This window comes from Elaeis guineensis, chromosome 3, assembly GCF_000442705.2.
Source record: "Elaeis guineensis isolate ETL-2024a chromosome 3, EG11, whole genome shotgun sequence".
Classification (NCBI taxonomy): domain Eukaryota; kingdom Viridiplantae; phylum Streptophyta; class Magnoliopsida; order Arecales; family Arecaceae; genus Elaeis; species Elaeis guineensis.
Window position 1 is genome coordinate 125691747 of NC_025995.2, and position 71697 is coordinate 125763443.

Below are 71697 nucleotides of genomic sequence, written 5' to 3' on the forward strand. Positions count from 1 at the left end.
GGTCCAATTTTTAAAATTTTCATTTAGGCACAGCTTGGTTTAGTATGGACTGGAATCAGTAGCAACTTTAACCATCTGAACCAAGTTCTTCCATCAGCCAAGAAGTTCGCTAATTGTCATATTCGTAGTTTCATGACAAGCGGGTTCGAATAACTTTAGTTCTGATCTGGTGTTAGAGATAATATAATTTAGAGAAAAATATTATCTACACTAGAGTTTAGATCTTTCATTTAGGCACACATGATACGGCAAATGGTTGCCAATCTATTCTGTCGCACAAGTATGCAATATTTTTTTCTTTTTTTAGTTTTTGCATCTAAATTTTTCAAGCAGTTTGGACTGACTTTTACTAACCAAGCAGATATGTTGAAGGAAGCCCTTAATTATGTTATTGAAAACACCTTCTGTTGTAGGAGTCAAAGCATATAAATGGCTGCATGTTTTAGAATAGTTAAATTGGATTTGTAAATGTTTGGAGCTGTCACTGGCTGTCCTTCTACTTACCGTTGCACAAAATTGGAAGAATTGCTATGCGAGCTGAATGGTTAAGTTCACTGAATTAAGCAGCATGCAGCAGCGTCATTGTCCTGGCTAACCATTACATTCTTGAACTGCAGTCATGGTGATGGGGACTCTTGTTTATGGTATCAAATACACAATTCCAGAGTACATATGCACCTTCCTTGTTGCTGGAGGGGTATCAGCATTTGCACTTTCAAAGGTAGAAGTTCTACTCTTTATATTATGATGAAAATTACAAACACTGCACATATTGCAATGCCATTGCACAGATATCTCTACATCATGCCATTGCTTTACCAATTTCCACATGTAGGAAAGAATGTCATGTTACCTGGTGGTACCACTTGCCTCTTTGATGATGTTTTATTTCCTATGTGGAAAGCCAGCAAACCATGGTTTTCAGAACCGTCCCGACCTAACGGTTCGGGGCGACCGGCGGAGAATCGGGATGGTTTCGGCGGCGAAAACGGCACATGTCGGTGCTAGGGAAGAAAGAGAGGGAAACAAAGAAAGAGAGAGACAGAGGAGGAGAGGGAGAGGCCGTCGGGGTTCGGTGGTGGCCCTCTATGGCCGTCGGAGGCTTGTGGAAGCTTGGTTCGCCCGATAAGGCTGCCGCAATGAGCGAGAAAGAGAGAGACAGAGGGGGAGGCCATCGGAGACAGGAGGATGGGATGGCGGAGGAGCCACTGGAGGTCTCCGGGTGGCTGCTGTGGCCACCAGGCGGTGGAAGCGGTGCGGACGGAGTCGTGGCCGTGAAATAGAGGCAACCGTCCTTGTTCACATTTTTTATAAAGGAAGACGTACGGTGAAGCTGGCACTTGATTTGCCGGCTTCATATTTTTAGATTTTTTTTAAAAAAAAAAATTAAAAACAGTGAAGTCGGTAATCTATTTGCTGGTTTTACTATTTCAATTTTTTTTAAAAAAAATCTAGAAACAGTTAACAAACCCATCGTCAGCTTCACTGTTATCGGATTTTTTTTAAAAAAATCTGTAAAACAGGAGCATGTTGCGGAGCAGCAGGCGGCATTTACGCCACCCGACGGCTAGCCGAAGACCCTTCAGCGGCCTCTCTTCTCTCTCTCTTCCTCTCTTTTCCTCTCTTTCTCTCTTTTTCTCCTCTCAGATTCATCCCCTCCTCCCCTTATCGATTCACACCGGTCCAATCTGGTATAGAACCATATTGGACTGTGCCGCCGGCCAACCGGAACGGCCATCAATACTGGAACTGAGAATCTTGCAGCAAACATGTGACTAAATGCAATGAGATGGCCAGTTTTACCTGTGGCTTGTCATAACTTTTCCTGATTGTTAACCAACATTAGGAAATCCGTATATGTGGTTTCTTTGATTGACTATGCCAACCAACACTACAATGCTAAAAAAAACTCTGTTATGTGTTTCAATAAAAATGTTGCTTAATCTTTCAGCTTATAGACTTATCTGAATTTGGTTTATAGAATTTAATGAACTAACGCAAGCATGTCTCTGGCCAATGCATTACTGTGATCCATTACAGACCAGCTCAAAGACCATAAGCAGGCTTGCTCATCCAAATGCTCCTCTTGGTTATGCACTCTGCTTTTTAAACTTGGCGTTTGATGGCTTTACGAATGCTACCCAGGATTCTATAACCGCTAGGTAATTCCAGTTCTTCAAAACTCATCTCTACACCCCTCTCCCACCAAAACAACGACACACACCTGCACTCCTCGAAATCATCCAATGTAGTGTATTTTACACCGACCAGCATGAGAAAACCACACTACGAACAAATTCACATCCTTAAGATCTGTTACTTTTTGACAGGTATCCAAAGACCATTGCGTGGGATATAATGCTGGGGATGAATCTATGGGGCACCATCTATAATGTTGTGTATATGTTTGGCTGGCCTCATGCAAGTGGTTTTAAGGCTCTGCAGTTTTGCAGAGAACACCCAGAGGCAGCATGGGACATCCTCCTCTTCTGCCTTTGTGGGGCAATCGGGCAGAATTTCATTTTCCTGACCATCAGCCGATTTGGCTCACTTGTCAACACTACCATCACAACCACCCGCAAGTTTGTGAGCATTGTGGTGTCCTCCCTGTTAAGCGGCAATCCCTTGTCCCTGAAGCAATGGGGAAGTGTCGTAATGGTATTCTAGGTCTCTCCTTTCAGATCTTTCTCAAGTGGAGGAAGCTACAGAGGATGCAAAAGAAGACAAAGGATGCATGAAGAACTGTCTTCCTGAGCTCCTGACATAGCCATTTTTCCCCTTTAATTGTGGGTTGAGCCAAAGAAGGCTTTGGTGGCCCCCAATTTTAGGTAGATTTACATTGGTAAGCAACAGAAATGTAATTGTTACGTGTTACGGATGTAACAAATGTATGTTTACCATTAATTCAGGTACGGCTGACCTCATATATTTTTTAAAGAAAAAGTAACGGAACATGTGGAGCTAAAGGCAGTAAAATTATGGCACCATATTCTTTTGAGTTGACCAAACGACTGGTGCATGGACGCCTAATTATCAGATGATTCCTGCAATCAGTAAAAACCTATATTCTGTGGAAATCCTTCAGCTGACGCCCAATACATGTCGACCAATGTATGTTTGGGTTCCTGTTAATATCCTAGTCTCAAGTTTCATCATACAAGTGAGAGGTGCTTTCTAAATTGTCAGGTTTTTATTGTACAAAGATATCAGATTTAACATCTGTATTGATGTGGCTTTTTTAGGTAACTATATTGATGTGGCTTTTCCATGTATTATTTAACTCAAGGCTATTCCATTATTTTGTGGTTGAAACAATCCCTCCGTACACTGATACTTGTCATCTGCAATAGGAAATGAATAGCCCAAACAAGCTGAAGTTGCATACAAAATCAATCATTTGACAAGTATCTCATACTTAGAACAGAAAGAGCTAATATATTTTTTGACTAATTTCTGAACAGAACAACCATCTTCATGGCCTCTTAACCTCTTTTCTTTCTTTGTCGAGCAGTTGGCCTTCAGTCCATGAACACAATTCTACACCCCAAAGAGCAAGCAGACTGGCGGAAATATTGAAGAATAACGTCTGACTTTCTCTCTGAAAAACAACAATATTTAAATAAGATGACTCTCTGAGAGTCTCTCTTGGAAATCGCAGATCATCCATTCAAGAAGGGGATCGGATATAACGGGGCATTTTCATCCTAACCCTGTCGTCTTAGACAGAATGCAGCTCTTGGAATTATTGTGCTCTCTCTATGACTTACATCCATCATTTGTGCTCTGTCTATGGTCCTGATCAGAAGAAAGTGGTAGCTGGGTTATTGGCATCTTCTCCTCATTTTCCTTTCCAGAGTGTATCGGGGGACTGGTGGGAACCTGAAACATTTCCCATTGAAAATACCTTTCGGAACGACACGGATTTCCTCCGCGCTTTGGAGGATTAGGATCTCGATTTCCTTCCTTGCCGCCTCTCTCTGTCTCTCACCATTTCATCTGAAGGACGCCTTAATAACTCAAACAAAAACCAAGCTTACGTCTCCGGCGTCAGTATATAACCGGTTTTCCCATCTTGGAGCTACAGATTCTTCAATCGCGGGGTTGTCACCATGTATCGATTTAGAAGATGGCAAGAGTGTTGTTTCGTTTGTCATTGCCTCATGTTCATCAACATCATATGAAGCGAAGGTTGTACCAATCCACAGCCTTTGATCTTCTGCTACTGAAGCATAGTTCTTGGTTGGCAGACTTCGTCTGCGTGTGCCTTTGTTAGCTTGGCATTACTGTTCTTCTTACGCCTGAAATAACTCTTCAAATATGGGGTTGCTTGGTTGCTATCAGAACCTGATGACGTTGATCTGATTCCAGCATAGAAAGAAATCATATCATCATCGCTGTCACGCATCGGAACGAAGCCTTCTTTCTCTCACGATGTATACAACATCGCTTGCTGCACTCCCCAACCACATTGGTCTTTCATTTAAATGCCCATCGTCTTTTCTCATTCGCTTATTGGATTGATGTAACTTGCAGATGACGAACTTTTCCCTCTGCGTGACATGACAAAACATGTTTATTTGCAAGAAATTCTCACCTTTGCTGGACCGTTGCTAGAATTGAGCTGATGCTCACGCATGATTCGATCCCTCTTTATTTCCTTCTTTCCATCAAGTTTGATTAAATTGAGCGACGTCGTCTTACATTCAATCACCACATCTTTCTGTTTGATCTCCACGAGCTTACCGTAACATGGCCAACATCCAATTCCGCTCCTAGTTGTAAGCTTATAGTTGTTGTTGTTTTTTGTACTCAATCTTGACACTTGAGTGCATTAGTAGGTCTCCTGTTGACAATTACTTGACATTCTCCGCAAAACTGACATCCAGTTGATTATGAGATAAGGAATAACGAAGGAAAAGAAGACCGCCCGGGCCCTAGGGGTGTAATTCAATGCGGGTCGGCTTGAACCGCACAGGTGCGGGTCGGTTTGAATTGCACCGAATTATATCAAATCAGAAAAAATTGAATAAAAAAAAATAATATCAAATCGAATTTGAAATAAACGAAGATCGAACCGCACCAAACCGACTTGTTCGGTTCGGTTCATTGCGGTTTATTTGGATTTCACCATTCCCTCTTCTTGAGCCGCTCCCTCTTCTCCGTGCTTTCCGATTTAAGCCGGACCGTTCTCTCCCGACCACCTTTCTTCGAGACCATCGGTGCTGGAGCATATTTAGAGCTCGAGTGCCGCCTTCCGATCCCGATCAGACCCTTAAAAAGAGAGGTGGCCGAAATGAATATTAAGAAATAGAGATAAGATTAGACAATTCGGTGCAGTTTGATTTTTTCGATTTTGTATCGATTTCAAATTAAATCGAATCTAAAATCAAAATTTTTTAAAATCCAAAACTACACCGCATCAAATATAAAAAAAAATTATATCGATTTATCTTATTCAGTTCGATAATCGAAAAAATTGAACCAAACTTACACTCCTATGCCCGGCTACCTTGTGAAGCACGAGATGCCAGAGAGATTATAATACGCAAGAGAGAGCTTTGCTTGGAAGCAGCCACGGTTCCTTGCCATGGACGTTGCATCCATTATAACGTTGCAAGAGAGACAATTTTTGGTTAGATCAGGCCTACCGTTGGTGAACCAATTCAATCTCAGAGCAACGTACACACAAGCATGTGTGTTATGCTCTTTTCAATTTATCCATCGTTGTGCGTGTTGCCCTGTAGTTGGATTGATCAACTAGCTGAGGGTAGATCTAACCCAACCAACAATCTCACGCAACGTAGGATCTTGCCTTGGACCTTCTTCCAAAGAAGGTAGATATTATTGATTAGAACAAGCCTATCACATGTATCTTACACCACTCAATAACAAGCTAGCACACCATTCAAAAAAAATAAATTTTTTTCTATTCAAAACAGTAAAAGTAAATCTTTTTTCTTTAAAAATTTTAAACAAGCATAGGTAACAGTGCACTTTTTTACTTTTTTTGAAGGATGTATTGATTTGTTATTGAATAGTGCAAGATACACGTGATAAGCTTATTCTAACCAATAATTTCTCAAAAGATAGTACATGATTAGCTCTTATTGGATGGTGAGAAGACCAGACCGGTGAATCCATATGGCAATACTCTTATTAGTCTGGATAGGATTATGATAATTTTTCCCACCTAATCTCAAGATGTCTATATCATAACTGGCTCTTACTTAATAGGCCCACCAATTGCATAGGTACTATTTGATCCTTGATTCTATTAGGGTGAAGGATAATTTCTTTCAATCTATTCAACTTGAATCTTTAAAAAGAAAACTAGAAAAAGATGAAAAAATTATGAAAATAGGACTTAAGTCTCTTTTTTTTATTAATCAGTCTCCACACCTCGTAAATTAAGATATATAGTCCTTATTTATACCTTGCACAATTCGAATCGGATTCTTCTTCTAGTTTCCAGAAAGATGTCAGTCCTTAAACAATATGGGTCAGATTCCTTTTCTTAGTTCAAATAGAATTAGATCTTTAAAAAATTTAATTAATATAAAATATTATAAAAAAATTAAAATTTTATAAAAAATAGATCTCGATTTTTATTTTAATTTTGTCTCCTACCACTTTATCTAATGCTATATACTTAGAAGATAATATCCGATCAAAATATTTTTCAAAATAAAAAGTTTTGATTTGACCAACTTTTTTTGGAGCCCTAACGATAAAATTGTGGCCCGATTCAATCCCGTAGAGAGTTGGCCTAAAGTTGAACTCGAAAATATTCTCAATTTCACAAAAAAAAAAAAAATCAATCAGGCATCATATAACCAAATTATGGCTTCCTAAATTTTGGCGCTCTATTTAGCTTATTGATATGGCAAAGCTTGCTTCTGGAGTCTATTCGGTCCTACTCGTAGTTAGAAGTGACAATCGAGTCGGATCAGATATAGGTCAAGTCAAAAAACTATGAACCTATATAGTTCAGGTTTTAAAATCCGAACCTGACTTGTTTATTAAATATGTTAGATTTTAAAATCCGAATCTGACCTATTTAATAAATAGACTATCCAATCTGACCTGTTTACGACATGTTTATAACTTAGTTAAAAAAATAAAGCCCGACCCGTTTACGAGCTGTTTATAAAAAGAAAAAGCAAAGAAAAAAAAACTAAAAACTCCCTCACCACATCTCAACCTGACTGCCTCTCCAACCTCTAGCCTTCGCCCTCTCCGTGCTCTGCCTCTCCGCTAATCCGCACTCTCGCCGCCTCCAGCTCTGCCCGACCAAAGCTATCGCCACCTCTGACTCCATCTTTGATCATGTTCTTGGCTGCCTTCGCCCCACCAAGATCTCTCAGTCGCCTCTAGCTCCATCCTTGACCAAGCTCTTAGGAGCGAAGGAATTTGAGCCTTGAGGGTAGCAAGAGAAGAGGGGAGGGCTCTGGAGTTTGGACCTCTATGGCTCTATCGCCTTAGGCATTGGACCTTCGATCGACACCCCACCACCTCCTTCACCTCTGAATCTCTTGTTCCTTCACCTCCGGCAAACCCCCGTGGTTCAGCTCCATGGCCTCGACATTGTCTTCAAAATGATGGCGGTGTAAAGAAGAAGGAAAGGGAGGGAAAGAGAAAACCCAAAGTCCCTAACCTCAATGGGTCGACGCCCACAACCCCACTGCCTCCTTCACCTCCAAACTCTAGACCTCTAGCTCCTTCATCTCCTTCGCCTTCGACAAGCCCCTGTGGTCGAGCTCCAGCCTTCATGGCCTTGGCAATGTCTTTGGAACGACAGCATTGCAAAGAAGAAAGAAAGGGAGGGGAAGAGAAAACCCTAAATCCCTAACCATATGGGAACCTAGGTATTGCCATATTGGGATGGGTACGGGATCGAGGAAATTGGGAAAAAGGTGCGCCAAGTGGGAGGAGCTCATTATCCAATCCATTTAAAGTTTCAAATGGCCTAGTTAATGATATACTAGCTAATCTGACCCAACTCAAAAATTATACGGATTAAACGAATTAAGCATGTTAGAAGCCTGAAATCTGAACCCGATCTAAATAATAAACAAGTTAAATGGGTCAATTTATTTATGATCCGAATCTGTTTAGCTCAAACCCAAACATGTTATGATGGGTCGAACATAAGTCAAGTTGGTGGGTCAGGTTATATTTTGGCACCCCTACTTATAGCGGCTAAAATGATCTAAATTAAGTTCTCCCATTAAATCTTGTGATTTTCTTAGATATCTGTAGTAATCAAAGTGATGCACAAGTCTCCAATTTTTTCGAATATTCGTAGTGGTCAAAATGATCCATATCGAATTTGATAATATTTTTAGTACTCGTAATGGTCAAAATGATCTATATCTAATTTGATGATCGTCTTGAATACTTGCAGTAGTTAAAACGGTTCATAATATTGAGTCTGATGATCAATTTAGATCAATCCCAGTGGATCCTACTTGATTCTAGCATCTTAGATTAATGAGCCGGTATAACTAATAAAGTTGTGATGCACAATGGATGTGATTTTGATTCTGTTTGTCATGAACTCATGGTCCAGGAATAAAGTTGGGGGAGAATCGGCATTAATAAAGTGATATGGCATCATTTTAGTAGTCAATATTGGACTATTAAATTATGCAGCTAGCGTTCCCAAAAGAAGTAGGCTCTGCCTACTCTTGCTTCCGCACGATCTTTTCCTGCTTTTTGTTTTATTTGCTGGAAGTTTCGGTCTTTTCGATTCTCGCTCCATGTAATTAGCTCTCTCAGTTGCACTCTTCTTTATTTATTAATACATAGCCACTGGCTCCACGGTTTATCAAAAAAAAAAAAAAGTTGGGGGTAGGCTCTGCCACAATTCTGATTTGACTGCGACCTGATTTTAGGGAGTCTTTTTTTTTTGGTATAGAGATTTTAGGGTCTTAGAGACGGTATTCTCGCCTGAAATCATTCGGTCCTATTTCCGACTCTTTCTAACGTTAATTACAAATCAGTCCGACCTGCAATAATGGGACCCGGATTTATGAAATCGGACCCGGATTTATGCAATCGTGTACATGCAGTGATCAAATTGAACCCGGATGTATGCAATCGTGTACGTGCAGTGATCAAATTTTTATGTACGCGCAGTGATCAGAGCAATTTGCAAGATGACCGTGCAAACGACCATCTCTATACACGCACACGAATTGAAGTGAAAAAAAAAAATACTTTGATGCATGAGAGATGATGAGCATTGAGAACGCAGCTGTTATGCATCCAACCTGCAGCGGTCAAAATAATAATTTAATATTAAAAATAAAAGTGGATCAAATAATATACGATCGGATTTATTTTTGTATCTAAATTTATTTAAATATAAATAAAAATTTATATATTTAATTAATATTTATATCTAAATTTGTCAAACAAAAATAAATATAAATATGGTTATCTATCCATTGATCCTTATCTGAATATTAAATTATATTTATAATTTTATTTAATTTATATAGCATTCATAATATTTTTTCAAAAAATTAATAATTTTTATTAATTTGATTTATTTTTTATTTGTTAATATTTTTGTCTCTATAATTATAAAGTTTAATTATTTGATTTGTAAAAATAAATTTTTATATTTGATTAACACCGGTATTTGTATTTATATTTATCAAACTATATATTTATGTATATACATATAAATAATGCAAGTTTGGCAGAAGCTGGACACCATGCATCCAGAGATAAAATTTTTATAGTCGGATCAATCACGAAAGAAATTATGGTCGAATATGCTTTCAAAATATCCATCAAAAGATAGGTGGCCGCGTGTACTTCAAATATTAAGAAAATAAGAATGGATAAATTTTAGAGATATTTGAATAGTTTAGATAAACATCACATAATCATTTTTTTTTTTTTTATGAATATCCTAATAAACGCATGCAGTAGACGATGATGGTCTGATCATAATTTTTTCAATGATCGATCTGATTATAAAAAATTTTTTTTAGATCTAGTGCCGCCTCGACTCAACTCGCATCTGGTGCAGTTCCCTTAAGAGTGGTTGGATGTGATGCATAGCTCTGAATCAGGTAGCTTGCACGGCTCTTTCACTGGGTTAGAAGAACCACTTGGTTAGGCGTCACAGCAAACAAGCAAAAGAGAATTGTCTTATCAATTTCGATGGTTGATTGGCAATGGTGTCAATATTAATATTCTGGAGGATCCCTGGCTTGGCTCTGTTTCTCTTGCATTGCGGCCTACCTAGATTGATACATCTATTGACATTTCTGGGTGGACTGTTCAACAGCTAATAACAAGTAATAAAGAGTGGGATCTAAATATTTTGCAAGCCATTTTTCATGCTGAAATGATGACTGGTATTACACTAATGTCTCTAGCGCAAGATAATTGATCTGATCAGTTTTGTTGGAAATCCTACAGGAAGGTCTACTGTTTCTTTACATGATACGTCCCCCCTGCTGCATTCCTTGGAGCAGGTCAATCCTCCTCATCAATTCAATTGGGTGTGCAAACTAAAGGTGCCTAAGCGAGTTCAGTTTTTCTGGTGGCGACTGTTGTGGGATCGGTTACCATGCAGGAGCCATTTGGTTAATAGGAGCATACTTTCACCTGATCATAGTCATTGTGATCTATGCCGTTTTGGTGTCGAAGACTCTGATCATGTCCTGTTTTCTTGCCCCTTTGCTCATGATTGCTGGGAGCTGATACAAGGTGAGGGAATACCGTCCGTTGTCCCCCATTCATTGAGGGACCTTGTCCACTCCAGCAACACGGATCCTGGAGGGAGTTCGGAGCATGCTTTGTGTGGAAGCTTTGGCTTGCTCGCAATAATAGATTATTCCACAATAAAACCACGATGCCTGCACAATTGATTCGACATACTTTATCTTTTGTGCAAGTTGATCTCTGTTAGGATTTGACGCCTCGAGATTCAGCCCACATTGAACCCACAGTGAGGTTCGCGGCGAAAAACGGAGTCCAACGAGACCAAGATCCCTGAAACGGAGCTCGGATGGAGGAGATACGAGCTTATGAAGTCGGCACGAGAATCGAGGCGGCGGAGGACCGCCGGCGGGCGGCAGCGGCGCGGCCGCAGGCGGTGGCGCACGGGACGCGCGACCCAGGCCGGCGTGGGACGCGCGACCCAGGCCCGCGCGGTGGGGGCCGGGGCCCAGGCGGGCGCGCGGCCCAGCCGGGCGTGCGGCCCAGGCCGGGCGCGCAGCCCAGGCGCGTGCAGGCCCGCGCGCAGGCGCGGCCCAGGCCCACGCGCGCGGGCCGACCCAGGCCCAGGCCCACGCGGGATGCGCGACCCAGGCCTGCTGGCCCCCTTGCCCCGGTCCACCGTGGACCGGGTGGTCCACGGCGCGGTCTGTGGACCGCGTGGGCGTTTCCCACGCGGTTCTCGCGGTCCACGGCACTATTCCGTGGACTAGAGCGCGATCCAACGGCCCAGAGGGCTCCCGATCTTGATCTGACGGTCAGGGGGGTTTCTTGACTTTGTTTAGGACTCCTAAACCCTCTCTAATCAAGGTTTAAAGTCTCGTTTAAGCCTTTAAAAGGGCTGTGCGTGAAACAGAGAAGTGGGGCTCGGGTTTCTCGCCATACAGCCGTACGAACCCGATTGAAGAGAGAGAGAGAGGCTAGGGCGTTGTGAGAGAAGGAGCAGGAGGCTCCTGGACAGCGGTCGCCAGGCTCTTCAGGGGTTCAGGGGGGTCTCCAAGAGAGAGAGAGCTTTTGTGAGGGGAACTTTATGTGAGAGAGAATTGGGTGTACAAGGGTTGAGGGTGAGGTCTCCTCTTGTAAAATTTTCTTTTCATAGTGAAGTTTGCATGCCCCGTGGAGGCGAGCCCTTTTGTGGCTGATCCATATATTTTGATTGTTTTTCCTTTTGTTTTGTTTCTTCTTTCTTCCTGCTGCATCGCGTGGTACTGAAAGGATCTTGAGAGGTGGTGTCCTGGCCAGACATCCACCCAACAAGTGGTATCAGAGCAAGGCGGTACAAGGACGCAGATTGCAGTGGTGGTGAGCAAGATCGAAGATGGAGAAAATAGGAACAATCAAGATGGAGATCAACAAGTTCGATGGTAAGAGCAATTTCTCCTTGTGGCAGGCAAGGGTGAAGAACGTGCTCATCCAACAGGGGTTGATCGATGCTCTCTTGTGCGACGAGAAGCCGACCACTATGGAGGTGCGGGATTGAAAACGGCTACAGATGCAGGCGGTGAGTTCCATCCGCATGTACCTGACGGATGAGGTGGTGATCCATGTGCTGAGCGAGATTTCTCCGACGGTGCTGTGGTCGAAGCTCGAGGAGTTGTACATGGCGAAGTCTCTCACCAACACTCTTTTCCTCTGGAGGCAGTTTCACCAACTGCGGATGACTGAGGGACAGAGCGTGCAGGAGCATCTGAGCCACTTCCAGAAGATCCTCACCGACCTTCTCAGCGTTGGCGAGAACGTTGAGGAGAAGACCAGGGCGCTGGTTTTGCTGGCGTCGCTTCCTCCTTCGTACGAGTCCTTGGTGACTGCTCTTCTAGTGGGGAAGAGCACTATCAAGATGGACGAGGTCACCATGGCGATACTCCAGAACGAGGTTCTCAGGAGGGAGAACCCAGCTTCGAGCTCAGGTGTCGATAGCTCAGCTTTGGTGACTTCTGGAGGTGCAGGAGGCGGTAGACGGAGCGACAGGAGATCGCAACGAGGGCGGTTTAAGTCCAAGAGGACTTAAGCAAAATCAGATGTTACCGGTGTGAGGAGTTGGGGCATTTAGCCAGAGATTGCCCTCAACTGAAAAATCGGACGGTGGCTGCTGTAGCGACGGCCAGCAGTGATTTAGATGGAGATGTCTTTGAGATATCTGACGAGGTATCTGCTTCTTTCCAGCAGTGGATATTAGATTCTGCATGCCCCTATCATGTATGTTGCAGAGAGGAGCAGTTTGACTCCCTGGAGAACAGTGAGGGCACTGTATATCTGCCGGATGGATCGAGCTGTGCGATCAGAGGTATTGGGACGGTCAGCTGGAGGACACATGACGGTGCAGTGAGGAGATTGGGGGAGGTCCGATACATACCCAATTTCAGGCGGAATCTTATCTCACTTAGCAGACTGGATTCGAGAGGCTACAGGATGGTAGCTGGTGGAGGAATCCTGAGGGTGCTACGCGGCGATAGGATTGTGCTGGAGGGGAAGAAGGGGAGCAGAGGACATTATTACCTGGCAGGGAGCCCAGTGCGAGGTGGCCGAGCAGGTGGAGCCCAGAGCGAGGTGGAGCTCCAGGAGACGGATCGGGCACGAGACAGGAGACTCGGGAGGATGAGAGGCGACGTCGCAAGGTAAGATTCCTATTACCGCAGGATGATGCTCCGAGCAGGTCTCAGGTCAGGAGGAGCACAGCATACGACGGAGATGGGATCGAGCAGCCTGGCTCGACTCCCATGTTTGCCCATCCATGATCAGCAGGCAATTGCCCCAGGGCATGGGGGCGAGGAGATCCAGAAGCTCTCGGAGTTTGAAGGAGGCCGAATATCGAGTCGAGGTGGAGATTGTTAGAATTTGATGCCTCGAGATTCAGCCCACATTGAGCCCACAGCGAGGTTTGCGGCGAAAAATGGAGTCCAACGAGACCAAGATCACCTGAAACGGAGCTCGGATGGAGGAGATACGAGCTTATGAAGTCGGCATGAGAATCGAGGCGGCGGAGGACCGCCGGCGACCGGCGGCGGGCGGCAGCGGCGCGGCCGCAGGCCGTGGCGCGCGGGACGCGCGACCCAGGCCCGCGCGGTGGGGGCCCGGGGCCCAGGCGGCGCGCGGCCCAGCGGGGCGCGCTGCCCAGGCGCGCGCAGGCCCGCGCGCAGGCGCGGCCCAGGCCCGCGCGCGGGCTGACCCAGGCCCAGGCCCGCGCGGGACGCGCGACCCAGGCCTGCTGGCCCCCTTGCCCCGGTCCACCGTGGATCGGGTGTTCCACGGCGCGGTCTGTGGACCGCGTGGGCGTTTCCCACTCGTTTCTCACGGTCCACGGCATTATTCCGTGGACCGGAGCGCGATCCAACGGCCCAGAGGGCTTCCGGTCTTGATCCGACGGTCAGGGGGGTTTCTTGGCTTTGTTTAGGACTCCTAAACCCTCTCTAATCAAGGTTTAAAGTCTCGTTTAAGCCTTTAAAAGGGCTGTGCGTGAAACAGAGAAGTGGGGCTCGGGTTTCTCGCCGTACAGCCGTACGAACCCGATTGAAGAGAGAGAGAGAGACTAGGGTGCTGTGAGAGAAGGAGTAGGAGGCTCCTGGACAGCGGTCGCCAGGCTCTTCAGGGATTCAGGGGGGTCTTCAAGAGAGAGAGAGCTTTTGTGAGGGAAACTTTATGTGAGAGAGAATTGGGTGTACAAGGGTTGAGGGTGAAGTCTCCTCTTGTAAAATTTTCTTTTCATAGTGAAGTTTGCATGCCCCGTGGAGGCGAGCTCTTTTGTGGCTGATCCACGTATTTTGATTGTTTTTCCTTTTGTTTTGTTTCTTCTTTCTTCCTGCTGCATCGCGTGATACTGAAAGGATCTTGGGAGGTGGTGTCCTGGCCAGACATCACCCAACAATCTCAATTTGAACTGCTTAAGATCTCCGTCAGGGAGCTGGGGTGACTCGTTTTTATCCTTAAACCATCCACAATATGCTGGTCACCCCCTGCCCTTGGAATCTTGAAAATAAACTTCGACGCAACTGTTCAAGGAAATAGGACAACTGCTGGTTTTGTGATCCGGGACCATGCTGGAACTCTAATTAAGGCACAAGATAAACTTATCACATACTCATCTGTACCTATAGCAGAACTTACAGCTGCATCGATGGGTATAAAAGTGGCTATTAATGAACTCCATCAACATAATTTTTGGCTGGAAGGAGACTTCTTAACGATGGTTCGGTGGTTAACCTCAAAAGCTCCCAATCATACTCATTCTCCCTTGTTATATGACATAAAGCTTTGGCTTACTTCCAGGCCTTTGGTTAAGGTCTCACATATTTGTCGAGAAGCAACCAGCTGACGGATTATATGGCTCGTAAGGCCTTAATAGCTGATTGTACCTTTGTCACAGGTGATTTGCTACCATCTGACCTCAATGCCCTGCTGCAGGCTGATTGTGCTCAACTGCTTTATCAAAGGAAGCATTAATGTGTCTAAGCCAATACTTAAAGGGCATTTGGTTGAGGGGAATGGAGATTTGGAATCGAAATCGGAATGGGTGACTCTCATTCCCACCATTTGGTTGGGACGAGTTTCATTCCGATTCCGATTTCAGAGTGAAATGGGAATGGCTCAATCTATATAGAACTCAGTCTCTACTCTCCTCTATAGATTCAAATTTCCATTTCGATTTCGATTCCGATCATGAACCAAATGCTTTGAGGGATTTGACTATTCCGATTCTGATTCCAAGCCATTTCGATTTTCATTCCCTTTCTAATTCTAGTTGCGAACCAAATACCCCCTAATGCATTTTCAAAGCTACTTGTATTGCCGTCTCTATCTTTTTTTTTCTGTCTGTATGGATTTGCATTTTGCAGACCGGCTACCTAGAAGGCTTCATCGTTCTCACACTTCCTCTTACTCACCGATCTCCTTTCTAATGGATCGTTGGGTTCTTCTGAGATTGTTATTGACTATATTTCAGCAATTTTCTTCATGTCTGCTCTACATCTCCTTATCCTATGAGAATATAAGCTTTATATGCTTTCATCTCATAATTGTAAACAATCAAGAAGCCATTATTCATGTCAGACGTGTGTCAGATTGGAGGATGGGTGCTGAATTCAGTTACAGGGTATCAAAAACTCTTCAACGTTGGTGCTTGCTGTTAAGGATTTTATATCAATCTATACTGCAGTTGGTTGGGAATCCTATGGTTCATTATTACATTGTCCTTCTTCCTGCAGTCCACTCTTCACAGACCTGTCTTCGTGTTTGGCACAATATATGCAGATTCTTACTGTGGAATTATACCTGCATAGGGCTAACTTTCAATGTATCTAGAAGTCAGCATAGCTACACAGTCTTCTACCACACCATCATGTTACTTGCTGAGGTTGATGTATTTGTTCTGTCCAATAGTTTGGGAGCAGTATTCTGTTTCATCTTTCCTTCTCTATACCAACTACTTTATCATTACTCAACTCAGGATACTTCGATCAGAGCTACAGAGTCTGTTACAAATCAATTCACAGCAAGACAGCTTATTCAGCTTCGGTCTCATTTTGGGAAGACAGTCAGATTATAGTTTATACACTTATTATTGCATAGTTCTTCATACTTTAATCTTATTGTATCTTTCTTTTATCCTTGCTCAATCTAAGCAGTACCATAATGCCACTTTTGCAAAGTTCTATACTCATCTCAATGTTGGCCTGTGGACTTTCAGTGCTCTACAGGCTTTTTGTAACTAATCTGAACGGAGCTTGTTGTGCTAATGAAGGTCATCCCTTCACAAAAAAAAAAAAAAAACAGAGAATTGTACTTTCCTCTCCACCAGGGTGTCAAACATATATATCAAGTCACGGGATTAACCCTATAAAACCTGGTACAAGGGCATAGATTTGTGCCATTAAGTAATGCCAGTGGATATGCAAATGGATTCACAAGAGCTGTTGTTGTGCTCCAGCTCAAATATAGAGTCTTGGTTACGTTATACAAGTTGTCTTTGTAGATATATACTGTTACGGCCAATCACCTCATCGTCTGATCGTCAGAAACGAACGCCTGCAAAAGAAAATCCGCACTGACCGGAGGCGGCTCCGGCGGGGACCCTCCAACGGTCAAGTCAGAGAGGAGACTGGGCAACAGTGAAAAAAAGACAGAGAGCTCAATCGAGAGAGGGAAAGAGAGAGAGAGCAAGTCTGGAAGTTTTTTTCCTCGAAGCCCATAGCACTGTTGCTTTCCCCGATATATATAGTGGAGCGTGGTATGGCGCCGTCATTAATGGCGCGGACAATTGAAGAATTGTCAATTCACCGTAGACTGTCAGAGTCGCCGTAAAGGTGTCAAATCACCGTGGGGCTGTCAAATCGCTAGGGTTGACCATGCTCTAGGTGGGATAATGCCCCTAGGCAGCAGTGCCGCATGCTGTTGTCAGGACCGATAGTCTCTGACAGTAGTAAGGCGATCGGAGGAGTCGACCGACCTTGGGTCGGTGGCCAGCTGAGGGGCGTCGGGTAGAGATTCGGACCCTCCGACGGTCAGTCGGGCGTGTCGTGGGAGTCGGGCATCGGACCTCCTGATACAGTCGGTCGGGAGGGCAGAAAGGGTCTGCCCGACCGACGTACCTTCGGTTGGTCGGCCGATTTCAGTCGGTCGGTCGATCGGAAGGTCGGCCGGTCGGTCGATCGATCGGTCGGTCGGCCGGTCAGTCGGTATATCCCAACAGTTGCCCCCCTCACTCCTAAGCCTGATGTCGCATTACCCCGTGCCACCACGCAGGCAAAAGGAGTGGATTCCTTGCCACGTCCTGGATCGAGTTTGCCGATCACACGGACAGATGGCCCGATCAGGTCGATGTCAGACGTCCCGTTGTTTGATGATGGGACGTCAAACAATCCGGTGCTAGGCGATTGGGTGCCGGACGATTAGGTGTCAGGAGATTGGGTGCCGGACGATTCGAAGTCAGACGATCGGGCGCCGGACGATTCGATGTCAGACGACGGGCGTCAGACGATTCGGTGTCAGACGACCGGGCGTCTGGTGCTTTTTTGGGGAATGCAAACCGCCGCCCAGCACCGGTTCTGGGAACGCGGGGCGCTGTCAGGCTCCCATCGGGAACGTGAATCGCCGCGGGCGATTTCACTCTGAACCGTGGCCCTTTCGCCACGTGTCGGAGGTCGTTGGGCCGGCGTCCTCTGTATTTAATGAAGGCGGTGCGGCCTTCCCAGGATGCCGCCACGTGTCGCCCACCCGGGGGATCTCGGTCGGCGTGGGGTCATCTTGGCCATCGAACGGCCCTATATATATAGGACCACTTGCGCTTGAAGCCCCATCTTTGATGATTTGCTGCGGAGACTCTGCCCGAGTGCTTCTTCCGTCGTCGCCGGCAGCTGCCTTCTCTTTCGCTCTCGCAAGGGTCCACCCGGGGTTCGTGCTTCCTCCTGTTTTGCCTTAGCTTTCCTTTAAACCTCCTTCCTTCCGTTTCCTTCTTCTTTGGTCTCGCCTTTCTTGGTTCTGGTGCGATGGCCGGAAACTCATCTCGGGGGGATCGGTCAGGAAACCCGACCGATGACCCTCGGTCGGCTCCGGAAGTTGAGGTTTCCTCGCTTTCGGGGCCGAACGTTGATCGGCTTCGGGATCAGTATCGTATCCCGAAGCAGTTCCAACTTTCCGCCCCCGGGGTCGGCGGTCGGGTTAACAACCCTCCGTCGGGCCAGGTGGCGCTGTACGTCGAAGATCTTCGCGCGTGTCTTCGACTTCCGATTTTGGAGTTCGTCCGGAATCTGCTGGATTATTACGGACTTTGTCCGGCGCAACTGGCGTCGAACTCTGTCCGTCTAATAATCAGCTTCGCCCTGTTGTGTCAGCTTCTGCCGACCAACCCTCGTATCTCTCTCTTCCGGGCATTTTTTATCCTCCGACCCCACCCTAAGGTCCGAGGGTGGTGGCTCTTCAACCCCCGGAAGGGTCTTTCCTTCATCACTGGCCTTCCATCGTCCATCCACGGGTAGAAGAACCAGTTTTTCTTTGTTTCAACTTCTTCTCCCTGGGGCTTCCCTTCTCACTGGGGCGTGCCCCGAACCGAGGTGAATGAGAACAGCCGGGTGGAGGCGGACGACCGGGAGGACTTCCACCGACTCAAGGACATGTCGGTCCCGAAGCAGAGGGAGCTTGTTACCGAACAAGCCCTCTATGACGCTGGCCTGAGCTTGGTCCCCCGTCTAGGTATCGCCCGATCCACCGATCGTCTCTTCATTTGGCTTTCGTTCTCTTGCTTATATTAATATTTCTGTCGGCATCGCAGGGACACCACCGAGGATGAGGCCGACCGACGTCGAAATCTGGCAGTATGCGGCAAAGAAGAGGCCGGCATCGGGGGTCGGATCTTCGTGACCGCCGAAGAAACCCTCCACAGCGGTGCCGACCGTCGAGGCGTCGGCGACCGACCAGTCGGAGCCGGTGATAGCACTCGCGGCTCCGACGGTGCAACCGGAGGAATGGCGGGCGGAGGAAGCGGTTGAAGGGACGTCGGCGGCTTCGTCGGCGGGTGTGGCGTCGGATATCGTTCGGGAACCCGAACACCATCTGATGGCGTCTGCGGCTGCAACGGGGGGTGCCGCATCGAACTCGAGCATCCCATCCTTATCGGATCCGCTGGCTGGGGTGGCCGATCGGGGGAAAGCCCCGATGGACCCCGCTGACGACACAAGGTCGGGGAGTCGCACTGTGCCGCCCAGCGCTCAGTTCCCCGAAGGAGCGTCGGCGCTGGCCGACCACAACCTGGCCAGGAGGCTGTGCCAGGGGATCCTCCTCTCGGCCGACGTGGAGGTGCTGAGGTCTCGGCAAGTAACTGAGATGCTATCTTCGTTTTACCCGACCATGGTTGGGGTAAGTTTTACTTCGCCTCCCCTTTCTTTAGTGTCTTCATTATTTCATTTTCCTGACGTAGTGCCCGCGTTCGCAGCTGATCTATACCATGTCTGAACTTGAAGCCAGGTACCGGAGATTCGGGAACATCCGGGCGGCTTGGAAGGACAGAGCGGCGGCCGCCAAAGCCGATCGGGCAATGCTGGTCGAACACCTGAAACAGTCGACCGGTCGGGAGGCGAAGTTGGTGGACGAGGTCTCTCGTCTCGGGTCCGAGCTCAAGTCGGCCTGAAAAGAAGCCTAACGCAAGGGTCGGACTGCGCACCGTCTGCGGCGCGAGCGGGACGGCGTCGCCGTCGAACTCGAGGGCGAACGCGAGCAGCTCCGGGTCAGTCTGGAGAAGCTCGCCAGGGCTGAGGAGGACCTGTCGATCGCCCAGGCCGACGCTGACATAGCGAAGGCAAAGGCGGAGTCGGCGAAGGACTCTCTTGGTCGGGCGAAAGCGAAAGCAAGGTCGGCGAAGGAGTCGGCGAGTCGGGCGGTGGACGACTTTCGCGGCACCGACCAGTACCGAGAGGAGATGTTGGAGTCCGGCTTCGCGTCGTACCGGGTGGGGTACGAGGATGGTCGGAACATGGTTCAAGCCCTGTACCCGGAGCTGGATCTCAGCAGCATCGTCCCGTCGGGAGTCGAGGACCAAGCCACGGAAGAGATGGCCGACCCGTCGTCGGGAGGTGTCACCGTGGCGGGAGAGGCCGTCCAGGAATAGATTGCCGAAGGAGAGACGGCCGCGACTCATGATCCGACGCCGACCGCCAGTCCGTTGCCGACCGACGATCCTGTTCCGACTGTCGACCAAGTGTCGATCGCGGTGGACACGTCGGTCATCCCCGAGCTTCCGTCGGTCGAGGAGATTGACTCGGAAGGATGACCGTGGCCTCGTCCTCTTTTATCCTTTTTGTTTTTCTTAGAACACTTGTAACCGGACTTCGGCCCGATTTTGTAAAGCCTATTTTGATCTCTAATGAAATCAAAGTCTTGGACTTAAATTTTTTCCTTTGCCTGTTTTTCTCTTTTCTCACGTGTTGTAGAATGCATCCGAACACGTAAGTCGCTAACCCATATAGATCGGTTAAGATGTTTGGCAACTCGTGCCACCATGAAGGTAGAACAAGTCCCGACTTTGGATCGGCCTCCGATGGTCGAGGTCGTAAGTCGGGCATCCTTCCCCATGCCGTGAGTCGGGCGCGTTCGTTGAGTCGAAAGCCGACCGACCGCCGGATAATGGTTTGGCAGTCAGGTCTCTTCCGACGCGTTCAGTCGAATGTCGTCCGGCGCATTTAGTCGGGGGATCGACGATAAGTCAGATCCTGATATCCTTGTGTCGGGAATTTATACTGTGCCTCATGATATACGGAGGTAAGCCGAATATCTTCCGGCCGGTCGTAGCTCGGTCGGTGAGTCATGAATGCGATTGAGGTCGCATTGTGTGATAGACGGTGATAAGCCGAATATCCTTCGACCAGCCATAGCTCGGTCAGTAAGTTGCGAGGGCGGTCGCGTAGGCATTTCGCCTTTCTTTGGTCGGGCTCAGTCGGTTAGCCGACGTCTGGCCGAAGTTCGACGTAGAGGAGTGTCACTCCGTCACGGGATGGCTTTGTGAGCGCTCGTACATCGTTGGCGGTCGGGCGTCGGTTCACGCGGATACGAGTCCGAGTCGGGACGTCGGACCGACCTTCTTGGTGAGCGCGATCGTCAGTCGAAGAGTTGAAACTCCGAAATTTCGAACTGGATTTGTATTCCGAATGAACAAGTACAAGGTTCATTGGTGATACAACTTTAGGTTGTCGGCGTTCCAGGTCCGGAGAATGGGTTTCCCTTCCAGAGTCTCCAGTCGGTAAGCCCTCGGCCCATAGGTGTCTGCTACCGTGTAGGGCCCTTCCCAGTTCGGAGCCAGCTTCCCTTGGTCCAGGGGCTTTGAGACCTCTGCCTTTCTCAGGACTAAGTCACCAGGCCTGAAAAGCTTTGGTCTGACCTTGGCGTTGTAATATCGGGCTACAATCTGTCGGTATGAAGCCATGCGAAGTTGGGCCTCGTTCCGCAGTTCGGGGAGGAGGTCTAGGTCGGCCCTCCGATAATCAGAGTTGTCCGGCTCTCGATACCGCTCGACCCTGGTAGATGGCAGTCCAATCTCAAGTGGAATCATCGCCTCCGTCCCATAGGCCAAACCGAAAGGCGACTCCCCGATCGGAACGCGGGGGGTCGTTCGGTAAGCCCACAGAACGGAGCCTAGCTCGTCGACCCAGAGGCCTTTGGCTTCATTTAGTTGGGTTTTGAGCCCGTGTAGTATGGTCCGGTTGGTCACCTCGACTTCACCATTGGACTGTGGGTGTCCGACTGAAGTTAGTCGGTGCGTGATGTGAAACCTTGCGCAGAAGTCTCTGAAGTCTTGGTTGTCGAATTGCCGCCCATTGTCGGTGATGATGGTATGCGGCAATCCGAACCTGAAGATGATGGATTTTTAGACGAAGTCCTCCATCTTTCGTTTGGTAATCTGCACCAGGGGCTCGGCCTCCACCCACTTGGTGAAGTAGTCGATGGCGACGACTATGAACCTTCTTTGACCCGATGCTGGAGGGAAAGGATCGAGAATGTCGACTCCCCACTGAGTGAAGGGCCATGGAGCGATAATAGGAGCGAATTGGCTAGCCGATCGGTGCTGTACGTTGGCGTACTTCTGACAAGATTCACATTTTCGGACCAACTCAGCCGCGTCCTTCCTCATGGTGGACCAATAGTAACCCTGTCGCAGGACTTTGTAGGCTAGGGATTTGCCCCCCAGATGACTTCCGTAGATTCCTTCGTGCACTTCCCGGAGAGCATAATCTGCGTCGGTCGATCCCAAGCACCTGAGCAAGGGAAGGGAGAACGACCTTTTATAGAGTCGGCCATCCATGATCACATATTGGGAGGCCGACCATCGGAGCCGCCTGGCCTCGTGGGATCTTCAGGGCCGATCCCGTCGGTCAGGAACCGGACAATCGGGTCCATCCAGCTTGGTTCAGCTGTCAGTTGTAGCGTCTCTTCGGCCCGGTCGATACTCGGCTGCTCGAGGTTCTCCACGAACGTCCGGCCCAAAGAGTCGAAAGCCGAGGTCGCCAGTCTGGAGAGTGCATCGGCCCGGGCGTTCTTCATCCTAGGGATGTAGAAAATTTTGAAATATCTAAGGCGTGTCACGAGATCCTTCACTTTCTGGAGATATTTTGCCATGGCTGGGTCTCACACCTCGAATTCACCTTTGACCTGCCCCACGATCAGTTGAGAATCGGAGAACGCCCGGAGGCTGTCGATCCCAAGTTCCTTCGCCATCCTCAAGCCGGCAAGAGCGCTTCATACTCGGCTTGGTTATTGAAGGCTTTGAAGTCAAATCGGAGGGCGTACTCGGTGACTACCCCGTCCGAGTTGGTGAGCAGGAACCCAACCCCACTCCCTTGAGCGTTCGAAGCTTCGTCGATGTGCAGTACCCAGGTGGAGACCGGGTCTGGCTCGAAGACCGCATCTCGTGCCGGGTCCATACCTTCCGACCCTTGGTCGGCCGTCGGGCATTCGGCGACAAAGTCAGCCAGGACCTGGGCCTTTAAGGCAGATCGCGGTCGGTACTGTATGTCGAACTCGCTAAGCTTCATCGTCCACTTCGCTAGTCGTCCTGAGGTATCAGATCGGCGCAATATCGCCCTCAGGGACTGGTTGGTGAGAACCACAATGGCATGCGTCTGAAAGTATGGTCGGAGTCGCTGTGCGGAGACGGTCAGGGCGAAAATCATCTTTTCCATCTTCGAATACCGGGCTTCCGCACCGCGGAGCACTTTGCTGGTATAGTAGATGGGTTGATGGGTTCGGCTCTCGTTTTCTCGAGCGAGCACCGAACTGACCGCCTCTGGGGAGGTGGCCAAATAGAGATACAATGTCTCCCCGACCCCCAATTTTACTAGCAGCTGCGGGGAAGCCAGGTACCTCTTCAGATCCTCGAAGGTCCGTTGGCACTCGTCCGACCAAGAGAAGTCCTTCGCCTGCCTCAGAGTTTTGAAGAACAGGAGGCACCTTTCAGCCGATCGAGAGATGAATCGGCTGAGGGCAACGATCTTTCCGTTCAGTTGCTGGACCTCCTTCTTGGTGTTTGGGTGACACATATCGATGATCACTTTTATTTTCTCAGGGTTGGCCTCGATCCCTTGCTGAGAAACCAGGAATCCGAGAAACTTCCCTGAGGTCACCCCAAAAGCGCACTTAGTCGGATTCAACTTCATTCGATGTTGTCGTAGAGTGCGGAAGGTCTCTTCGAGATCCTGAACATGATCCGGAATCTGCGCACTTTTCACCAGCATGTCATCCACATATACTTCCATGTTGTTGCCCGATCTGGTCTTTAAAGACCTTATTGACAAGTCGTTGGTAGGTGGCGCCGGCGTTCTTCAGCCCGAAGGGCATCACTCGTAACAGTAGAGGCCCTTGGGGGTCACGAAGGCAGTGTGCTCCTCGTCTTCGGGCGCCATCCGGATCTGGTTGTACCCGACAAAGGCGTCCATGAAGCTGAGCAGTCGAAATCCGGACGTCGCATCCACCAGCTGGTCGATCTTTGGAAGTGGAAAGCTATCTTTTGGACAGGCCCGATTCAGGTCGGTGTAGTCAATACAAATCCTCCACTTTCCGTTGGCTTTCTTGACCATGACAACATTGGCGAGCCAATCGGGATATGTGGCTTCTCTGATGAAGCCCGCCTCGAGCAGCTTGTCCACTTCTTCGTCGATGGCCTTCTGTCTTTCGGGAGCAAAAGACCTTTTCTTCTGCCTCACCGGCCTCATCGTCGGGTCGATGTTGAGTCGGTGGGTTATTGTCTTGGGGGGATGCCCGACATATCTGCTGCCGACCAAGCAAATATGTCGGCGTTGGCCGTCAGCAGCTCCGTCAACCGTTGCCGTTCTGGGTCGGGTAGTTGAGACCCGACCCAAACCTTCCGGTCGGGGTTTTCCGCAATCGGGACTGACACGAGCTGTTCGACCGGCGAGCTCCGTTCTTCCTCCTCCCGTTGGTCCAGTTTGTCGATCGTCAGGGAGCCCCTCGACTTGTTGCTCCGAGCGGAGATCTGGAAGCATCGGCGAGCGAGCTGTTGGTCTCCACGCATCTCCCCGACTCCGTTCCTGGTCGGAAACCGAACTAGGAGATGGTATGTCGAGACGATCACCTTGAGGGTGTTAAGTCCGGGTCTTCCAATATGGCGTTGTAGGCCGAAGGTACTTGGACAACCACGAAAGTCAAATGAACTGTGCTTTGCCGTGGTTCGGTGCCGACCGTCACGGGCAAGGTAATTTCACCTTCCGTCGTGACGGCATCCCCGGCAAAGCCTACCAAGGGCGCAGGGACCCTCTTGAGTCGGTCGGTTGATAGTCGCATCCGGGAGAAGGTCGAGTAAAACAAAATATTTGTTGAACTTCCATTATCTAAAAAATTCTTTTTACATCATAATTGGCTATTGTTGCCAAGACAACAACAGCATCGTCGTGGGGAGTTTGGACGCCCCGAACGTCTTCCTCCGTAAAAGTAATCGCGTCGTCCGGGCGCAGCTTCTTCGTGGGCTCCTCTCCAGTAGTCATCCCCGGGCCAAGTCGTTTGAAAATCATATTGATGACCCCGGCCGTCGGCTGATTAGTCGTCGCTTCCTCAGTCGGCTGGGGTTGTCGGTCGGCCACTGAACGAGTCGGCGGGTTCCTCCAAAATTTATCGAGATATCGTCGGTGGATGAGAGCTTCGATCTCATCCTTAAGCTGGATGCATTGCTCGGTATTGTGGCCGTGGCCCCGGTGGAATCGACAGTACTTCTGTCGATTGAGGCCTTTTGCCTTCAGAGGTGGAGGCCGTCGCAGGTATTCTTCCCCCTCGATCTCCATCAAAATATGCGCACGGGAAGCGGAGAGTGGAGTATAGGAGTCATACCTGGGGCGTGTCGGCCTTGGAGTCTGCCGTCGGGGCGACTTTTGGTTTCGTCACGGGGGCGAGACCCGACCATCGGTCGGGGGTCTGCTAGATTCGGCGGGGTCCCGACCCTTCCTTCGCTTTTCCTTCGGACCCTTGAACTCGGTTGAGCGCCGGTCGGAGGCTCCTTCGTCCGCGCGCATATACTTGTACGCGCGCTCCAGCAGTTCGGCATATGTGCGGGGGAGGGTCTTATCCAGGGATTAGGTGAATCGGGACGCCCTCAGTCCCCGTTTCATGGCTGAGATGGCCATGTCTTCGTTGAGGTCCCGGACCTCGAGCGTGGCCGTATTGAATCGCGCCACAAAGTGTCGGAGCGTCTCATTTTCTCCTTGTTTGAGGGAGAAGAGGCTGTCCGACATTCGCGGCGGCTTCCGGCTGGTACTGAAGTGAGCCACGAAAGAGTGCTCGAGTTGTCCGAAGGAGTGGATACTTTCCGACCGAAGACCGGAGTACCAGGCCCTGGCAGCCTTGCGGAGCGTGGCGGGGAAGCCGATGCAAAAGAGAACGTCGGTTGCCCCCTAAATCGTCATGAGAGCTTTATAGCTCTCCAGGTGGTCGATTGGGTCAGTGGAGCCGTCGTAGGGCTCCACGTGCGGCATCTTGAACCGACCGGAGATCGGTTCGTCAAGGATGAGTCGGGAGAGAGGTTGGGCGGTCTGGAAGTCAACGTCGTTCGAAGACTTCTGCCCATCCATCTGCAACTGCGCGAGCCGATGGTCGATTTTTTCGAACCGACGTTCGTAGTCGTCCGTCCGTTGGTGCTGGGAGACCCCAGGAGTGGAGTCTCCGGAAAATTTCGAGAGGGAGGCGGACGTCGTCCGCGGTCGCTTCTCCCTCCTTACACGTTCCAGCTGGGAGGGAGAAAGCTGCTGGGACCGATGGGCATCGCGCCGCGGCCGTGCCTCCTCTCCTCTGTGAGAGCGCTGTGGCAGGCGCTCCCGCGGAGATGACGGAGATCGGCGCAGGCGTCGGCGGCTGCTCCTGGAGGGCATCGGACGCGCCGCTGGTTGCCCGACGGTGATGGCGGCAGCCGTGCCGGTTGTTGCTGGAGGCTTTTGACGGCGTCCGTCAGCACGGTCATCTGCCATACGATCGCCGCGATCTGCGCCTCCGTGGTGACCGCGGGGTGCGAGGAGCTAGGTTCCGCCGCGGAGGGTGGCGGAGAGGTCTTTTTCCGGCGGGAAGAGCGTCTCGCCGACCCGGTGACTCTCGATCGTTGAGCTCTTGTCTTTGTCATTAGTATCTACTGCTTGCGTATCCCCTACCTGGCGCGCCAATCTGTTGCGGCCATCCTCTCGTCGCCTGGTCACCGGGAACGAACGCCTGCAAAAGAAAGTCCGCACTGATCGGAGGCGGCTCCGGCGGGGACCCTCCGACGGTCAAGTCAGAGAGGAGACTGGGCAACAGTGAAAAGAAGACAGAGAGCTCAATCGAGAGAGGGAAAGAGAGAGAGAGAGCAAGCCTGGGAGTTTTTTTCCTCGGAGCCCCTAGCACTGTTGCCTTCCCCGATATATATAGTGGAGCGTGGTATGGCGCCGTCATTAATGGCGCGGACAATTGAAGAATTGTCAATTCACCGTAGACTGTCAGAGTCACCGTAAAGGTGTCAAATCGTCGTGGGGCTGTCAAATCGCTAGGGTTGACCCATGCTCTAGGTGGGATAATGCCCCTAGGCGACAGTGCCGCATGCTGTTGTCAGGACCGACAGTCTCTGACAGTAGTACGGCGATCGGAGGAGTCGACCGACCTTGGGTCGGTGGCTAGCTGAGGGGCGTCGGGTAGAGATTCGGACCCTCCGACGGTCAGTCGGGCGTGTCGTGGGAGTCGGGCATCGGACCTCCTGGTACAGTCGGTCGGGAGGGTAGAAAGGGTCTGCCCGACTGACGTACCTTCGGTTGGTCGGCCGTTTCAGTCGGTCGATCGATCGGAAGATCGGCCGGTCGGTCGGTCGGTCGATCGGTCGGATGGCCGGTCAGTCGGTATATCCCAACATATACAATAACCTCTCTTGTCTGAACCAAAGATACACATTGACGCCAGCTAATCCTGTTTAGATACCCATGACTAAGAGATAATGATTTCTCTTTGGGATATACCTTGCATATATTAAACAATGGAATATCTATTGTTGCCACCGAGGATCGGCCTGGCCAGGTCGTCAAGCTAATTGTTGTGCCAGCTTGAGAGCTCGACGAGATGGCCTAGGGATCCAAAAAGCTGGTCGGAGATCGGAGATTGGGGTTTGTGTCCTCATGTTTTGTATAACTAAAACTCGAGTGGAGTGCCATCGTGAAGCTTTGTGTCCCCATGTTTAAAGTTCCGAAAATTCATAAATATTCTTGGGATTCCAAATTTGCAATTTATTATTAATAATTAAGCACGAAATGTGCTATCACTTCTCTATGATCTATTTATTTGTGTCATCACATGCAATTAATGTCGAATGCCCTAGCAATAACGAGTCTACAACTTGCCATAGCGCATTTTATGGTTTGCTACAGCTATTGTAATCACAAACAGTTGAATCATACTTTGATCTTGAAACTAATGGCATATATATCACGCTGCAGATAAAATTGTCTGATTTTATTGAACTAATGGCAGCAAGTTAGGCAGATGTCGCCATCATCCATGCATCACTACCTACGTATATTGATATTCTGCAGGCATGTCCTTCTGCAGGATTTTTGACCTTAAATATTCGAAATTCCAATCAACCACTTGATAGAGCTACCTAGATCTTGTCTCTTTCCGGCACAAACTCACCATCACAAGAATATGCTGGACTCTATCTCCTTTAGATCTCATCCTTTTACAGGATAAGCTGTCTTTCAAAAATCATTTAAATAATATATCTTTCATGTAATGGGGCCAAAAGGTGCGAGTATAGTGCTGCTATTAAAGATTCCTACAGCCTTGGTCGAAGAATGTAATTGGTGGGAGTCTAAGACGAGTATGTTACTTCTAATTGCCGTCCAATTACACAAGAGGAGGGTGGTTTAAAGAAATTAACGATTAGTTAAAGCATACGAGTGACTCTGGTGACTTAACAAATTCAATCACATCCATGCAGAAGCTACAGGAGTTCTTACAACCTGAGTTGCTGGGTGTCCCACTTATACGTGCATCATACATGCATAATTCTCACCTAGCAATGAAAGCGCTTTCGGTTTTGCAGCTAGTTGATCTGGATTTACCTAGATGTTTAATCCTAAATTTACAGAAAAAATGACCAAACTTTTCAGTGAGAAGCAGATTGGCCAACAATAGTTTCTGCCATATTCATGGATGGCATCCCCATAAGATGGGCCGATCCTGGCTTTAAATCAGGCTCCAATCCCTTCATGCAGTTCTAGTATGCATGAGATGTGTTGATCATGGCTGTAAATTGGACTTCAATCCCTTCATGCAACTAGCATGCATCTTGGTACCCCTGGAACTTAGCCTGACCAAGGCACCGAGCAGACTCGGTTGCCAGAGTGCTTGGTCTATTCGTCGTTCAGGCTAGGAAGGTCAGCTAGGGATCATTGCTCATCTCTGCAATGGCAATCTAATGGATACTGCACTCGAATGCTGATGGATTCAGCAGCAATCGTCCCTGAGATGGCAACAATTGGCAGAGACCTTGCTTGGATAGTTGCTCCAACATGGGATCTGACATGAAACAACAAAGATAGAAAATCCTCTGATCGGAGAATATCATGTCACGCCCCGAACCCAACATCCGGGTCGGATACGTGATGGCCGCACACTCCTTAGAGCAAACCCTAAAGAATATGCAAGACCAAATTAAATCGTTAAATCTTAACATCTATAATAATTAATTTCAACAATAATTCATAAAACTTGCATAATTACAATTAACATTCCTTCAATCCTCTGATCAAGTATCAACGGTACTCTATCTATGCATCCGCTCACTCACAAATCCATACCATAGCCAACCATGGACATCTTGTAACTCTGAGAAGAAAAGAAAGATAAAGGGATGTGAGCTTTACAGCCCAGTAAGAATTCCCATATCACACTGATATAGTAATATAGTCTGAAAATAAGGATAAGCAATAAAATATAAAATCTCATGTTCAATGTCCAAAATAATGCAAACATTCATAAATTTTCTGTCTTGTCAAAATAGATGCATCATCATATGTTAACAGGTAAAACACTTTTGTTCAACAATTGTTTCATGTCTTATCTTTCATTTCTCCTTTCATAATCACATGATTTTTAACAGTTTCCTTCTGGCTCTGGACTATCCAATTCTATACCTCAGTCATCATCCGGATCGAATCCACTTAAAAAGTCTTTCAAGACTGTCCCAGGATGAGCTCCTGGCCGGCTGTCCCACGTACCAAAGCCCGTGAGAGGCTGTCCCAGGCATAAGCTCCTGGCGGGCTGTCCCAGGCATGAGCTCCTGGCCGGCTGATCCACCTGTAAGCCAGTGGGGGCTGTCCCAGGCATAAGCTCCTGGCGGGCTGTCCCAGGCATAAGCTCCTGACCGGCTGTTCCACATGACAAGGCTAGTCCATACCATATATCTCTTTCTTTTCATTTAATCATTATGTGTTGATTTCATCAATCAATTCTGTCTTGCATTATGATCAATTCAGATATGTCATATCCATATAATCATGCCATCAATTTCTGATACATATATATTGACATAACATACTCATGCTCAAAATCAAATAACAGTATCTCAGGTATAATAAATTCATCGATCTCAAATCCGACGATGCAAAACCAACGATGCAAGACCAACAGCAAAATAGCATATATATAATAGTGATCATGTACAGGGATTCTTACCTTTACCGGTGACTGATCCAAACACAGAAATCAATGTTCTTCTTTGATTTATGAATTTCTTTAACAAAATATTCCACTCGATATCATTTGCAGACAATCATCTCTTCGTAACCCTGATCAAATATAAAGATCATATATGGAGAAAATTACCGATAATCGATCCTAATAATACAGATCGAGGATCTCTCTTAGGATTAACCAAAATTAGGACTTGTCTATGTATCTGGATCCTCCACTGATCCATAAGACTTCTAGAGAGAAAAATTCATGAAGAGAGAGAAAATTCTAGAGAGAGAAAGTAGAGAGAGAAAGTGGAGAGAAAAACCTTCGTATCCTTCCGATGAGGCAATCATGGTCGAGACCATCAGAGGTCCTATCAGAGTGACTCAATATGAATCAAGTGTTACAATTTCGAATAGAATCGAATTGGGATCAGATCTACCGCACGAATTTCAGAGCAATCTCAAATCATCTTATTTTCATCTCAATTCTATCCTAGGGTCTGTGATGAAATCAGAGAGAGAGGAAGACTCTAGAGAGACAAAATCCATAAAGAGAGAGAAAAGTCTAGAGAGAGAATCTAGAGAGAGAAAATATAGAGAGAAGGTAGAGAGAGGAGAGAGAAAAGAGAGAGAAAGAAGAGAGAAAGGAGAGAGAAGAAAATTCTCTCCTTCTTCTTCTTTTTATTTTATTTATTTTATTTTTATTTTTATTCTTTTCTATTCTTTTTCTTTTTCCTTTTTCTTTTCTTTTTCTTTTTTTCTTTTTTCTTTTCTTTTTCTTTTCTTCTTCTTCTTCCTTTCTTCTTTTCTTCCCGCAGCCACCCTTGGCTGAAACAGGGGAAGACCGTGAGGTCCTCCCCCCCCCCCCGCTTGGTGGCTCGGGCTCCGGCGGCTTGGCCGGAGATCCGACAACAGGTGGAGGCGGCGGTGGGCAATGGACGGCCGGCGGCAAGGTTCGACCGACAAAAATCAAAGAAAGATTCAGAAAATAGGGGATTCTTTCGCTACTGATTTTCGGCAAAGACGGTGGCCGGCGGCGAGGCTTTGGGCCAGGGGAGAAAGGGAAGAGGGAGAGGAAGAAGGGGAGGGGCTTACCTTGCTCCGGCGGTTGAGAAGAGCTCCGGCGAACCCTTTTTCCCATCTAAGCACCCGCGGATCCTCTTGGAAAAATCCCTCAAATTTCTAAAAAAATCTTTCCAAAACCAATTGTAGAGACATAAGGGAGGGAAAGAGGATTTTATAGAGATGATTTCCTACCCCTAATCGGACTCTATCGATCCGATTTTGCCGGAGACGGGAAGGAAGAAGACTCCGGCTAGGAGTCTTCCTCCTCTGTTTTTTTATTTACTTATTTATTTTTTAAATCTGGGTTGTTACATATCAGGTAGAAGATCTTCTGATGTCTAAGTTAGACTCACTCTCAAGAAATAATGGAGGTGTTGTGAGAGCAACAGAATGGCAGTGTAAGAGAATAAAGGAAATACTCCTAGGGCTCAAGAGTACTGACTTAGAGGATCCCTAGAAATTGTTTATATAAGTGAGGGTTTACACTTATCACGAAGGAAATTGGGTGCACAGATCAATCATTTTTCGTAATAGATCATGCATCCCAAATTCCTGCCTAGATATTTCGTTCATTCATCTCAGTCATTCGTCATGCGATTATCAAAACCATTTTGCAATCGTGACCGAGCTGTCGCTTATTGGATAGAAAGTTTGAAATTTGAAGGACTCTTCCTGCACTTCTGGGGTCAGTCATGTGGCGTGTATTCAATTGGATGTCTCGTAGCGAGCTTTTGTTAATTGATTTGCTACATCAGTTGTGGTTGATTCTATAGTGTATCAATCACATCTTAAATTAGTGATTATATATTTTGAGATAGCTGAAGTAGCACCTACGTTGAATGCAAATCATCGACCCCAAATTGTAGGGTTTCTTTTTTGTTTTTCGGGGGTGCAGGGGTGTAGAAATTGCCAGACATTTCCCACTCAACTGGTGAGAGAGTTTTCCATACAAAGAGAATGTCGTTGGGATATTGGTGCTCTAGTAAAATTTGCCACACATCCAAGTTGCACAGGCCTTCTACAACCGTGAGATGTAGAGGACTCCCTATCTATCTACGGCCAATAGAAACTAAAATTTCTTTACCATGGAAAGCAGTCAGGTCATTGATGCCCTTCTTGCTATTTGAGCAACTGGATGAGAATTAAGGAACCAGGCATTTCCTTAGAATCCTCGCTCAATTCATCCCATTCCCGGGCACACCAGAAACACATGAGAATGATCTAAGCATACTAAGTTAGGTGCCTAAGGCTAAACTTTGTCTAACAATATCATGATGACTCGCAGAGAAATTTTTACATGACCGAAGTTTGCCGGCTCCTCCGCAGAAAACCCATCTTCCTGCTGGGTTTTAACTTTCGTTTGGGTGTCACAGAATGCAACGAAAAAATGTGATAAGTCGGAAAACCGTAACAAATTTTACTACTACACGGGTGCGACGCTCTTGGAGATAGACCTTGAGTCCCTGTAAAAATTTCTTTTTTTTTGGGGTGTTGGTGGGGGAGGGGGGGGGGGGGGTGGTGTGTGTTAGAAGTACAAATTTCTTTCAAGCACATGAAATTCTAGGGTCCCGTACGTGGACCAGGTAAAGTTACAGATACACGTTCGAGGGCATGACATCACTGGTCAACAACAATAATAATGCGCATTTATAATTACCAATCGCTACCATGTTTCAGCATCACTTTGCTTCCTGCGGCTGTACCTTTTGGCCTTTTCCTTTGTATCTTTCTGATTCGTATCTATGCTTTTTTCCTTTATGAGGTTGGAGTTTATTTATACTAATTTAAAGAAAATATATCCATATAAATCAAAAGATAAACTTAAAAAAAAAATCAAATAATACAGTCCACAAAATAGAGCCATATCTTCTCCTATATATGTCACCATCGATCCATTCAGAGCAAACGCCCACCTCCCCTTCCCCGCCCCGCCAGGATCTATAATAATCCACCAGTCCTCTCAGAGGCTCAGCACATCCACCACAGCAACAATCCCTTGGCCCTTTCAAGGCTAACAGGGGAGTCCCCCTTCTTCTTCTTGGTTTCTTTTTTTGGTTGGGGTCGAACACTTGAACGTCCTGGGGATCTTTTCAAGTGTGCAAGCGAAATAGCTGGAGCCATATCTTCTCCTATATATGTCACCATCGATCCATTCAGAGCAAACGCCCACCTCCCCTTCCCCGCCCCGCCAGGATCTATAATAATCCACCAGTCCTCTCAGAGGCTCAGCACATCCACCACAGCAACAATCCCTTGGCCCTTTCAAGGCTAACAGGGGAGTCCCCCTTCTTCTTCTTGGTTTCTTTTTTTGGTTGGGGTCGAACACTTGAACGTCCTGGGGATCTTTTCAAGTGTGCAAGCGAAATAGCTGGAATGGAGCAACGCCAACAACATTTCCTTTTGCTGACTTCCCCGGCCCAAGGCCACATCAACCCGGGTCTCCAACTTGCCAAACGCCTCGCCCGCACCACCGGCAGTCGCGTCACCTTTTCCACCGCCATCTCCGGGCACCGCCGCATGTTCCCGTCCTTAGCCAAACCCGACGAGGAAGTAGACGACGGCATCCTCTCTTTCATCCCCTACTCCGACGGCTACGACGACGGCTTCAAAGCCACCACCGACGACGTCACTACCTACATGTCCAGGATCAAGCTCGTTGGATCCAGAACTGTCTCCACACTTGTCCAGGACCTCGCCGCACGTGACCGCCCCGTGTCTTGCATAATCTACACCCTCATCTTGCCATGGGCCATGGATGTGGCACGTGATTGTGGCGTCCCCTCTGCCCTCTATTGGATCCAGCCTGCTACCGTCTTTTCCATCTACTACCACTACTTCCATGGCTACGATGAGCTCATCACCTCGCACAGTCACGACCCAGTGTTTGCTGTGAATTTACTGGGGTTGCCGCCGCTCCAGATTCGGGACCTCCCATCGTTCTTCTCCAACACCAATCCCGAACATCCCTACTATTCAATTTTTGGTAGGTTCAGAGAGTTATTTGAAATGCTGGATCGAGAAGAGAAGAGCTCGAAGCCAAGAATTCTGATGAACACCTTTGACGCGCTGGAGACCGATGCAATCAAGGCTATAGACAACATGGAACTCGTCGCGATAGGGCCACTGGTCACGTTCCTTCCGTTGGATGGCAAGGATTCAAACGGCATCATCTCAGAGGGCAATCTTTTCAAACCGGATAACAAGGGATACATGGAGTGGCTGGACTGCCAGCCGGAGAGATCGGTTGTCTATGTGTCCTTTGGAAGCCTTTCGCTGATGACGAAGCAACAGTTGGAGCAGATGTTATGGGGACTAAAGGAGAGCGGGAGGCCGTTCCTGTGGGTGGTGCGGAAGGACAACAGAGGGGAAGGGGTTGAGCCGGAGGACGGAGAGAATGGGATGGTGGTGGAGTGGTGCTCCCAGGTCAAGGTGCTGTCGCACCCCTCGGTGGGGTGCTTCGTGACTCACTGTGGATGGAACTCGACATTGGAGAGCTTGGTGTACGGGGTGCCGACGGTCGGCGTGCCGCAATGGACAGACCAAGCGACGAATGCAAGACTGGCGGAGGCGTGGGGGACGGGGGTGAGGGGAGAGGTTAACGAAGAGGGAGTCCTGGAAGGGAAGGAGTTGAAGAGGTGTTTGGAGGTGGTCATGGGAGAGGGGGAGAGAGGGATGGAGATCAGGAGAAAGACAGAGATGTGGAGGGACAGAGCACGGGAGGCCGTCCGTGAAGGGGGGTCATCTGACGGGAATCTCAGGACTTTTGTGGAGGACATCGCAAGCAACAAATGAAAACGGTCGAGATGTCTAGATTAAGCATCACGCATTTGCCTTATGTTGTCATCTAGTACAATGCAATGGTTGGTGTTTTCTTCTTCTTTTTTGTTTTTTTCGGGTAACATAAGGAGCAAATGCTGTTGTATTGACGTAGTAAGGCAGCGGTTTCAAACGGAAGAAATGGGAACAAAGAAAACAGAGGGCCAACCCAAAGCATAGGCCAGCAACAGTAGCCAGGTTGCAAAAACAGTTAAACAATGGCCCAGCGACTAGAAAAGTAAGATAAATAGTCCAAAATTACAGCAAAAAGGATGTGTACATAAGTCAAAAAGTGGAGTAGTTACAATGTGTACCCAAGAATGATGTACATAGCATAGAAGGAACCAAGCAGCCGACCCGCAGCAAGGCGTAAAGTATCCTGAAATTGAGTGAATAAAACAAAAGCACAGTATGAGGAACAATCGATTAATAATGAGGTAGCTTCATTCAAGATAGCAGCTAAACTTGCCGAAAAACAGAAGAAAGAGTACCACTGTAACCCAGTTAAGTAATGAGTGCCGTAAATTCAGAGAGCACGATGTCCAGTCTCCAGAAACATCATAATCAGCCCAGGAATAACAGAGAGGAGTCCAAACACAGCATGCCGGGAGGCATAACAGTAAGTATAAAGAACAGTAGAATATAGCAACATAGACCAATACTGAACACCTGATACAAAGACATAAAACTTGACAACCATAACAACCACAGAGGCCACTGTGGCTTAAAAGGGAGCAGTTGTAAACACAATATTAGAAGCATCTGCTTGCAACAAAATTAAATATTGAATAGGCAACATGATCGAGGAATCGCAGAGAAAATCCCCTCGTAAAGCGAGCTTAGCCATAAAAATCCACCACCATATTGGCCTCTCGAAATGTATGGATAATTTTAAAACATGTATGAGATGACAACCAATGCCGTAAATCTTGCAGTATTGGCGAATGCTGAAATTTATGAATAGAAGAAGTGAGTTACCAATTTATCAAGTTAAGAAAGTCACCTTCAACTCTTATGTGCATATAATTGCTGGATAGCAACCCTAACACAAATCCATGCTGTTACAAGTTCTTTTATTTGTATCTGTATTAGTATTAAAATGCTTGCCCTCATTCAAAAATTTTTCGGATAAAATTTTGACCAACTGTCGGAGAAAAAAGAATGAATTGATTTTGTAGGATTTTCAAAAAAAATTTTGATTTCTTCTGAGAGCAGATGATTAGTCATCTGCTTCTCACGTTCCATGAATAATTGGGACATTGAGGAAGATTCAAAAACTGCAAAAGGGACTGAGCAATGCCTTAGTTTTTTACCTCACGCCCAAAGTAGCCTAGACTTGTGGTCTCTGATCACATATCCCTAACCTGCTTGATTAGAACACACTGAAGCATCAAAAGTGACCTTGAGAACTCCATAGGGGGGAGATAGCCACGACGTCGATTGCGAAGAGCGAAGAGAAGGATTGTGTGAAAAAAATTACCCTAGAGCCTAGACGGAGCATCTCGCTGGTAACATGCAGAATTTGTGTGAGCAGAAAAAGCAATAGCCCGACGCACTACTTGAGATGGGAGGGAAGCAATGTGATTGAAAACTTTGTGGCCAAGCTATGTATGCCAAGACTACCTTCTGTCCGTTCCCTTCTGAAGACGTTGCCATATAATCAAGTAACGCTGGCAAGGAATTCGGACAATAAGCTAGCCGGCACATAGAACAAAGCCTCTACCAGCATTCCTGAGCAACAACACAGGTCACAATAATATGCTGAAGATCTTCAATTTGCTTAGGACATAGATCACAATGTTGCTCTGATATCAGCAGTCCACAACGAGCTAAATAAGCCTTACAGGGCATCCGATTTCACAAAAGTTGCCACCAAAATAATTTGACTAGAGGCAAAACTTGTAACTTCCAAATCCAGAAAAGGTTAAAGATGCAGTAGAATGAGAATGATAGGAAAGCTGGGCCATATCATGCAAAGTCACAGTACGCAATTTTGGGTTGCCCCAAACAAGAGCTCATGTGCAAGAGGAATAGCACAAATTTGTGTCATCGTATCAGCCGAAAACAAGGAAGCAAGAAGTGGCACATTCCATGTCCAAGAGGGAGTAATAAGGTCAGCAACCTGCATATCAAGACATTGGGAATTCATATTAAGATAAGTAGGTGATGCTATCAATGGAATAGTAGAAAGGTAGGGGTGTGTATAGACATTAACATGGGCTGCTAAACCAAGCATTCATTGGAACTGAAACCGCACAAGAGGGCTGAGTGAAGAAATTTTCGGCCAAACAACAGAGAAACGACGAGGTGTCCGATATTGAAACCATGTACCATGAAATTGATACTTAGCTTGGACTAACCTGGCCCAAAGCGAAAAAGAATCCAGCACCAAGTTCGTAACAAGCTTGCACAAGCTCTGATGACGACGATGTATCAAGGAAACCAAACCGAGACCCCCCTGAGATTTGGGTGGACGAATACTGTGGTTACTATTTTTTAACACACAAGTTGCTGAGTTGCATGTAATGCCATTTCGTATCTCACAGCTCACTACTCTAACCGCGTCCGGCATGGAAACTCGTATTTTAATTTTATTGTGCAGCAAATAGGGGTGAAAGTAACATAGATATTTTTTGTCTAAATTTATTTTTATATCCGTTCAATACATATATATAGATAGAAATTTTAGGATTCAACTATATCTATATTTGTATCTATATTTGTATCTATAACCCTAAAAAAAAATGGACATAGATATAGATAAGCAACTATCCGATCCATATCCTAATATCCGAATCTATATGTAATCTTATATAATTTTATATAGTACTTATTAATTTTTAAAAAAATATATAATATATAAACATATTATTAACTTGATTTATCATATATTTAGTAATATCTTTGATTATGTAATTATAAAATTTAATTATCTAAGTTATATCCGTAATTATATCTATATTTCAGTATCTGAATTGTATCCGTATTCATTTAAAATAAATATAAATATAAATTTTTTTATCTGAATAATATCCATATCTATATTTGTATTCATCAGATAAAATAAATATGAAAACGGATATATGTTAGTATTTGATCCGTATCCAATTCAATTTCAGCCCTAGCAGTAAACTTAAATTAGACCTTTCTTGCGTCGTTACCTAAACGTCTATCAATTTTCTATAATAAAGATTACCATCTCGATCACGAAGCAATTCTAATTTTATTACTAAAATTTTAAATTATCACTACTTTTACATTTGAATATTCACTTAAGCAATAACTGATACGGCGTGTGAAGGTTAAAAATTTATTTTCCCCTCGGAGAAATTATTGGATAGAATAATTCTACCATGTATATATATCTCGAACTATCTAATAACAAACCAGCCAGCATATCATCTATTATTGAAAAAAATATATTATTATTTTAAAATTAAAAAAGACCTATCGACATAAATTGAAATTGGAACTCGCTTATCATAATAATTGATGCATAGATCATCTTAAACTGAATACAATTAATTCTTACATCCTTTATTTGTAATCTTTATTATTAGGTAGACTCATTCTATCACATAGGATATAGACAAAGCCAATAAAAATTTTACACACCTTGACAGCTAACAATGATTAACCATAATTTAGCAGAACCGCTAATGGCTTGAATGTTTTTATTGGTTGTGAAAAACTGAACCATGTTTTAAATGAAAAGAAAGATGGAGCCCATCTCATGGTGTAGTAGAACCATTAATAGCTTAAAAATTTCTATTGGCTACGAGGTAAAGAGCTAAACCATGTTTTGGATTAAAAAAAAAAGTGGAGTACACTGAAGGAAAATAACTTTTTCATAATGAACCATATTATGGACAAAAAAAAAGAGATGGGTCCACCATAGAAAAAAAACTCCCGTCTATTCCAAATTTTTTCATTATAGCACGCCCCACTATCATGGTGGACCATATTCTTTTACCTCTCTCACTCGGTCTCCATTTGGTTGGGATATCAGAAAATAAATTTTATATCAAATTATCATATTTGATATAAAAAATAAAAGAGAAAGATGATAACAAAAATTAGTAGATCTTATGCTTATTTTTTGAAGAGATTGGGTAATACAAATACCATGACGATGTTGGTATTTAGTAAATTTTTGAGGAATGATAATCCATGCTTCACAATATCCTCAATTGGTGCTGAATGAGATATTGATGACAATGAAATTATTGAAAATAATAAAGCTCAAAAAAATGAAATACATTTATAATCATTGAATTTATTTTGATGTCTTTCTAAATTTATCCAATAAAAATTTATTACAAAAAAATTAAGATGCGGATGATATTATGCAAAAGACTATGCGATTATAATTATTATATAAAAAAATTTGGAGATGATGCTATCTGGCATTAAAAAAATACTTTATGTTAATAGGTATATTATAAATTTGATCATATTTCTATATAAAAATATTTCTAACCAAATATAGTATTTTTTTTTCAGTATCATTTCTTGAAGTAATTGTTCCACCAACCAAACATAGTAAAAATAATTTTTCTTAATAATTATTTTTTCAGATAAATAATTTTCAGATATCATCAGATTATCCCCTAATTTGATATATTCCAACCAAATATATCCCTCAGCAAAGATTTTATTCAAAATATGGTAGATCATACTTTTTTTTTTGTATTGAAATCATGATTCACCTGGGGCTCATAAAAATGAGTGCTTTACCTAAATAATTTTTTAAAAAATTATTTATAAAAATAATCTAATTTTTAACTTATTTACCAAAGTAATGCAAACTTCATAAAATGCCATTCAAAATGGCGTTTTATGATGTCCACGTCACCACCCTTTTTCCATCCTTTTCCATGTGGACGATGAAAAAAAAAATTAAAATCATCATTTCAAATGACGTTTTTTAAAATATCATTTGAAATGATATTTTTTGAAAACGTCATTTGAAATAGCATTTTCAAAAAATCATTCCAAGTGACAATTTTAATTATTAACTTTCTAAAAAAATAAAAAAATAAAAAAATAAAAAAATTTAATTTTAATTTTAATTTTTTTAAAAAAATAAAAATTTTAATTTTAATTCAAATAAAAATCATCATTTCAAATTAGTATTTCCATTTCAAATTATCCTTTTAAAAAATATATCTAAAAAATATTAATGTAAAAAAATAAAAAATATCATAAAAAAATTAAAAAAAATAAAATTTTAATTTTAAATTTTAAAAAAATATAAATTTTAATTTTAATTCAACTAAAAATCATCATTTCAAATTACAATCCCCTTTTCAAATTAATTTTTTTAAAAAATACCATAAAAGAAGAAGAAAATGAAAAGAAAATGAGAAAATAATAAAAATTATAATTTTAAATTTAAAAAAATAAAATTTTTAATTTTAATTCAAATAAAAAACATCATTTCAAATTATTTTTTAAACTTTAAATTAATTTTTTAAAAAAATATCTCAAAAAAATATCATAAAAAATAAAAAATAAAAAATACCATAAAAAAGAAAAAATTAGAAAAATGAAAAAAATAGAAATTTTAATTTTAATTTTAAGAAATTAAAAATTTTAATTTTAATTCAAATAAAAAATATCATTTCAAATTACTAAATTAATTTAAAATTAATTTTGTTAAAAAAATTCCAAACAAAGGAAAAAATACCTAGAAAAATGCCAAAAAGGGTATAAATGGAGAAAATTAAAATTATAATTTTAAATTATAATTTTAATTAGAATTAAAATAAATTAAAATTTTAATTTGAATTCTAAAAAAATTAAAAAAATAAAAAATGCCATAAAAAGTGAATAAAAGGGAAAAAATGGGAAAAAAAATAAAAATTATAATTATAAATTTTTTAAAAAAATTAACTTTAATTTAAATAAAAATTATCATTTCAATTTACTATACCCATTTTAAATTAATTTTTTTATTAAAAAATCACATAAGAATAACTAAAAAATTAAAAAAAATAAAAATTACTATCCCCATTTGGTGAGGCAACCATCACGTTATTTTTTATATTTTTTTTATAATTTAAAATTTTAATTTTAATTTTCTCCCATTTTTACTCTTTTTGGTATTTTTTTAGAAATTTTTTTCCTTTGTTTTGAATATTTTTTAAAAAATTAATTTTAAATTAATTTAGTAATTTGAAATGATATTTTTTATTTGAATTAAAATTAAAAATTTTAATTTCTTAACATCAAAATTATAATTTTTATTTTTTCTAATTTTTTCTCATTTTTTTTCTGTGGTATTTTTTATTTTTTTAATTTTTATGATATTTTTTTAAGATATTTTTTTAAAAATATTAATTTGAAATGGAGAAAGTAATTTAAAATGATGTTTTTTATTTGAATTAAAATTAAAATTTTTATTTTTTTAAATTTAAAATTATAATTTTTATTATTTTTTATTTTCTTCTCATTTTTTTCTTCTTTTATAGTATTTTTTTAAAAAAATAATTTGAAAAGGGGATTGTAATTTGAAATGATGATTTTTATTTGAATTAAAATTAAAATTTTTATTTTCTTAAAATTTAAAATTATAATTTTTATTTTTTCAATTCTTTTTTATGATATTTTTTATTTTTTTTACATTAATATTTTTTCAGATATTTTTTTAAAAAAATAATTTGAAATGGAAATACTAATTTGAAATGATATTTTTATTTGAATCAAAATTATAATTTTTATTTTTTTAAAAATTTTAAATTGTAATGTTTATTTTTTTTTCTATTTTTTTATTTTTTTAAAAAAATTAATAATTAAAATCGTCACTTGAAATGGTGTTTTTGAAAACACCATTTCAAATGGCATTTTAAAAAATGTCATTTGAAATGATAATTTTTTTTTTGTCGTCCACGTGAAAAAAGGATGAAAAAGGGGTGGTGACGTGGATATCATAAAATATCATTTTGAATGGCATTTTATGAGATTTGCATTACTTTGATAAATAAGTTAAAAATTAAATTATTTTTATAAATAATTTTTTTTAAATTATTTAGATAAAGCAAGCTCATAAAAATTTTTCAGTCATTAATAATTTTTTGCTAAATCATGATTGATCATGATTGATATTTAATCAAAAATTAAACGACGTGTAGAATTTTTATTGATTTTATCTACGAGATGGTAGGATGAGTTTATCTAGTAATTTATGAGGCAATTGTATACGTTAATGATCGCAGGTACCTACCGCAATTTATGTACGAAATCGGTAATCCACAGTACCCCAGATGGTGCGCCCCAAATAATTCCTGAATTTCGACTTACCCCGGCAGCGATGCTTTATTGATGTCACCATGGTTCACGTCCAGTACTGCTTCCCATACGTGCCAAGTTCTCTTATCCGGCAGCCCAATCTTCCCCAAATGTAATGAGATGGACTGAGAACCAATCAGCTGCGGCCAGTGGGATACTTTATACATCTCCACAGTCGTCACTCCCTTGCCCTTGAGCCATGCATTTGACCAGTTCACCGGAAAATGCTGCTGGAAGAAATTATATTCTGTACCGCATATTATCAACTTGTGATGAGTGGAGCCTATGGAAATGAAATGACATGCTTAATCTGACGCACAGCCGCATATGGTACAGGACATATTTTGAAACAAAAATCATATGGGACGGACATTATAAACTGTTATATGAGATGGATTTCATAATGTATGATGTATCTCTTAATATTAATTTTAAAAAATTAATTAAAATTTTTTTTAAAAAATTTATTGATAGAGTTATTAATTTTATAATTAAAATATTTTTTTTTCAATACATAAAAATACATACTATATGACTATATGATGCATACTAAATATATAAGTAGGTGATATATACTATAAGTTTTTTTGATATACGTCCGCAATGATTCAATACACACCTACAGCTAAATTGATATATAATTTACCAAATTTAGTATTCACCGATACATAATATATGACTCGTTAATATATACCTAGTGAAATATTCATCCAATATCCCAATACATATCTTTAGATAAAGCGATACATAATTTTTAAAATATAGCATTCATCAGCATAAAGTACATGAGCAAATAATACATACTAAATGGCTTATTAACATATACTGTAAGTTTTTTTGATACACACCCATGATATGAAGACGATCGCCAATTGGGAGAGTACGATTAGTACATCCTTCAAGGAGGATCCTCTAGGGCTTAAGATTGATCCTGATGGTTGTGTCGGGATGGCATCGCCCGGAGAGCGGGTTAAGATAATTGCCGATGTTCCGTGGTTTGTTGCAGATGCCAGACGGTATCCGTTAGCGCTAAGCTGTCCAATCGTCAGGGTTCCGCTACCACAAGCAGTTACTCTAGTTATGCCAACTATTGTAAAGTAGATGGGTGGGTAGCTCTGCCCCACACCTGATGGAAGAGAGTGGAGCAGCATGGCATACTCTCTTCTCAAAATTGGACTGTGGCGTTGCTATCCTTTCTCTAGCGTCAAATTTATTGTGGCAAATTTCCAACTCGAGTTGGAATGGTTGGAGCATGGCAGTGTTCGATAAAGCCGACAATGATTGGACATGCAAAACAAGCTTTTAGTTGAGCTTGATATCGATAAAAATTTTCTGATGTTCCAGTCAGATATCCAGAATAGATGAGAGAGAGTGCAAAAGGTGCCTTACTCTTTTTTTTTGGAGTCCTTGTTCCTCTTTTACGAAGGAATTGCAGAGAAGAACGTCGTGGGAGGCCATTTTCGATTTCTCCTGATGTACTATTTTGGACTGGAATGATTTGATAAGACCATATCCAATGTGCATGCAACCAGCTATTCTTATGAGTGGCTTGATCTAACATCAAGTGATGTAATTTGATAGGACTGCATAAGGGTCTCTACTAATTATTTCGAATGTATCGATGGGACTTGACATCCCACCACATGGATCGCTGGAGATGAGGGTCGGTAGTTGATGTGTGGTTTGATCACCATTAGGGCTCGTCCAGGCCGTCGGGTTTGTCGTCAGAGTTTTATTTGCTGCCCCAGAGGCCTAAGGTTGAGGTGGCAGACCACACCATACTATCTCAAAAAAATTAAGAAACTAAAAACGGAGGAATTTACATAAATTTTTCAAGATCCTTACGGCATTATTGCAGTCAAACATACCACGTGTAGCGTTGAATAACAGAGGTAATAAGCCACACAAAAAGCCGACTACGAGGTCTTATTTGGGATAGCATTTTTCAGTGATCTCGGAATCAGATTTACCATACAATGCAATTAAATAGCACTACAATACTGCCGTTGGTCCCGACATCTTTCTCCCGTTGCGGCCTTCATTCAGTAGCTTTTCTCATGACCTCCTCCACGAAAGCTCTGAGATTGCGATCCGATGACCCTCCGTCTCCGATGGCCTCTCTTGCGTCGTCCCTCCATTTCTCTGCTTGCCTCCTGATCTCCACTCCCAACTCTCCTTCCCCCATTACCGCATCCAAACACCGCTGCAACTCTTTCCCCTCCAATACCCCCTCTTCGTTAAGCTCACCCCTTATACCCGTCCCCCACGCCTCCTCCGCCATGCACGCGTTCATCCTTTGGTCCAAAATCTGCGGCACCGCTACAGTCGGCACCCCATATGCCAAGCTCTCCAAGGACGAGTTCCACCCGCAGTGAGTCACGAAGCACCCCACTGATGGGTGCGAGAGAACCCTCGTCTGTGAGCACCACTCAACCACCATTCCGTTTTCCCCTTCCACCAGCTCAACCCCTTCCCTTGGATTGTCCTTCCTCACCACCAATAGATACGGCCTCCCGCACTCCTTCAGCCCCAGTAAGATCTCCTCCAGCTGCTTTTTCCTTGCGACGATCACGGTTCCGAACGACACGTACACCACTGACCTCTCCGGCTTGGTATCCAGCCACTCCATGTACGCCTTCCTGTCGGACTTAAAGAGATCGGTTGCGGAGGTTAGCTCCTCTGCATCCCTATCTCGTGTACACGCGGATGGGAGCAATGGGCCTACCGTGATGACGTCCACCTCGTCACCGACCGCGGCGAGTCCATCGACTTCCAATACGTCAAAGCTGTTCACCAGCACTGTTGGCCGGGGCCAGGCTTTCTCGCTATCGGTTGCCGCAAACACCTCTCGGACGGTGTTGAGGCTAGAATAGAGCAGATCGTCCGCGGAGATGGTGAGGAGAGACGGGAGGTCCCGAATATGGAATGACCGCAGCCCCGGTAATCTCACCGTAAAGAGTGGTTCACTCCGATGGGCTGCGACGAGACCGTCGTAGCCGTGGAAATAGTGGTAGTGGATGGCAAACACGGTGGCTGACTGAATCCAGTAGAGGATGGAGGGGATGCCGTGATCGCATGCCACATCGGCTACCCATGGTGAGAAGAAGGTGTAGATGATGCACGTGACAAGGCGGCCACGAGCACTCAGACTGGCGACGAGGCTGGAGAGGTTTTCCGACGCGATCTGCTTGGATCGGCTTATGAAGTGATCGACTTCGTGTCTGCTATGGTAATCGTGGAATCCGTCATCGTAGCCGTCGGAGAAGGGGATGTAGGAGATGAGGCCATCTTCTACTTCTTGGTCAGGGGCGGCGGAGGATGGGAACATGCGACGGTGGGCAGAGACAGGTGTGGAGAAGGTGATGCGAGCGCCGGCGATCTGAATGAGGCGGTTGGCGAGGTGGATGGTGGGATTGATGTGGCCTTGGACCTGGTAGGTCACCAACAGGAAGTGCAACGGCCGCCGCGGATTCATAGTGATGAGCTCTGAATACATTGCAGGTGGGGGTGGGGGGGGGGTGTTGGTTGTGCTGGTGGAGGAACTGCAGCTTAATTTATCGAAAGAAATGGCCTCTTTCTCACAACGGATAACTTAATGCGGTGGAGCCCACAATAATTCGGCCTTTTTGCCATAATTGTGATTTCTCGAGAAATGATTAGCTTGATTCAATGAATGAGATAGAGTTTTTTTTTTAAAGTGAATATGAAAGAGGGTGATAGCGTCCTGGCCCTTTTGGGGGTAAATTGCTGACCCGGTAGGACCTACAGCTCGCGTGCTTGCCACGCAAACAGGAGAAGTGCCAGCGTTCCTTCCTCCAAAGGCCGAAGCCAATATATGGGCGATGCAAGGGTAGCCCGGCCCATTTCATGAATATTATTAAGTTTTCTATGCCACGTGGTCGGGAAGATTGGTTCAACCAGTCAGACAATTTGCCATCATTTCGCTTTTTGAGGAAAAGATAAGAGACCGACGAGAGTGATTGAATATTAAATTTCAATCGCATCGGTGAGTCCGTGAAATTTTGTATGTAAATTTAACAAGCACCATTTTTCCGGCGCAACAATTCTTAAAGAATATGATGTGGGACGGGATATTTCCTCCCGCATCTATTTTAACCCAAAAGCCAAAAGCCTTCTTCTATTAATGAAGTCCATTGATCCCATAACATTTTTTTAAAAAAAATATACGTGCGGAGAGAGGCCATCTTGCTGCATCCTGTCTTCTTCCCCACGAGGCCTTTCTTCCTATCGAACAAATTCTTTTCTATCCTTATACGATTCTTAATCCTGTGAAGATGTTTAGAACATAGTATTTACTGATATGTAGTATGGATGATATATATCTAGCAAAATCATTATCTAACACTATAATACATATCTTTAGGTAAATCCATATGCAGTTTTCTGAACAGACCGTGGAGATGATGGACTTCTGGATGAAGTCTTCCATTTTACGCTCGATGATTTGCGCCAGGGGTTCGGCCTCCACCCACTTGGTGAAGTAGTCGATCGCGATAACTATAAACTTTCTTTGGCCAGACGTCGGAGGGAAAGGGCCAAGTATGTCAATCCCCCATTGGGCGAAGGGCCATGGGGCAACGATGGAAGTCAGTTGGTTGGCGGGCCGGTGTTGTAAGTTGGCGTACTTCTGACATGGCTTACACCTCCGAACCAAGTCAACCGCATCTTTCTTCATGGTGGACCAGTAGTAACCTTACCGTAAGACTTTGTAGGCCAAGGATTTGTCCCCTAGGTAACTCCCGCAGATCCCTTCATGCACCTCTCTGAGTGCGAGTCCGCATTCATCGGTCGCAGGCACCGTAGCAAGGAAAGGGAGAACGACCTTTTGTAGAGTCGCCCGTCCATCATTATATATTGGGAGGCCGTCCATCGGAGTCGCTTGGCTTCCGCAGGATTTTTGGGACTGGTTCCGTCAGTCAGATACTGAACGGTCGGATCCATCCAGCTTGGCTCGGTCGTCAGTTGTAGTACCTCCTCAGCTCTGTCGATGCTCGGTTGCTCGAGACTCTCTACGAGTGTCCGGCCCAAGGCGTCATAGGCAGACGTCGCAAGCCTGGAGAGTACATCGGCCCAAACATTCTCTGATCTGAGAATGTGGGAGATCTCAAAATACTTGAGGTGTGCTACGAGATCTCTCACCTTCTGAAAATATTTCGCCATGGTCGGATCCCGCACCTCGAATTCGCCTTTAACTTGCCCCACAATCAGCTGGGAGTCGGAGAAGACTCTGAGGCTGTCGATTTCGAGCTCCTTCACTACTCTCAAGCCAGCGAGAAGCGCTTCATACTCGGCTTGATTATTGGAAGCTTTAAAGTCGAATCGGAGGGCGTACTCAGTATCTACTCCCTCCGAGTTGGTGAGCAGGAACCCGACCCCGCTCCCTTGGGCATTGGAAGCTCCATCTATGTGTAACGCCCAAGTTAACCCGGGGTCGTATTCAGAGGTCGCAGCTACCTTGGAGCTCCCGCCTTCCGACATTTGGTCGGCTGTCGGGCATTCCGCAACAAAGTCGGACAGGACTTGGGCATTCAAAATAGGTCGCGATCGGTACTGGATGTCGAACTTGCTCAGCTTCACCGCCCATTTCGTCAGTCGTCCTGATGTATCGGGATGATGCAGGATCGCCCTCAGGGGTTGGTCGGTGAGGACCATGATGGTGTGCACTTGAAAATACCGATGGAGTTATTGCGCTGACATGACCAAGGTAAATATCATCTTCTCCACCCTTGAGTATCGAGTTTCGGCTCCACGGAGCACTTTGCTAGTATAATATATGGGCTGGTGAGTACGGCTCTCGTTCTTCCGGACGAGCACCGAACTAACCGCCTCTGGGGCGGTAGCTAAATAAAGGTACAATATTTCTCCGACCTTTGGCTTTACAAGTAGGGATGGAGAAGTCATGTACTTCTTCAAATCTTCGAAGACTTGCCGGCACTCATTCGGCCAAGAGAAGTCCTTCGTCTGCCTCAGGGTTTTGAAGAACGGGAGGCACCTCTCAGCCGATCGAGAGATGAATCGGCTGAGCGCGATGATCTTTTCATTGAGCTGCTGCACCTTTTTTTTGGTGTTCGGATACCGCATATCGATGATCGCCTTTATCTTCTCGAGGTTGGCCTCGATTTCGTGTTGAGAAATGAGGAACCCAAAGAACTTCTCCGAAGCTACCTCGAAGGTGCACTTAGTCGGATTTAGCTTCATCCGATGCCGCCGAAGAGTGCGAAAGGTTTCTTCCAAGTCTTGGATATGATCTGAAGCCTGTGCGCTCTTCACTAGCATGTCATCCACGTACACCTCCATGTTGCTTCCGATTTGAGCTTTGAAGACCTTATTGACGAGACATTGGTAGGTGGCTCCGGTATTCTTCAGACCGAAGGGCATCACTCTGTAGCAGTAAAGGCCCTTAGCGGTCATGAAGGCCGTATGCTCTTCATCCTTGGGGGCCATCCGGATCTGGTTATATCCGGCGAAGGCATCCATGAAGCTGAGCAGTCGATGACCGGATGTCGCATCCACCAGTTGGTTAATCTTCGACAGTGGAAAGCTATCCTTCGGACAGGCTCGATTCAAATCGGTGTAGTCGATACAGATCCTCCACTTTTTGTTGGCTTTCCTCACCATGATGATATTTGCGAGTCAGTCGGGATAGGTGGTTTCTCTGATGAAGCCCACCTCGAGTAGCTTGTCCACTTCCTCGTCGATGGTCTTCTGTCTTTCGGGGGCGAAAGACCATTTCTTCTGTCTCACCGGCTTCGTGCCAGGGGTGATATTGAGTCGGTGAGTTATTGTTTCTGAAGGTATGCCGGACATATCCACTGCCGACCAAGCGAATATGTCGGCGTTAACTTTCAGCAGCTCTATCAGCTACCGTCACTCCGAGTCGGGCAACTGTGATCCGACCCAGACGACCTGTTCAGAATTCTTTGTCATTGGGATGGAAATCAGCTGTTCAGCCGGTTCACCCCGCTCCTCCTCTTCCCGTTGGTCTAGCTTGTCGACCGGCAGGGAGTCCTTCAATTCATTGCTTTGAGTGAAGATTTGGAAGCATCGTCGAGCGAGCTGTTGATCCCCGCATATTTTTCCAGCTCCATTTTTAGTCGGGAACTGGACCAGCAAGTGGTATGTCGAGACTATCGCTCTGAAAGTATTTAGTCTGGGTCTTCCAAGTATGGCATTGTAGGCCGAAGGTACTTGGACGATCGTGAAGGTCATATGGATGGTGCTTTATCGTGGTTCGGCCCCAGCCATCACGGAAAGAGTAATTTCTTCTTCCACTGCGACGGCCTCCCCGACGAAACCCACTAGGGGCGTAGAGACTCTCCTGAGTCGGTCGGTCGACAGTCGCATTCGGGAGAAGGTCGAGTAAAATAAAATGTTAGTGGAGCTTCCATTATCAACAAGAATCTTTTTTACATCATAGTTCACTATTGTCGCCGAGACAACAACAACGTCATCATGGGGAGTTTGGATTCTCCGAGCATCCTCATCTATGAAGATGATATATCATCCTGGCACGGCCTCTTCGTCGACTCCCCTTCAGCAGTCGTTCCTCGATCTAGTCATCTGGAGATCATGTTGATGACTCCAGCAGTAGGCTGGTTATTCACTGCCTCTTCAGTCGGTTGGGGTCGTTGGTCGGGAAAGGGCCGAGCCGGCGGGTCCCTTCGGTACTTGTTGAGATACCCTCGTCGTATGAGGGCCTCTATTTTATCCTTGAGTTGGATGCATTGCTCGGTGTTGTGACCGTGGCCTTGATAGAACCAATAGTACCTTCTTCGATCGAGGCCTTTTGCCTTCAGAGGTGGAGGCCGTCGCAGATATTTCGCTCCTTTGATCTCCATCAAGATCTGCGCACTAGGAGCAGAGAGAGGAGTGTAGGAGTCATACCTGCGATGCGTCGGTCTCGGACTTCACCGTCGAGGCGATCTCGGACTCTATCGTCGGGGCGAGACCCATTTATCAGTGAGGGGCCTGCTGGGTTCAGCAGGAGTCCGATTTTTCTTCCACTTCTCCTTCTGGCCCACGCCTTCGGTCAGACGCTGGTCAGAAGCTCCTTCGTCCGTGCACATGTATTTGTACGCGCGCTCTAGCAATTCGACATACGTCCGGGGGAGGGTCTTATCCAAAGAATATGTGAATCGGGACCCCCTTAGCCCCCTCTTCATGGTCGAGATAGCCATGTCTTCGTTGAGGTCCCGGACCTCAAGTGTGGCCGCATTGAATCGAACCACAAAGTGCCGGAGTGTCTCATTTTTTCTCTGCTTGAGGGAGAAAAGACTGTCCGAAGTTCGTGATGGCTTTCGACTGATGCTGAAATAGACCACGAAAGAATGCTCAAGCTGTCTGAAGGAGTGGATACTTCCCAAGCGAAGGCCAGAGTACCAGGCCCTGGCAGCTTTACGGAGCATGGCAGAGAAGCTGATGCAGAGGAGGGCATCGGTTGCCCCTTGAATTGTCATGAAAATCTTGTAGCTCTTCAGATGGTCAACTGGGTCGGTGGAGCTGTCGTAAGACTCCACATGAGGCATCTTGAATCGACTAGGGATCAGTTCATCGAGGATAAATCGGGAGAGAGGTTGGGTGGTTTAGAAGTCGACGTCGTTCGAAGACTTCTGACCATCCGTCTGGAGCTTGGCAAGCCGACGGTCGATTTCTTCAAACTTACGTTCGTAGTCGTCCAACTGTCGGTGTTGAGAGATTCCAGAGGTCGAACCTCCTGACGAATTTAAAAGTGAGGCGGACGGTGTCCGCGGCCGCTTCTCCTTCCTCGCTCGCTCCAGCTGGAAAGGAGAAGGATGTCGAGACCGATGGGTGTCACGCTGTGGCCGCCTCCCCCCTTCTCAGTGGGAGTGCTGAGACGGCTGCTCTTGAGGAGGAGACGGAAGTTGACGCGGACGTCGGCGGCTACTTCTGAACGGTATAGGGTGCGCCACCGGCTGTTCTGCCGGCAGTTGCGGCAATTGAGTCGACTACTGTTGGAGGTTTTTGACCGCATCCGTCAGAACGGTGATTTGCCGCACGATCGCCACGATCTGCACCTCCGTGGTCACCACCGGGTGCGGAGAGCTGGGTTCCGCTATGGAGGGTAAAGGAGGGGCCTCTTCCCAGCGGAAAGAGCACCTCGCCGACCTGGTAGCTCTCGATCGCTGAGCCCTGATTTTCGTCATCTCGAGAGATTTTTTCAAGCTCTGTGGAGCTCGCTGTCTTACCTCTGTCGAATAACGTCCCCCTACCTGACGTGCCAAATCTGTTGCGGCCAATCCCCCCGTCGTCCGATCGTCGAGATCACGTACCTACAAGAAAAGTCCTCACTGATCGGAGATGCCTCCGGCGGGGACCCTCCGACAGTCAAGTCAGAGAGGAGACTAGGCAACAATGAAAAATCAATGGCTCAGCAGGGGAGAGAGAGAGAGCTCAAGAGCTTTTCGAGAGCTTGAGAAAGCTTACCAAGACTGTTGCCTTATCCCATTTTATAGTAGAATGCAGTATGGTCCCGCCATTAATGGTGCAGACAACTGGAGAGTTGTCAAATCGTCGGGGGCTGTCAAATCGCTATGGGTTGTCAAATCGCTGTGGATTGTCAAGTCACTGGGATTAATCCATGTTCTTGACAGGACAATACCCCAGGACGGGCATACCGCATGTCCTTGATAGGACAACTGTCCATAGCGGTTGTACAGCGGGCTGGCCGACTATATGTCGGTATTCGGCTGTCGGGACGTCGGGTGATGATTCGAGAACACCGTCGGCTGATCTGGTGCCTTGTGAAAGTCGGACGTCGGCTGCCACCTCCGACAGTGAGTCGGTGATACAGGTTCGGCCGCCCAGTTGGTTAGAGGCAGTATGGGTCTGTTCGGCCAACATACCTTCGATCGGATATTGTTGGCAGCCATTGTCGGCAGTCGTTGTCGGAGTCGTCCGTCGATCCAGTCGGTAGAATCGGACGTCGGTCTGATCGATCCGAGAATAAGTCGATATATAGGGGTCAGCCGGTATATCCCAACAATACCCATGACCAAAAGATAATGATTTCTCTTTGAGATATACCTTGCATATATTAAACAATGAAATATCTATTGTTGCCACCGAGGATCAGCCTGGCCAGGTCGTCAAGCTAATTGTTGTGCCAGCCAGAGAGCTCGACGAGATGGCCTAGGGATCCAAAAAGCTGGTCGGAGATTGGAGATTGGGGTTTGTGTCCTCATGTTTTGTATAACTAAAACTCGAGAGTGGAGTGCCATCGTGAAGCTTTGTGTCCCCATGTTTAAAGTTCAGAAAATTCATAAATATTCTTGAGATTCCAAATTTGCAATTTATTATTAATAATTGAGCACGAAATGTGCTATCACTTCTCTATGATCTATTTATTTGTGTCATCACATGCAATTAATGTCGAATGCCCTAGCAATAACAAGTCGACAACTTGCCATAGCGCATTTTATGGTTTGCTACAGCTATTGTAATCACAAACAGTTGAATCATACTTTGATCTTGAAATTAATGGCATATATATCACGCTGCAGATAAAATTGTCAGATTTTATTGAACTAATGGCAGCAAGTTAGGCAGATGTCGCCATCATCCATGCATCACTACCTACGTATATTGATATTCTGCAGGCATGTCCTTCTGCAGGATTTTTGACTTTAAATATTCGAAATTCCAATCAACCACTTGATAGAGCTACCTAGATCTTGTCTCTTTCCCCCACAAACTCACCATCACAAGAATATGCTGGACTCTATCTCCTTTAGATCTCATCCTTTTACAGGATAAGCTGTCTTTCAAAAATCATTTAAATAATATATCTTTCATGTAATGGGGCCAAAAGGTGCGAGTATAGTGCTGCTATTAAAGATTCCTACAGCCTTGGTCGAAGAATGTAATTGGTGGGAGTCTAAGACGAGTATGTTACTTCTAATTGCCGTCCAATTACACAAGAGGAGGGTGGTTTAAAGAAATTAACGATTGGTTAAAGCATACGAGTGACTCTGGTGACTTAACAAATTCAATCACATCCATGCAGAAGCTACAGGAGTTCTTACAACCTGAGTTGCTGGGTGTCCCACTTATACGTGCATCATACATGCATAATTCTCACCTAGCAATGAAAGCGCTTTCGGTTTTGCAGCTAGTTGATCTGGATTTACCTAGATGTTTAATCCTAAATTTACAGAAAAATGACCAAACTTTTCAGTGAGAAACAGATTGGCCAACAATAGCTTCTGCCATATTCATGGATGGCATCACCATAAGATGGGCCGATCCTGGCTTTAAATCAGGCTCCAATCCCTTCATGCAATTCTAGTATGCATGAGATGTGTTGATCATGGCTTTAAATTGGACTTCAATCCCTTCATGCAACTAGCATGCATCTTGGTACCCATGGAACTTAGCCCGACCAAGGCAACGAGCAGACTCGGTTGCCAGAGTGCTTGGTCTATTCGTCGTTCAGACTAGGAAGGTCAGCTAGGGATCATTATTCATCTCTACAATGGCAATCTAATGGATACTGCGCTCGAATGCTGATGGATTCAGCAGCAATCGTCCCTTAGATGGCAACAATTGGCAGAGACCTTGCTTGGATAGTTGCTCCAACATGGGATCTGACATGAAACAACAAAGATAGAAAATCCTCTGATCGGAGAATATCAGGTAGAAGATCTTCTGACGTCTAAGTTAGACTCACTCTCAAGAAATAATGGAGGTGTTGTGAGAGCAACAGAATGGCAGTGTAAGAGAATAAAGGAAATACTCCTAGGGCTCAAGGGTTAACACTTACCACGAAGGAAATTGGGTGCACAGATCAATCATTTTTCCTAATAGATCATGCATCCCAAAATTCCTGCCTAGATATTTCGTTCATTCATCTCAGTCATTCGTCATGTGATTATCAAAACCATTTGCAATCGTGAGCTGTCGCTTATTGGATAGAAAGTTTGGAATTTGAAGGACTCTTCCTGCACCTCTGGGTCAGTCATGTGGTGTGTATTCAATTGGATGTCTCATAGCGAGCATTTGTTAATTGATTTGCTACATCAGTTGTGGTTGATTCTATAGTGTATCAATCACATCTTAAATTAGTGATTATATATTTTGAGATGGCTGGAGTAGCATCTACGTTGAATGCAAATCATCGACCCCAAATTGTAGGGGTTCTTTTATGTTTTTGGGGGGTGCAGGGGTGTAGAAATTGCAAGACATTTCCCACTCAACTGGTGAGAGAGTTTTCCATACAAAGAGAATGTCGTTGGGATATTGGTGCTCTGGTAAAATTTGCCACGCATCCAAGTGGCACAGGCCTTCTACAACCGTGAGATGTAGAGGACTCCCTATCTATCTACAGCCAATAGAAACTAAAATTTCTTTACTGTTGCGGCCAATCGCCTCGTCGCCCGATCGCCGGGAAGCGTGCACCTGCAAAAGGAAGTCCGCACTGACCGGAGGCGGCTCCGGCGGGGACCCTCCGACGGTCAAGTCAGAGAGGTGACTGGGCAACAGTGAAATATAGACGGAGAGCTCGAGAGAGAGAGAGAGAGAGGGAGGAGCGAGCCTGCATTTTCGGAAGAGACGGAGCGGATCGATCCTTTGCACTGTTGCCTTCCCCGGTATATTAGTGGAGCTAGGTATGGCGCCGTCATTAATGGCGCGGACAAGTGAGGAACTGTCAACTCACTGTAGGCTGTCAGAGCCGCCGTGAAAATGTCGTGTCGCCATGTGGCCGTCTAATCATCAGGTTGACCCGGCTCTCGGCGGGACAATGCCCCTAGGTAACTGCGCCGCATGTCCGTGTCAGAGCTGACGACGTCTGGCGGCTGTACGGTGGTTGAAGGAGCCGACCGACCTAAAGTCGGTAGCCAGCCGAGTGGTGTCGGGCCCCTCCATCGGTCGGCGAGCTTCATGTAAGTCGGCCATATAACCTCGGGGTTCAGTCGGTCGGGATGGATACGCCCGACATACCCCCAGTCGGCGATGGGCCGTTGGACGACCGGTGGTTAGCCGCTGATGGCATCCGTCAGTCGGTCGCCCCGACCGATGATCGGTCGGTCTGTCGGCCAGTCGGAGTCATCCAACGGAGGCGGTCAGGCCGGCAGTCGGTCGGGCCCTCCGGCAGTCGGTTGGGCCCTCTGGTCGGTCGGACCCTCCGGTCGGGCCCTCCGGCAGTCGGTCGGGCCCTCCGGTCGGTCGGGCCCTCCGACAGTCGGTCGGGCCCTCCGATCGGTCGGGCCCTCCGACAATCGGTCGGCGGGTATCCCCCAACAGTTGCCCCCCTCCACTCCTAAGTCGGGTGGTGAGCTGGCCGAGGCTTCCATTCGGGCAGCAATCCCGGACGACTGGGAGTGGATTTGTCGCATGTGTAGATCCGACCGTACTGCCGGATGATCCGATGTCAGACGCCTCATGAATGCCTAGCGATCCGGACGTCCAGTCGATTTCAGAAGTCACGTCGGCGTCAGGTGTCAGACGCCACGTCTTGTCGTCGTCAGTCGTTACGTCGGTGTCAGAAGATCGGGCGCCGGACGATACGGCGTCAGTCGATCGGATATTCGGCGCCGATCGCGGGAGAGAGGGCCGCTGTCAGGCATCCCATCGGGAACGCAAACCGGCGCGGGCGCGTGAATGCAGGACTGCGCCCCGCATGCCGCGTGTCAAGGTGGTTGGCCGGCGCCCCCTCCGGCATTTAATGCGGGCGGTGCGGCCGTCCCGGGGCGGGGCGCGCCGAATCCTTCACCAATCGGTGGGCGCCACGCGTCGCGCATCTGCAGGTCTTCGGTCGGTGCGGAAGGATCTCGACCGTCGGTCGGCCCTATATATATAGGACCTCCCGGACCCTGACCCACATTTGCAACATTTCGCTGGGGAAACTTTGTCCGGGCGATTTTTCAGTCGTCGCGGGCAGAGCTCTTCTTCGCTTGCGGAGGGTCCATCCGGTTCGTGGTCCCTCCTTCTCCTTCTTCCTTCCTTTCTTCTCTTTCGGTCCCTGCATAATGACCAGGAAACCGACTCAGGGAGCTCGGTCGGGGAACCCGACCGACGACTCCCGATCGGCTCCGGAAGATGAGGCCTCCTCGCTTTCGGGGCCGAACGTCGATCAGCTTCGGGAGCACTATCGCATCCCGGAGCAGTTTCGGCTCTCCGCTCCAGGGGCCGGTGGTCGGGTCAACAACCCTCCGCCTGGCGATCTGGCGCTGTACGTTGAAGACCTTCGCGCGGGTCTTCGACTTCCGATTCCGGAGTTCGTCCGGAATCTACTTGATTACTACGGACTCTGTCCGGCGCAACTGGCGCCGAACTCTGTTCGGTTAATCATTTCTTTCGCGCTGTTGTGTCAGCTCTTGCCGACCAACCCCCGCGTTTCACTCTTCCAGGCCTTCTTTGTGCTCCGACCCCACCCTAAAGCCCGAGGGTGGTGGCTCTTCAACCCCCGGAAGGGTCTTGCTTTCATAACTGGTCTTCCATCGTCCATTCACGGATGGAAGAACCAGTTTTTCTTTGTTTCCTCCTCTTCTTCCTGGGGCTTTCCTTCTCGTTGGGGTATACCCCGAACAGAGGCCAACGACAACAGTCGGGTGGATGCGGACGACCGGGAGGACTTCCACCGACTGAAGGACATGTCGGTACCGAAGCAGAGGGAGCTTGTTACCGAACAAGCTCTCTATGACGCCGGCTTAAGTCTGGTCCCCCGAATAGGTATCGCCCGATCCTCCGGCTTTTCTTTTTGTTCATCTTTTGGTCGGCTTTTGGTCCAGCCTTTAACTCTCTTGTCGGTATTGCAGGGACACCACCAAGGATGAGGCCGACGGATGCCGAGATTCGGCAGTTCGCCAAGAGGAAGAGGCCAGCATCGGGGGCCGGCCCTTTGCGTCCTGCAAAGAAGCCAACCCCAGCCCCGCCGATCGTCGAGTCGTCGGCAACCGACCAGTCAGAGCCGATCATAGCTCTTGCGGCTCCGACGGTCCAAGTCGAGGAGAGGCCGACTGAGGAGGCGGCCGAAGGAGTATCGGTGTCTTCGCCTATGCGGGTGGAGCCGGATGACGTTCGGGAAACCGAACATCGTCCGGCGGCGTCCGTTGGCGCAACGGGAGGCGCCGGGTCAAACTCCAGCGTCCCGTCGCTGCCAGTCCCGTCGGTCGGGGCAGCTGATCGGGGGAAGTCCCCGATGGAGCCCACGAAGAGGATAGGTCGGGGGGCCGGTCGATGCCTCCAAGCGCCTACTACCCCGAGGGTGCGTCGGCATTGGCCGACCACGATCTTGCGAGGAGGTTGTGCCAAGGAATCCTCCTCCCAACCGACGTGGGGTTGCTGCGAACTCGGCAGGTGACCGAGATGTTGTCTCGGTTCTACCCGGCGATGGTCGAGGTAAGCTTCGGGTCCTCTCTTCCTTAGAAATTTTCCTTAGGAATTTTTGTTTATCATGCGATTCTGACGAAGCTTCCTCCCACCGGCAGCTGATCTTCACAATGTCCGAACTGGAGGCCGGATACCGAAGGTTCGGCAATGCTCGGGCAGCCTTCAAGGAAAAGTCGGCAACGGCCGAGGCTGAGAGGGCAATGCTGGCCGACCAACTTCAGCAATCGGCCGACCAGGAGGCCAAGTTGGTTGACGAGGTCTCCCGACTTGGGTCCGAACTCCGGTCGGCCAAAAAGGAGGCCAAGCACAAAGGTCGGGCCGTACGTCGCCTTCGCCGTGAACGGGATGGTGCCACCGTCGAACTCCAAGGTGAACGCGAGCAACTTCGGGCTGGCCTGGAGAAACTTGCGGAAGCCGAAGAGGAGTTGTCCATCGCCCAGGTCGACGCCGAAATGGCTAAGGCCGAGGCGGAGTCGACGAGGCAGGAGCTTGCCCGTGCTGAGGAGGAGGCAAGGTCGGCGAGGGAGTCGGCCGATCGGGCGGTGGAGGACTTCCGGGCCTCAGACCGATACCGGGAGGAGATGCTCGAGTCGGGCTTCGCCTCATATCGGGTCGGGTTCGAGGATGGTCGGGACACCGTCCATGCCTTGTACCCGGAGGTGGACGTCAGCCGCATCGTCCCGCCGTTCGCCGAGGAAGGAGCCGAAGAGGAAGGAGCCGAAGAAGAGGCCGACCAGCCGTCGGGAGGCTCATCCTAGCGGAGGAAGCTGTCCCGGAGCAGGTGCCGACCGAATCTCCTTTGCCGACTGAAGCCCACTCTTTGCCGACTGAAGGACATCCTTCTGCCGTTGACCCAGTGCTGCTCACGGTCGAGACGCCGATCATTCCCGATCCTTCGTCGGTTGAAGAGATAGACTAGGACGAATGATCGGCCCAGCCGACCGTCTTTCCTTTTTGTTTCTTTTTGAAAATACATGTAATCGGGCTTCGACCCTGACTTTGTAATTTCCTTTCATCAATGAATGAAATTTTCTTCTTTTCCTTCTTGTTTGTAATGCCGACCATTGCTGCGATGTGGAACCTTAGTCACTAACTTAAGCAAGTCGCCAACTTACGTAAGTCGATTGGACTTCGACAATTTGTGCAGCCCCGAAGGTAGAATGCATCCCGACTTTAGGTCGGCTTCGGGTAGTCGAAGTTGTCAGTCGGGTCCATCTGTTGAGTCGGGAGCCGACCGAACCTGGTAAAGGTTAGGGAGTCGGACTTCCATAGATGCATTTAGTCGGTCATTTGCGTCGCAATGTCGGGGAACGATAGTAAGTCGGGTCCCCACTCTCCTGCGTCGCAATGTCGGGGAATGATAGTAAGTCGGGTCCCCACTCTCCTGCGTCGGGTCCTGTATCCTCCGACAGACGGTAGCAAGCCGAATGTCGTTCAGCCGGCCGAAAGTCGGTCGGCAAGTAGTGGGTGCGACTAAGGCCGCGTCGTGTGATAGACGGTGGTAAGCCGAATATCCCTCGACCGGCCGTAGCCTGGTCGGAAGTCGCGACAATAGTCGCGTGGGCTTTTAGCCTTTCTTCGGTCGGGGCCCGATCGGCCTGTCGGCCGATGGATTCTGCCCGAAAATTCAACCGTAGAAGGAGTATGAACTCCCGTCGCAACAGCTGCATCGGCCTTTGGGCGGATGTGTTGCGAAAGTCGAAGGAGTGTAACTCCCGTTCATAAGAGTCCGTCGGCCCTTGTGAAGGTCCGACGAGTCGTCGAAGGAGTGTCGACTCCCGTTTGTAAGTCCGTCGGCCCTTGCGAAGGTCCGACGAGTCGTCGAAGGAGTGTCGACTCCCGTCATTGTAGATGCATCGGTCCGTGTAAGGGCCCGGGGTATCGTCGGTGCCAGGTCCACGTCGATACGTCGGGGCTGAGCGCCGATTGCTAGTCGAAGAGTTAGAACTCCAATTTTTCAAACTGAACTTGTATTCCGACAATAGAGTTACAAAATTCACTGATAATACAGCTTCAAATTATCGGCGTTCTAAGTTCGGGGAATGGGTTTCCCCTCAAGGGTCTCCAGCCGATAGGCTCTCGGCCCGAAGGTGTCTGCAACCTTGTAGGGTCCTTCCCAGTTGGGAGCCAGCTTCCCTTGGTCCAAGGGCTTCGACAATTCTGCCTTCCTCAAGACTAGGTCGCCAGGCCTGAAGAGCTTTGGTCTGACCTTGGCGTTGTAGTACCGGGCGACCCTCTGTCGGTACGAGGCCATTCGAATTTGAGCCTCGTCTCGCAGCTCGGAGAGGAGGTCTAGGTCGGCCCTCCGACTCTCGAAGTTGTCTGGCTCTTGGTACTGCTCGACCCTTGAAGAGGGTAGGCCGATCTCGAGCGGGATCATCGCCTCCGTCCCGTAGGCCAAGCTGAACGGCGACTCCCCGGTCGGGACGCGGGGGGTCGTTCGGTAAGCCCACAGAACGGAACCCAGCTCGTCGACCCAGAGACCTTTGGCTTCGTTCAGTCGGGTCTTGAGTCCATGGAGCAAGGTTCGGTTGGTCACCTCAACCTCACCGTTGGACTGTGGGTGCCCGACTGAAGTTAGTCGGTGGCGGATGTGGAACCTGGCGCAGAAGTCTCTGAAGTCTTGGTTGTCGAATTGCCGTCCGTTATCGGTGATGATGGTGTGTGGCAATCCGAACCTGAAGATGACGGACTTTTGGATGAAGTCCTCCATCTTCCGCTCGGTGATCTGCGCCAAGGGTTCGGCTTCGACCCACTTCGTGAAGTAGTCGATGGCGACAACGATGAACTTCCTCTGGCCCGACGTCGGTGGGAATAGGCCGAGAATATCGACTCTCCACTGAGCGAAGGGCCACGGAGCGACAATGGGAGCGATTTGGTGGCCGGGCGGTGCTGAATATTGGCATACTTTTGGCATGGCTCGCACCTTCGGACCAACTCTGCCGCATCCTTCTTCATGGTCGGCCAGTAGTAGCCTTGTCGCAAGACCTTGAAGGCTAAGGACTTGCCCCCCAAGTGATTCCCACAAATTCCTTCGTGAACCTCTCGGAGAGCGTAGTCGGCGTCGGTTGGCCCCAAGCACCTGAGCAGAGGGAGGGAGAACGACCTTTTGTAGAGTCGGCCGTCCATGATCACATATTGCGACGCCGACCATCGGAGTCGCTTGGCCTCCGCGGGATCTTCGGGACTGGTCCCGTCGGTCAGGTACTGGACGATCGGGTCCATCCAACTTGGTTCGGACGTTAGCTGCTGCACCTCTTCGACCCGATCGATGCTCGGCTGCTGGAGATTTTCGACGAACGTCCGACCCAAAGAGTCATAGGCCGACGTTGCCAATCTGGAGAGAGCATCGGCGCGGGCATTCTCCGTCCTGGGGATGTGGGAGATCTCGAAATACTCGAGGCGTGCCACGAGGTCCTTCACCTTCTGAAGATACTTGACCATGGTCGGATCTCGCGCCTCGAAGTCGCCCTTGACCTGCCCCACGATCAGCTGAGAGTCGGAGAATGCCCGGAGGCTGTCGATGCCCAGCTCCTTCGCCATCCTCAAGCCCGCGAGGAGTGCCTCGTATTCGGCTTGATTGTTGGAGGCCTTGAAGTCGAACCGGAGGGCGTATTCGGTGACTACCCCATCCGAATTCGTGAGCAGGAGCCCGGCCCCGCTTCCCTGAGCGTTGGAGGCTCCGTCGATGTGGAGTACCCAGGTGGAGATCGGGTCTGGCTCAGAGACCGAATCTTGTCCCGGGCCTTCAGCTCCCGACCCTCGGTCGGTCGTCGGGCATTTGGCGATGAAGTCGGCCAAGACCTGGGCCTTCAAGGCAGGCCTTGGCCGGTACTGAATGTCGAACTCGCTAAGCTTCATCGCCCACTTAGCGAGTCGTCCGGATGTGTCGGGTCGGCGCAGTATGGCCCTCAGGGGCTGGTTGGTGAGTACCACGATGGCGTGGGCCTGGAAGTATGGTCGAAGCCGTTGCGCGGAGACGGTCAGGGCGAAAACCATCTTTTCAGTCTCCGAGTATCTGGCTTCGGCACCGTGGAGCACTTTGCTGGTGTAGTAGACGGGCTGATGAGTCCGGCACTCATTTTTCCGAACAAGCACCGAACTGATCGCCTCGGAAGATGTGGCCAAGTAGAGATACAAGGTCTCCCCGACTTGCGGCTTTACGAGCAGCGGCGGGGAAGCCAAGTACCTTTTCAGGTCTTCGAAGGCCTGTTCGCACTCATCCGACCAAGAGAAGCCGTTCGCCTGACGCAGAGTCTTGAAGAACGGGAGGCACCTTTCAGCCGATCGAGAAATGAATCGGCTAAGAGTGACGATTCTTCCGTTCAGCTGTTGGACCTCCTTCTTGGTGTTCGGATGACGCATGTCGAGGATTGCCTTTATCTTCTCAGGGTTGGCCTCGATCCCTCTCTAAGAAACGAGGAATCCGAGGAACTTCCCTGAGGTCACCCCGAAGGCACATTTGGTCGGGTTGAGCTTCATTCGGTGTCGTCGAAGGGTGCAGAAGGTCTCCTCGAGATCCTGAACATGGTCCGGGATCTGCGTGCTCTTTACCAGCATGTCGTCCACGTACACTTCCATGTTACGCCCGATCTGGTCTTTAAAGACCTTATTGACGAGTCGCTGGTAGGTGGCGCCGGCGTTCTTCAATCCAAAGGGCATCACCCGATAACAGTAGAGGCCCTTGGGAGTTACGAACGCGGTGTGCTCCTCGTCTTCAGGCGCCATCCGGATCTGGTTGTAGCCGGCGAAGGCATCCATGAAGCTGAGCAGTCGAAATCCGGACGTCGCATCCACCAGCTGGTCGATCTTCGGAAGTGGGAAGCTATCCTTCGGGCAGGCTCGGTTGAGGTCGGTATAGTCGATGCAGATCCTCCACTTTCCGTTGGCTTTCTTGACCATGACGACATTGGCGAGCCAGTCGGGATACGTAGATTCTCGAATGAAGTCCGCTTCGAGTAGCTTGTCCACTTCTTCGTCGATGGCCTTCTGCCTTTCTGAGGCGAAGGACCTTTTCTTCTGCCTCACCGGCTTCATCGTCGGGTCGATGTTGAGTCGGTGAGTAATTGTTTCTGGAGGGATGCCCGACATATCTGCTGCCGACCAAGCGAATATGTCGGCATTGGCCGTCAGCAGCTCCGCCAGTCGATGACGTTCGGTGTCGGGCAATTGAGACCCGACCCAAACTTTTCTGTCGGGATTTTCTCCAATCGGGATTGCCTCGAGCTGCTCGGCGGGCGAACCCCGTTCTTCTCCTCCCTTTGGTCCAGTTTATCGATTGTCAGAGGATCCTTCGTCCCGTCGCTTTGAGCGGAGATTTGGAAGCATCGACGAGCGAGCTGTTGATCTCCGCGCATCTCTCCGACTCCATTTTTGGTCGGGAATCGAACAAGGAGATGGTACATCGAGACGATCGCCTTGAGGGCGTTCAATCCGGGTCATCCGAGTATGGCGTTGTAGGCCGAAGAAACTTGGGCGACCGCGAAAGTGAGGGAGACCGGCTTTGCCGTGGTTCAGCGCCGACCGTCACGGGCAGGGTAATTTCTCCCTCTGTCGTGACGGTGTCTCCGGCAAAGACGATCAGGGGCACAGGGATCCTTTTGAGTCGGTCAGTTGACAGTCGCATTCGGGAGAAGGTCGAGTAAAACAAAATATTTGTCGAACTTCCATTATCAACAAAAATTCGTTTTACATCATAATTGGCTATTGTCGCCGACACAACAACAGCATCGTCGTGGGGAGTCTGGATGCCCCGAACGTCGTCTTCTGCGAAGGTGATTACGTCGTCCGGGCGTGGCCTTTTCGTCGGCTCCCCTCTGCTGACGTCCCCGGTCCCAGCCGCTTGGAGATCATGTTGATGACTCCGGCCGTCGGCTGGTTAGTCGGTGCCTCTTCAGTCGGCTGGGGGCGTCGTTCGGCAATCGGTTGGGTCGACGGACCCTTCCGAAATTTGCCGAATACCCCCGGCGGATGAGATTTTCGATCTCGTCCTTCAACTGGATGCACCGCTCGGTGTCGTGGCCGTGGCTCCGATGGAACCGGTAGTACTTCCGATGGTCGAGGCCCTTTGCCTTCAGAGGCGGGGGCCGTCGCAGGTATTCTTCTCCCTCAATCTCCATCAGGATCTGCGCACGGGGAGCGGAGAGAGGAGTGTAGGAGTCATACCTGGGACGCACCGGCCTCGGAGTCTGCCGACGGGGCGATTTTTGGATCTATCGGGGTGGAGAAAGCCGACTATCGATCGGGGGCCGGCTTGGTTCGGCGGGCTCCCGACCTTTTCTCCGCTTCTCCTTCGGGCCTCTGGGCTCGGCCAAGCGTCGGTCGGACGCTCCTTCGTCCGCGCGCATATACTTGTATGCGCGTTCCAGTAGCTCGGCATACGTTCGGGGGAGGGTCTTGTCCAGAGAATAGGTAAATCGGGACGACCTCAGGCCCCGCTTCATGGCCGAAACAGCCATGTCTTCGTTGAGGTCCCGGACCTCGAGCGTGGCCGCGTTGAATCGCGCCACGAAGTATCGGAGCATCTCATTTTCTCCCTGCTTGAGGGAGAAAAGACTGTCCGACGTTCGCGGCGGCTTTCGGCTGGTGCTGAAATGGGCCACGAATGAGTGCTCGAGCTGCGCAAAGGAATGGATACTGCCCGATCGAAGACCGGAGTACCAAGCCCTGGCAGCCTTGCGGAGCGTGGCGGGGAAGCCGATGCAGAAAAGAGCGTCGGTTGCCCCTTGAATCGTCATGAGAGCTTTGTAGCTCTCGAGGTGGTCGACTGGGTCGGTGGAGCCGTCGTATGGCTCCACGTGCGGCATCTTGAACCGACTGGGAATCGGTTCGTCGAGGACCAGTCGGGAGAGAGGTTGGGCGGTCTGGAAGTCGACGTCGTTCGAAGACTTCTGACCGTCCACCTGCAATTGGACGAGTCGGCGGTCGATTTCCTCGAACCGTCGCTCGTAGTCGCTGCTCGTCGATGCTGGGAAACCCCAGGGGTGGAGCCTCCGGAAGATTCTGAAAGAGAGGCCGACGGTGTGCGCGGCCGCTTCTCCTTCCTTGCCCGTTCCAACGGGTAGGGAGAGGGCCGTCGGGACCGTTGGTCATCGCACCGTGGTCGTCCCTCCTCCTCTCCGTGGGAGCGCTGTTGGGAGCGCTCGCATGGAGGTGACAGGATCGGCGCGGTCGTCGGCGGCTGCTCCTGGAAGGCATAGGTCGGGCCGCCGGCTGCTGCTGGAGGCTTTTGACTGCGTCGGTCAGTACGGTCATCTGCCGTACGATGGCCGCAATCTGGGCCTCCGTGGTCACTGCAGGATGCGGAGAGCTAGGCTCCGCCGCCGGTGGTGGCGGGGAGGCCTCTTCCCGGCGGGAAGAGCGCCTGCCGACCCAGTGACTCTCGATCGTTGAGCTCTTGTCTTTGTCATGCTGTTTTCCTACCTCGCGCGCCAATCTGTTGCGGCCAATTGCCTCGTCGCCCGATCGTCGGGAAGCGTGCACCTGCAAAAGGAAGTCCGCACTGACCGGAGGCGGCTCCGGCGGGGACCCTCCGACGGTCAAGTCAGAGAGGTGACTGGGCAACAGTGAAATATAGACGGAGAGCTCGAGAGAGAGAGAGAGAGAGAGGGAGGAGCGAGCCTGCGTTTTCGGGAGAGACGGAGTGGATCGATCCTTTGCACTGTTGCCTTCCCCGGTATATATAGTGGAGCTAGGTATGGCGCCGTCATTAATGGCGCGGACAAGTGAAGAACTGTCAACTCACTGTAGGCTGTCAGAGCCGCCGTGAAAACGTCGTGTCGCCGTGTGGCCGTCCAATCACCAGGGTTGACCCGGCTCTCGGCGGGACAATGCCCTAGGTAACTGCGCCGCATGTCCGTGTCAGAGCTGACGACGTCTGGCGGCTGTACGGTGGTTGGAGGAGCCGACCGACCTAAAGTCGGTAGCCAGCCGAGTGGTGTCGGGCCCCTCCATCGGTCGGCGAGCTTCATGTAAGTCGGCCATATAACCTCGGGGTTCAGTCGGTCGGGATGGATACGCCTGACATACCCCCAGTCGGCGATGGGCCGTTGGACGGCCGGTGGTTAGCCGCTGATGGCATCCGTCAGTCGGTCGCCCCGACCGACGATCGGTCGGTCTGTCGGCCAGTCGGAGTCATCCAACGGAGGCGGTCAGGCCGGCTGTCGGTCGGGCCCTCCGGCAGTCGGTCGGGCCCTCCGGTCGGGCCCTCCGACAGTCGGTCGGGCCCTCCGGCAGTCGGTCGGGCCCTCCGGTCGGTCGGGCCCTCCGACAGTCGGTCGGGCCCTCCGGTCGGTCGGGCCCTCCGGCAGTCGGTCGGCGGGTATCCCCAACATTTACCATGGAAAGCAGTCAGGTCATTGATACCCTTCTTGCTATTTGAGCAACTGGATGAGAATTAAGGAACCAGACATTTCCTTAGAATCCTCGCTCAATTCATCCCATTCCCGGGCACGAGAATGATCTAAGCATACTAAGTTAGGTGCCTAAGGCTAAACTTTGTCTACCAATATCATGATGACTCGTAGAGAAATTTTTACATGACCGAAGTTTGCCGGCTCCTCCGCAGAAAACCCATCTTCCTGCTGGGTTTTCACTTTCGTTTGGGTGTCACAGAATGCAACGAAAAAATGTGATAAGTCGGAAAACCGTAACAAATTTTACTACTACACGCGTGCGACGCCCTTGGAGATAGACCTTGAGTCCCTGTACAAATTTCTTTTTTTTTGGGGTGTTGGTGGGGGAGGGGGGGTTGTGTTAGAAGTACAAATTTCTTTCAAGCGCATGAAATTCTAGGGTCCCGTACGTGGACCAGGTATAGTAACAGATACACGTTCGAGGGCATGACATCACTGGTCAACAACAATAATAATGCGCATTAATAATTACCAATCGCTACCATGTTTCAGCATCACTTTGCTTCCTGCGGCTGTACCTTTTGGCCTTTTCTTTTGTATCTTTCTGATTCGTATCTATGCTTTTTTCCTTTATGAGGTTGGAGTTTATTTATACTAATTTAAAGAAAATATATCCATATAAATCAAAAGATAAACTTAAAAAAAAAATCAAATAATACAGTCCACAAAATAGAGCCACATCTTCTCCTATATATGTCACCATCGATCCATTCAGAGCAAACGCCCACCTCCCCTTCCCCGCCCCGCCAGGATCTATAATAATCCACCAGTCCTCTCGGAGGCTCCGCACATCCACCACAGCAACAATCCCTTGGTCCTTTCAAGGCTAACGGAGGAGTCCCCCTTCTTCTTCTTGGTTTCTTTTTTTGGTTGGGGTGGAACACTTGAACGTCCTGGGGATCTTTTCAAGTGTGCAAGCGAAATAGCTGGAATGGAGCAACGCCAACAACATTTCCTTTTGCTGACTTACCCGGCCCAAGGCCACATCAACCCGGCTCTCCAACTTGCCAAACGCCTCGCCCGCACCACCGGCAGTCGCGTCACCTTTTCCACCGCCATCTCCGGGCACCGCCGCATGTTCCCGTCCTTAGCCAAACCCGACGAGGAAGTAGACGACGGCATCCTCTCTTTCATCCCCTACTCCGACGGCTACGACGATGGCTTCAAAGCCACCACCGACGACGTCACTACCTACATGTCCAGGATCAAGCTCGTTGGATCCAGAACTGTCTCCACACTTGTCCAGGACCTCGCCGCACGTGACCGCCCCGTGTCTTGCATAATCTACACCCTCATCTTGCCATGGGCCATGGATGTGGCACGTGATCGTGGCGTCCCCTCTGCCCTCTATTGGATCCAGCCTGCTACCGTCTTTTCCATCTACTACCACTACTTCCATGGCTACGATGAGCTCATCATCTCCCACAGTCACGACCCAGTGTTTGCTGTGAATTTACCGAGGTTGCCGCCGCTCCAGATTCGGGACCTCCCATCGTTCTTCTCCACCACCAATCCCGAACATCCCTACTATTCAATTTTTGGTAGGTTCAGAGAGTTATTTGAAATGCTGGATCGAGAAGAGAAGAGCTCGAAGCCAAGAATTCTGATGAACACCTTTGACGCGCTGGAGACCGATGCAATCAAGGCTATAGACAACATGGAACTCGTCGCGATAGGGCCACTGGTCACGTTCCTTCCGTTGGATGGCAAGGATTCAAACGGCATCATCTCAGAGGGCAATCTTTTCAAACCGGATAACAAGGGATACATGGAGTGGCTGGACTGCCAGCCGGAGAGATCGGTTGTCTATGTGTCCTTTGGAAGCCTTTCGCTGATGACGAAGCAACAGTTGGAGCAGATGTTATGGGGACTAAAGGAGAGCGGGAGGCCGTTCCTGTGGGTGGTGCGGAAGGACAACAGAGGGGAAGGGGTTGAGCCGGAGGACGGAGAGAATGGGATGGTGGTGGAGTGGTGCTCCCAGGTCAAGGTGCTGTCGCACCCCTCGGTGGGGTGCTTCGTGACTCACTGTGGATGGAACTCGACATTGGAGAGCTTGGTGTACGGGGTGCCGACGGTCGGCGTGCCGCAATGGACAGACCAAGCGACGAATGCAAGACTGGCGGAGGCGTGGGGGACGGGGGTGAGGGGAGAGGTTAACGAAGAGGGAGTCCTGGAAGGGAAGGAGTTGAAGAGGTGTTTGGAGGTGGTCATGGGAGAGGGGGAGAGAGGGATGGAGATCAGGAGAAAGACAGAGATGTGGAGGGACAGAGCACGGGAGGCCGTCCGTGAAGGGGGGTCATCTGACGGGAATCTCAGGACTTTTGTGGAGGACATCGCAAGCAACAAATGAAAACGGTCGAGATGTCTAGATTAAGCATCACGCATTTGCCTTATGTTGTCATCTAGTACAATGCAATGGTTGGTGTTTTCTTCTTCTTTTTTGTTTTTTTCGGGTAACATAAGGAGCAAATGCTGTTGTATTGACGTAGTAAGGCAGCGGTTTCAAACGGAAGAAATGGGAACAAAGAAAACAGAGGGCCAACCCAAAGCATAGGCCAGCAACAGTAGCCAGGTTGCAAAAACAGTTAAACAATGGCCCAGCGACTAGAAAAGTAAGATAAATAGTCCAAAATTACAGCAAAAAGGATGTGTACATAAGTCAAAAAGTGGAGTAGTTACAATGTGTACCCAAGAATGATGTACATAGCATAGAAGGAACCAAGCAGCCGACCCGCAGCAAGGCGTAAAGTATCCTGAAATTGAGTGAATAAAACAAAAGCACAGTATGAGGAACAATCGATTAATAATGAGGTAGCTTCATTCAAGATAGCAGCTAAACTTGCCGAAAAACAGAAGAAAGAGTACCACTGTAACCCAGTTAAGTAATGAGTGCCGTAAATTCAGAGAGCACGATGTCCAGTCTCCAGAAACATCATAATCAGCCCAGGAATAACAGAGAGGAGTCCAAACACAGCATGCCGGGAGGCATAACAGTAAGTATAAAGAACAGTAGAATATAGCAACATAGACCAATACTGAACACCTGATACAAAGACATAAAACTTGACAACCATAACAACCACAGAGGCCACTGTGGCTTAAAAGGGAGCAGTTGTAAACACAATATTAGAAGCATCTGCTTGCAACAAAATTAAATATTGAATAGGCAACATGATCGAGGAATCGCAGAGAAAATCCCCTCGTAAAGCGAGCTTAGCCATAAAAATCCACCACCATATTGGCCTCTCGAAATGTATGGATAATTTTAAAACATGTATGAGATGACAACCAATGCCGTAAATCTTGCAGTATTGGCGAATGCTGAAATTTATGAATAGAAGAAGTGAGTTACCAATTTATCAAGTTAAGAAAGTCACCTTCAACTCTTATGTGCATATAATTGCTGGATAGCAACCCTAACACAAATCCATGCTGTTACAAGTTCTTTTATTTGTATCTGTATTAGTATTAAAATGCTTGCCCTCATTCAAAAATTTTTCGGATAAAATTTTGACCAACTGTCGGAGAAAAAAGAATGAATTGATTTTGTAGGATTTTCAAAAAAAATTTTGATTTCTTCTGAGAGCAGATGATTAGTCATCTGCTTCTCACGTTCCATGAATAATTGGGACATTGAGGAAGATTCAAAAACTGCAAAAGGGACTGAGCAATGCCTTAGTTTTTTACCTCACGCCCAAAGTAGCCTAGACTTGTGGTCTCTGATCACATATCCCTAACCTGCTTGATTAGAACACACTGAAGCATCAAAAGTGACCTTGAGAACTCCATAGGGGGGAGATAGCCACGACGTCGATTGCGAAGAGCGAAGAGAAGGATTGTGTGAAAAAAATTACCCTAGAGCCTAGACGGAGCATCTCGCTGGTAACATGCAGAATTTGTGTGAGCAGAAAAAGCAATAGCCCGACGCACTACTTGAGATGGGAGGGAAGCAATGCGATTGAAAACTTTGTGGCCAAGCTATGTATGCCAAGACTACCTTCTGTCCGTTCCCTTCTGAAGACGTTGCCATATAATCAAGTAACGCTGGCAAGGAATTCGGACAATAAGCTAGCCGGCACATAGAACAAAGCCTCTACCAGCATTCCTGAGCAACAACACAGGTCACAATAATATGCTGAAGATCTTCAATTTGCTTAGGACATAGATCACAATGTTGCTCTGATATCAGCAGTCCACAACGAGCTAAATAAGCCTTACAGGGCATCCGATTTCACAAAAGCTGCCACCAAAATAATTTGACTAGAGGCAAAACTTGTGACTTCCAAATCCAGGAAAAGGTTAAAGATGCAGTAGAATGAGAATGATAGGAAAGCTGGGCCATATCATGCAAAGTCACAGTACGCAATTTTGGGTTGCCCCAAATAAGAGCTCATGTGCAAGAGGAATAGCACAAATTTGTGTCATCGTATCAGCCGAAAACAAGGAAGCAAGAAGTGGCACATTCCATGTCCAAGAGGGAGTAATAAGGTCAGCAACCTGCATATCAAGACATTGGGAATTCATATTAAGATAAGTAGGTGATGCTATCAATGGAATAGTAGAAAGGCAAGGGTGTGTATAGACATTAACATGGGCTGCTAAACCAAGCATTCATTGGAACTGAAACCGCACATGAGGGCTGAGTGAAGAAATTTTCGGCCAAACAACAGAGAAACGACGAGGTGTCCGATATTGAAACCATGTACCATGAAATTGATACTTAGCTTGGACTAACCTGGCCCAAAGCGAAAAAGAATCCAGCACCAAGTTCGTAACAAGCTTGCACAAGCTCTGATGACGACGATGTATCAAGGAAACCAAACCGAGACCCCCCTGAGATTTGGGTGGACGAATACTGTGGTTACTATTTTTTAACACACAAGTTGCTGAGTTGCATGTAATGCCATTTCGTATCTCACAGCTCACTACTCTAACCGCGTCCGGCATGGAAACTCAGTATTTTAATTTTATTGTGCAGCAAATAGGGGTGAAAGTAACATAGATATTTTTTGTCTAAATTTATTTTTATATCCGTTCAATACATATATATAGATAGAAATTTTAGGATTCAACTATATCTATATTTGTATCTATATTTGTATCTATAACCCTAAAAAAAAATGGACATAGATATAGATAAGCAACTATCCGATCCATATCCTAATATCCGAATCTATATGTAATCTTATATAATTTTATATAGTACTTATTAATTTTTAAAAAAATATATAATATATAAACATATTATTAACTTGATTTATCATATATTTAGTAATATCTTTGATTATGTAATTATAAAATTTAATTATCTAAGTTATATCCGTAATTATATCTAT

At 47.4% G+C, this 71697-nt stretch overlaps 4 protein-coding genes across 4 annotated transcripts in view; 3 read left to right on the forward strand and 1 right to left on the reverse strand.

The window, feature by feature from the left end:
- LOC105040278 (UDP-galactose/UDP-glucose transporter 3) overlaps window positions 1–3179 on the forward strand; it is a 6702-nt gene extending 3523 nt beyond the window's left edge. The window contains 4 exon segments of the mRNA XM_010916737.4: window positions 618–721; window positions 2041–2162; window positions 2331–2662; window positions 2665–3179. Coding sequence (XP_010915039.2) covers window positions 618–721; window positions 2041–2162; window positions 2331–2662; window positions 2665–2738 — 632 coding nt within the window. The 3' untranslated portion in view covers window positions 2739–3179.
- Window positions 3180–33546: 30367 nt separating this feature from the next.
- Window positions 33547–35350, forward strand: LOC140856695 (crocetin glucosyltransferase, chloroplastic-like). The gene has a single exon (XM_073254891.1). The coding sequence runs from the start codon at window positions 33846–33848 to the stop codon at window positions 35262–35264; it is 1419 nt and encodes a 472-aa protein (XP_073110992.1). The 5' UTR covers window positions 33547–33845; the 3' UTR covers window positions 35265–35350.
- A 9150-nt stretch (window positions 35351–44500) lies between these two features.
- Window positions 44501–46088, reverse strand: LOC140856696 (cyanidin 3-O-rutinoside 5-O-glucosyltransferase-like). The gene has a single exon (XM_073254892.1). It carries the CDS (start codon window positions 46072–46074, stop codon window positions 44617–44619), a length of 1458 nt encoding a protein of 485 aa, XP_073110993.1. The 5' UTR covers window positions 46075–46088; the 3' UTR covers window positions 44501–44616.
- Window positions 46089–67079: 20991 nt separating this feature from the next.
- On the forward strand, window positions 67080–68853 carry LOC140856697 (crocetin glucosyltransferase, chloroplastic-like). The gene has a single exon (XM_073254893.1). The coding sequence runs from the start codon at window positions 67293–67295 to the stop codon at window positions 68709–68711; it is 1419 nt and encodes a 472-aa protein (XP_073110994.1). The 5' UTR covers window positions 67080–67292; the 3' UTR covers window positions 68712–68853.
- The last annotated feature ends 2844 nt before the right edge of the window (window positions 68854–71697 follow it).

Bases quoted from the DNA above. Each gene is read 5' to 3' on its own strand.
- LOC140856695 (XM_073254891.1), top strand. From the start codon at position 33,846: ATGGAGCAACGCCAACAACATTTCCTTTTGCTGACTTCCCCGGCCCAA.
- LOC140856696 (XM_073254892.1), bottom strand. From the start codon at position 46,074: ATGTATTCAGAGCTCATCACTATGAATCCGCGGCGGCCGTTGCACTTC.
- LOC140856697 (XM_073254893.1), top strand. From the start codon at position 67,293: ATGGAGCAACGCCAACAACATTTCCTTTTGCTGACTTACCCGGCCCAA.